The sequence below is a fragment of the Cornus florida genome, unplaced genomic scaffold (genome assembly GCF_030987335.1).
Source record: "Cornus florida cultivar Cherokee Brave unplaced genomic scaffold, ASM3098733v1 CherokeeBrave_3.0.0_Hap2_Chr10, whole genome shotgun sequence".
NCBI classification, from domain to species: domain Eukaryota; kingdom Viridiplantae; phylum Streptophyta; class Magnoliopsida; order Cornales; family Cornaceae; genus Cornus; species Cornus florida.
The window spans coordinates 29,366,005-29,438,093 of record NW_026775580.1 but is presented as its reverse complement, the minus strand read 5'-3'; the positions used below and the strand labels follow the sequence as shown (position 1 = coordinate 29,438,093).

The 72,089-nt window shown below is 36.8% G+C and overlaps 1 pseudogene; it reads right to left on the bottom strand.

Moving 5' to 3' along the window:
- Nucleotides 1-39,582: 39,582 nt before the first annotated feature.
- On the bottom strand, nucleotides 39,583-39,681 carry LOC132280399 (small nucleolar RNA R71; annotated as a pseudogene).
- Nucleotides 39,682-72,089: the final 32,408 nt, after the last annotated feature.

The following is a 72,089-nucleotide window of genomic DNA, read 5'->3' as shown; positions in this document are numbered from 1 at the left end:
TATGAATGTCATTAATTCCACCTATTTTTGTCATTCTTGTCATTTGGCTTATGTTTGAATATTTTGCTCTCACCTATTACATCAGAATATACAACATTTAAGATGCATAGAGGAGCATATATATATATATATATATATATATATATAACACCAAGGAATACACTTGTATGCATGTGCGTGGCTATTTCCATACTTTAGTACTGCATTAGCAAATCCTCCCAAAAGAAATGCAAGTCAGGACCAAACAAAGATCCTAAAAGCAAGAGATGAAGCGCTACCTTAACAAGACACAGAAAACAAACATTTGATCAAAGGCATTTATATTTTAAATGTCTAGACTAGTGATGTCTTCGCCAAAAGAAACAATTCAGTGAACAATAGTGGCGCTGCGAGTTGGTGCCTGTGGCTCCGGTGGTGGACGTATGAAGCAAGAAGGAAGATCCCAATCCAATTGTAGGCATCTGGCATAAGCAGAGTCCTTCACATTCCTTGTAATTAGTCTCTGTCGAACCATATCAGTGATTTGATTTAGGAGCACCATCTGAGAGCATCTCTGATTTTTGCTCTTTCGATTATTGCATTCAGTCCGAATTCGGTTAACCGTGGTGGCGAGCAAGAGTTTGTTGATGGAGATGGGAAGATGTCTTCCTCGCCAATGGTTAGAGGCTCGATCAATTAAATCTAATCACGAGGAAGGGGGAAAATTAAATCGGCCCTTGTGCTGGAGCGCAAAATTAAATCCTCTTCCAATTCGCAGAGCATGCTTGAGGTATATTGATGGACCATAAGCATCTATCACATATCAATTGGATTTTGACCCATTGTGCCCATATTTTATCTCTTTTGTTAGAGATAATATTCTATAGGTGCTTCAAATTAGCAGTCGTATTAGCAATGTTTAGACTTTTGAATCCCAACCCCCACACTCCTTAGGTTGGCATACAGTAAACCATGCAACCTTGGCCCTTGTACACTTGTCATCAGTCCCAATCAATTGAAAATTCCTCAAAATCTTGTTGACCTCATTAATGACAGACATAAGTAAGATGAATAAGCTTGACCAAAAGTTAAGCATGCTGTGTAGAACTGACTGAATGAGTTGTATTCTTCTAGCATAAGACAAGAAGTTAGAGGACCAGTGAGTAACCCTGCTAGTGATATTTCAGTTAGCCCTCTACAGTCACTGACTTTAAGTCTGGTTGAAAACAATGGCACCCCAAAATATTTGATAGGTAACTCTCCACGGTCAAACGCCAGTAGAGTTTCAATATCAACAACCATAATTCCGTCCATCCCTGGTGTAAAGAAAATACTTTTTGAGTTGTTTACATTTAAACCAGATATAGTAGAGAATTGGTCGAGTGTCTGCTTGAGTGTGGAGATGGATAGTAAGCCCCCATGGTAGAATAATAAGAGATTCTCATCAAAGATTAAGTGTGAGATGGCTAGGTTCTTGCACCTACAATGATATTTGAAGTAAGGGCTCTAAGCAATAAGTTTGGTAGTGATGGAAGTAAATACTTGCATTGCTAACATAAATAGCAAATGAGAGATGGGGTCCCCTTGTCTTAGTCCTTTGATCCCCTGAAAATAGCCATTAAACTCCCCATTTATGGACACTCTAAATGATGGTGTTGTGGTACATACTCTGATCCAGTGAAGTGTGTTTTTTTCAATAGTAAAAATCACTCATAATAGAACGAATCCTTTGCAGGATAGGGCTATGTTGAGGGTATCGAACCTCAAAGATTGTGGTGGATAATTAAGCTTAAAATTAATTTCTATTTTAATTTAGAGAAAAAGTTGTCTATTTTGATTATAGATCAATAGCATGAAAGTAAAAATAAGCAAATATAATAAAATTGAGATCAAGGGAAGAAGTACTTAGGGCTTGATTTCACCACGAACCTCATAATATGGTCAATTGATTCAACCTTAAGGATTTCATTATTTATGCATGATTAAGAATTAAATGAATTAACATTCTATTTAATTCAATTTTAAGAATATAAATCATGAATGTTTGTTAAGTAATAACTTATCTTCGGTTTGCATAAATCATCTAATTTGCAGAAGAATAATTCGTCTTTCCTAAGTATAAACTATCAAAACATTCATTCATAAAACAGTTTAAGCACTATTTCCTGATCATTATTCTTATTGTCATGAGAAGCCTGATGAGTACTGAATATTGCATATTTGAGTCCCTAAATATACGTATGTTAAGGCATAAAGTGATACTTCTATCCATTGTTAGAATAATTTATGTTTAATGTGTTTTTATAGGTACGTTCCTAGAGAAATGATTAAAACTGAGACTTTATGATGAAAAAACTGATATCGAAACTTACAGAGTCGTTGCCAGTCATTCAAAGCAAGCCGAGAGCTTAAATGGTGAAGTTTGGAAGAATTTAAGAACCAAAGTTCGAACCCAAGTCTTGAGGCTCAAGCCCTACAAGAAAAAAAGAAAAGAAAAACTAATAAGGCATTGAAGCTCGAGCCCTACTCAGGGTGCTCTAGCCTAACCTCAGGATGCTCGAGCCTTGGCCCTTAAGCTCAAGCATAAGGCGTCGGAATATGAAGTGTTGATTTAAAGGAAGAACTAAGCTCCCAGGGCCTCATGCCAGACCTCAAGGATTGAACACCATCATTTAAAGCTCGAGCCTTGAGTACCTAAAGCTCGAGCTTGGTACCTAGAGCTCAAGCCCTATGAAGCATAGATCGAGTAATGTTAAAAGCAGAGAATCTCAAAATATTCTAAGTGTTGAAGGAAAAGACGCTTCGAAAAATAGTTGAAAAAATTTAACTAAATGTAAAAGTGAAGATCGAACACCATTCTTTGAAGCTTGAGCAATAAATTCTTTATAGCTCGAGCCTTATTCCCAAAGCTCGAGCCTAAACCACAAAGCTCGAGCTCTACCTCCTAAAACTCGAGCCTTCCATGACAGATCAGATTTAAAGTTATAGGATTATTCTTTTCAAAGTCGTATTTCATTCCAGATGGGCCAGAAGACCTAAAAGCCCACCAAACCTTTATTTTCTTCTATAAAAGAAGGCACAACCTTGATAAAAAGAGTCCCTTTTTCTAGTATTATTCAGAAGGCTGATATTATGGTGGCGGCTTTTAGGGTTTTCATAACCTTAGAAGCTGAAGATACTGAGAAGAGAAGTGCCGTCCGTGACGATGGAGATGACTACAACACAGATGATACTCGGCATCGTTGATGAGTGTTAAAAAGTGCGTATTTAAACCCCTTAAGCTTAGGTATTCTAGAACCTTTATCTATCTTATTTTACCGTTTTAGATTGATTTTGTATTATTTCCAGTTTCAAGTACTTATTCCCAAAATAAGCTAACTCAGCCAAATAAGAGCATAATTAAAGCAATTCTGGGATGAATCAAAGAAATGAGCAAAGGAGAGCAAAATGAAGCAAAGGGTGGAATTTCAGCAGCTTCGATCAATCTCAAGAAGAGTTCGATCGATTTAACTTTCATCGATCTTAGCACTTCAAGATGGATCTGAGCCATGTTTGTTTCTATTCAAAAATCTCAAAGTTCGATCGATGCACCCTCATTATATGATCGATCGAACTATCTTGTCCTTATCCAAATGATTGATCTTATCCAGCTGTACCACCCTACCAACCACTTTTGTCCTTTTCCCAAAAATATCTTCAAAATATCTCAGATTTGTTTTTATCCAAAAAGGCGCCGCCATTGAGGATCGATCCAACTTCAATTCGATAGATCTCAGTCAAGTTCGATCGATCGAACCTTCCAAATCCCAAGAAAAATCTAAATTCCAACTCATTAAAAGTTGTCTCATATCCAATCATTAGAGGATTATTAGCATACTAGCCCAGCTCACTTGGGGTGATTTTTGACCTACCTATATAAGGAATATGAGCCACTTTTTGAGGATATACTTTCATATACTTTGATACACACATATAAAGAAAATAATACTTAGTGAGGAAACAAAAGAAGATGAGGAGGCTAGAGACACCATTAGAGACTCTTCATCAACCAAGGAGCAGATTTCTTCCATGGAGCTTGCCCTTGAGGGTTGGAGGACATCATCCATGAGTGGCTAGGCATCCTCTCGGTTCTAGAGTTAGCCCTAAGCATGCTTTCTACTTCTTGATTTATATATTTTTGAGGGGATTTGTATTGTGATTCATGTCTTGACACTTTTATATATTTAGATCTTATTTATTCAATGATTTATGTGGTTTAATGCTTCCAATTGATCATTTCATTCTATCCATATGTCTATGTATGCTAGAATAGATGTTCATGTGTTTGTCTCTATTTCTTGTGTTATTGATACATGTCTATGTGTATGGATGCTATAGATCTAGAGATTGTCAAGACATAGTGCTTAATGTCATGTTCTTGTGGTTTATTTGATGGTTCATACTCATTTCTTGATGGATTGTACCTCTCCCTTAGTTTAATTTCATGTCATTAGCTTAGTTGTAGTGTAGTTGTTAAATGGGAGGACAATCCATGCTTGTTGTTGATGTTCCATACTTATGAAAGCAAGTAACATATATCTCTAACCTTGTGATGTGTTTGGTTTCTGAGCTTAAAGAAAGGATTAATGGCTTAATTTGATATGTTGTGTTATCAACCATGTTGTTTAGACAATATATGCTTAATTTGTCATCCATACTTATTGAAAGAACTACACACACACACACTTTGTTGCAATACATGTTCTTCCCCTCATTAATCATTCATTAAAGGTGTAGAAAAACTATGCTTAGTGGTGATCTCTAAACCTCAAGATCTCTTTCTCTTTTATTCTCTCTATTGCATTATTGTTTACCTTAGTTTAATTTGCATCTAGTGTAATCCAACCAACCAACCACTATTTTGATCACTCGACCTACTAACCCTAATTTTGATTCCTTAACCTAGTACGACACCTCAATCTCCTGGGACGATCCCTACTTGCCCTAGCTATATTTTTAGTGAAAGGTAGTAGTGTCAATTTCTAAATGTAAAACTTGGCCACATTGCATAAACTTTGGGTTCCAAGTGAACGACACACCAATCGTCATGAGTAGCTAATTCCTCTCTTAGGGCACTGATGTAACCCAATCTAGTACTATGGTTTGATTGTTTTAACTCTGGCCTATTTTTCTGATTACATGACTATGAGCAATTGAGACAACTCAATTAGATTTAATATTTTAAATAGTTTTCGAATTATTATTACCTTAACTTAGATATAACTGTTCGTTTTATATTCTCAATCCATTTTTATTGGACGGTATCTGGCCCTATCGGACATAAGAATGGAGGTCATGTAATGATATTCCAATATTTTTTATAAATGAATGTTTTCATAGTCTATGCTTAGGAAAGATGGATTGTTTACAAAATTAGTTAAAGTACTTAGAGTAGGTGGGTGGATATATGCATACTAACCGCAGATAGGTTATAGTTAACTGTAATTTATAAAACATCTTTCTTTAAAAACCGAATTGAACGAATGTTATTGAGTTTAATTCATTTGAAATATAATTTGTTAAATACTCAGAGTTGAAATAGTTAACCATAATATGAAAGTTGTGGTGAAGTTAAAGCCCTAAGACCTTTCTCTCTCTGATCACTTTAGTTTAATTTTAGTTTAATTTCAATTTATAATCGTGATAACCAATCAATCAATTCAACCAGTTACTTGTAAACCAATAAAGATTAGTTAAAAGCAAAACATAATACACTCATTTCCCTATGGGTTTGACACCCTTTCTATAGTGCTATTCTACAAAGATTCGTGCTATTGCGAGTGGTTATTTATTATTGAAGTAAAAACTAACACACAACAATTTTTGGCGTCGTTGTTAGGGATATTTGTTTATTAGTTTTGTTTTTAATTAGTTTTATTTTTGGTTTACCAGTCCTCGGACTTTCTGATATCTCACCTTAATTCTTTTTCTTTTCAGATGCCGAAAATTAGCAGTGAAAACAAAGACGCTTAAGGGATAAAAAGTTTCGGTTTATAAAACCTTCTATGAGTTTTTGCTGTTTTCTAAAAAACTTGGAGAATTTTATTTTTGTTATGGATTAGTGGAATTAGTGCATGTTAACTCGCCATACTCAGTCAAAACCTTTAGTGCATGATCCTGAAATAGAGAGAACTCTTAATTAATTAAAAAAACTTAAAAAACATTTGAATTCAATAGGTAGTTCCTTTAATAACATGGTTGATAGTCGTAATGCACCAGGTAATGGTAATGGCAATGGTAATGGAGAACGGGTACTACCTTTTCCTCCACAACCACAATTGAGGGATCATTTTATTCTAACCACATACATTTCTCCTTCGTGCTTTGTATTTCCTGATGCTGATGCAACCCATTTTGAGATCAAGCTTGCTATGATCCAAATGCTTCCTACATTCCATGGGTTTGCAACAGAGGATCCTTATACGCAATTGGATATATTTTTGGAATTGTGTTCGACTACCAAGTTGACCACTCTTACCAATGATTCATTCAGGATGCGACCTTTCCAATTCTCTCTCAAGGACAAAGCAAGAACTTGGTTACATTCCCTTCCACCAAATTCCATATCTACATGGGACATGTTGCAACAAAAGATCTTGAAAAAAGTACTACATAGTGGGTAAAACCTCTCAAATGAGAAGAGATATCATGGCATTTTCCCAAATCTCAGGAGAACAGCTCCATTATTCATGGGAAAGATATAATGATCTTCTAAGAAAGTGTCCACACCATGATATTGCTAAATGGCACTTAATACAGATTTTCTATGATAATCTTTCCGATTCTTATAAAAACATGGTTGATGCATCCAGTAATAGAGCTTTTTTGTGTAAAAGTCCGGCTGATGCCTGGGAACTGTTTGAGGCCCTAAGTGAAAATTTAATGCAACATGCTTCTTCCTCTAAGTCTAGGTCTTCACCTAGAATGCATAAGGTTGAAAAACTCTATGAGGTAGACAAATCTAGTGAGTTAGCTACTCAAATAGAAGCATTGAACCGTAGGTTTGATCAAGTCTTATCATCTGGCTATGTTTTTGTTACTAATTGACAGTGTCCGTTCCTATATGCCAAAATAATGTAGTAAATGTTCAGTTTAAGAAAAGCCTTTTGGGTCAAGTTTAAATTTATAAAAACCACTACTACCACTACTACTAACGTAGCAAGAGTGAATAGGGATCGTTCCAAGGGATTAGAGGACTACTAGTAATGGAAACAATGTTTAGGGTTAGTAGGTCGAATGATCAAAGGTAGATTATTTGGTTGATTAAACTACAATTAAGATTAAACAAACTCAATATAAAACAAGTAATTAAAGGATAGAGAAAACAAGAGAGAGAGGTCTTGGGACTTAGAGATCACAACTAAGCATCACCTTTCTATACACTCAATTTATAATTAATGAGGGGGAAAACATATGTTGCAACAATAATGAGTGTGTGTGGTTGTTTCAATAAGCATGGATGACCAATTAAGTATATATTGTCTAAATAACACAATGAATAGCACAATATATCAAACTAAGCCATTAATCCTTCTTTAAGCTCACAATCCAAACACATCACATAATTAGAGAAATATACTACTTGCATTCATAAGTATAGAACATCAAACAACAAGCATGGATTATCCTCCCATTTAACAATTAAGGTAAGTACACTATATCTAAGCTAATGACATGAAAATTAAACTAAAGGAGAGGCACAATCCATCAAGAAATGAGTATAAACCATCAAATAAACCACAAGAGCATTCTATTAAGCACTATGTCTTGACAATCTCTAGATCTATAGCATCAACACACATAGACATGCATCAACAACACAAAAGATAGAAATAAACACATGTACATCTATTCTAGCATACATAGACATATGGATAGAATGAAATGATCAATTGGAAGAATTAAACCACACAAATCATTGAATAAACAAGATCTATGTATATAAAGATGTCAAAACATGTATTACAACACAAATCCCCTAAAAAAATACATAAATCAAGGTAAAGAAAGCATGCTTAGGGCTAACTCTAGCCCCAAGAGGATGTCTAGCCACTCATGGATGGTGTCCTCTAACCCTCAAGGGCTATCTCCATGGTAGAAATACTCTTCTTCTTGAGTTAGATGGAAGACCTCCGAAGAATGTGTCTCTAGCCTCCTCTTCTCTTTTCTTCCTCTCTAAGAATAATAAAAAATTGTATCTATCAACTCTTAAAAGCATATGTGTAAAAGTGGCTCATAATCCTTATATAGGTAGCTCAAATGTCACACCTAATGGTCTAGGCTCGTACACAAGGGCTCCTCCAATGATTACACCATGAGACAACTTTTAATGAGCTGGAAATTGATTTAATTCACATTTGAGAGGGTTCGATCGATCGAACCTATGCTGAGATTGATTGAACCTGGCTGAGATCTATCAAACTTTGGCTGGATCGATCCTCCCATGGCGGCGCCTTTTTGGATGAAGACAGATCTGTGATATTTTGGGGAAAGAGACAAAAGTGGTAGGTAGGGTGGTACAACAGGATAAGATGGAATCTTTTCGATTGATCTAAGAATTATTGAATCGATAGAACTTTGTGGGATCTTTGGATAAGGACAAAAGAGCTTGGATCCATCTTAGAGAGTCTAGATCGATGAACTTTCGATCGATCGAAGTATTCTTGAGATCAATCGAACATGCTGATTTCCATACTTTGCTTCATTCTGCTTCCACTTTGCTCATTTCTTCCATCCAGCTTGAGTTAGCTTCTTTTAAGCTCTTATTTGGCTGAATTAGCTTATTTTGGAGATAAACACCTAAAAAGGACAATAACACGAAATTAGTCTAAAACAGGAAAGTAAGATAGATAAAGGTCTTATAATACCTAAGCTTAAGGGGTTTGAATGCGCACTTTTCAGCACTTATCACACCCCCAAACTTAAATATTGCTAGTCCCTAACAATGAACTATAAAGTAAAGGAATAAAATGAACAACTATACAAGTATGAATCTAGAAAGCAATAAATGGATAACGCCACTTTCGTAGGGAACACGATTACATTTAGCATATGCAACAAGCCTTTTAAACCCCTAGGTTACCCCTAGTGGACGAGTGAAGTCTCATGAGGATTTCCAGAAATGATACCCACAAACATTAAGCTCATTCTCACCAAAGAGGTACCAATATTGCAAACAAGCATTGGGAGAAAACTACCTCAAGTATGCAATTTTTCAACCATTTCCAAGTAATCTCCCAAAATCTCAATATCAAGCAAGCAAGTATGGTCCTCCACACATCAAGAAAGTGATCATGCAAATCAAAACAATTCTAGAATTCTTTTTGAGTGGACCGGCATCAAATATATTGCTATCTAAGCCAACTAAAGAAATGATCACATCCTTATACTCAAACTAGTACACAAATCTAATACCGATCATCAAGACAAATGGTGAACCTTTTATTAAAACTTTATTGATCTAGGTGTGCTTATTCTTTTTACTCGTTTTTATTTATTTATTTTTTTATTTTTTTTTTTATCCCTAAGAATCAAAGATGGAAGTATGGTTCAATGTGTTGATCTATTAAGCTTTCTAGCGATCCATGAGGTTAAGCGTTAGATCAATGACTCCCAAACCTGACGGCTTTAGGTCACTAGGTGTTAAAACACCCCTAAGGACTTACAAGCTCAAATCAACTAGGCTACAAATCAAAACAACCTCCATTTAATCATTTTCCACTTCTCATCTTTTGGGAGAATTTCTCACTATTTTTATTTGCTTTTGCAACCTTTTTTTTTTTTTTTTTTTTTTTTCAAGTTCAATTATTAACCTAGAGTTTGGGCCCTCCACCTTTCGGCACGAGAAATTCAATACTTGATGAGGCTAGAATCCCAGCTACTTAGTGAAAAGGGGTTGTTATCCACCTTATCAAGAATGAAAACTTTCATTGCACTATTAGCCCAATTGGGATATAACCAATTCAATAATCAACAAAGCATATACCCCACAAATGAATGCTAGTGTGCGCCTGTGCTAGTGTAGAATCCCAGAGTGAATCTCAAAACAATCACAAAATCAAGATGATGTGGACCACAAATGCAAGCAAGATATCAATCTTTTAAAAAATTTACTCCTAAATGGCATCCACAAGGCATACAAGGAGTATTGGACTCTTAAGTTAAACAATTTTTTAAATTTTAAGCAATATAGTCCTTAAAAGATAAAAATCATAGCTAGTTATGGACCAATCATAGACAATCCCTCAAATACACAAGTCATGCTTAAAATTTTGAATTGAAAGTAAATACTGCAATTAACACCATTACCCCCAAACTTAAATGGCACAATGTCCTTAATGTGCAAAGAGAACAAAGGAAAGAGTATACCAGTGTGGCTATGACAAAGAATGGCCGGGACACAAGTATCCAAAGTGGGTGGTATAATACCCCTAAACTTGGGATTAACTGTGGTCTTGAAAAGATGGCACTTGGATAAAACTCATTAGATAACAAAAGGAATAATAATAGTGCTATAATGACCCGAATTTTTCGGATAAATTTTTTCCGTTGTCTTTTCCCTTCTGAGTTTGGTTTCTTGTCGATTAGTGTCATCTCGAGTGCTCTGGAGTGATTTCTGAGACTCTTTTCTATGAATTGACAACTTCCTTTGAGCGCCGAGTCATTCCCACATTTTTCATTTTTCGACACTATTCACTTTTTGTCTTTTTCCCTATTCTGTCTTTTCCTCATTTGTCACTCTGTTTACGTAACCACACTTCTTGTGTTCAGAGTTGGTTTCTGACTTCATGTATCTTCATTCTTAGTGGTTTCCATGAGATTCGTATCTTTACTTTCGTGAGAAAGTACTCTGGTTGCTCCCGGTGTCCATAGGGGCATGGATGCAAAGTTCTTTGGGAACTTTTTCTTTTCTTGGGGTGTTTTTCATAAATATCTTTTAAAGATATTTTATTTCATTTAAAGATATTTTATTTCAGGGGTATGTAAGAAAATATCTTTTGGAAGATATTTTCATTCTGGGGCAGTTTCGCAGTTTTCACTTTTTGGAGGGGCCATTGTGCAATTAATGAAAGTTATTGCTCAATGCCTTGTTTTGAGCCTGGCTCCTCGTATGGGATTCATTTTCACATTTCGTCGAGTCGTGGACTTTTAGAATTTCCTCCTGGACGATATTTTCCAGTTTCAGGGTTTCTGCCCCAGTTTGTGCCAAACTTGTTTTGGGCATAACTCTCTGCTCGGGACTCAGTTTTCAACTCCGTTTCTTTCGTTGTTCATATTTTTTCATTTCTAATCTTTTTTATTCATAGATTTTTGCCGTTTGAGCGCATCTACTCAGATTTCACTTTTCCGGACCCGACAGGGCCCGTTCGGGGCACTTTTTGAGTTTTTTTAGAAATAGAGGACCTTTAAGTGAAAAATCAGATTTTTGCTCTCTCCCTCTTCTCTCTTGGCTGGATCTAGAGGCAGCCATGGCTGCCATCTTCTCTCTCTTCTTTTGAGATTCTTCCCTTTAATGAAATACCTTAATGCCTTAGTGTTTATTGTTCCCCTCGGCGAGGCCTTCGATTCAAACCGATTGGAATCTCGTTTTGGCCATTTCTTGAGTTCGAGTTTTAAGTCAAGTTATATTTTTGATGGGGCTTCCTTGGGATTCATGTTCGTGGTGTTGTCCCCAACAAAACCTAGGAGTTTCGTCGGATTCAGAGCCGATTTATTTTGGTGGGGATTTCATCTCAAATGGAGGTAGGGAATGTTTTAGGCTTTTGTGTGTGTTGTATTGAGTGTTTAGCATAATTATATAACTTAGATATGTGCTTTGTATCAAATCTAAAAGGTTAGTAATTTTTAATTCTTTGTATAAGATTTAAAATTCATGATGATAAATAACTTTGATTTGAATTGTGGCATGGTAGAAAATCTTGTTTTAATATGTTGGTTAACATATATTAAATTGGGATTAATTAAATAAGAATTGCTCTTTTTAATTAATATTTATCTTTTGTGAAAGATTAAAGTTCATGGCCGTACCTTGCATGAAATTGAGTTGTATTATGCTTCTAAATTAAGTTTTGGCATGTTTGTTAACATACTTTAATTTGAGAGCATTTGGTTGAGTTTGAAAATTTAGACTTTAATTAAGAGAATTAATTAAAATCTATTTTTGTGGTTTCATGGGCCTAATTAAGCTTTTGTGTGAATATATGTAATGACCATGATATGTCTATTAGCATATATTAAATTGGGGCCAATTGGAAATGATTTAAAATCTAGAGAGTTTAATTATTTTGATGTAATTAGATTCTATCTTGTTTATCCATGGATTTAATCATGTTTTAGAAGGTGCTTCTATTTTAAGATCATGGATTTAGACTTGTGAAGTATTCACTTGATTGTATTATGTGTATTGAAGGGCATTGTTGTTAAATTTATATTCATGAGAGTATGTTTCTATATGAATATATTGGTGGCCTGTGATTTCGTAGCATTATGGATATGAAATGCTTATTATGCACAATTAAGAGTTATATTGCTAACTTGTTACTATGTAGTAGTAATATGTATAAGTTATGAATTTGTTTGGCTTATTTTGGAATCTTGGAACATTGTTGAGTTGAGATAGCTAGGGTTTGGCTCTAGTACGGGGACGTGAGTCCTCTAAGTCATTGAGATAGTGCGCACTTAGGGTGGTCTTCCCTGCGGGTTAGTGCCCGGAATAACCATTGAGGTCTCAGCAGAATTCCGAGCATGATGTTCAAGTCTTCCACTATTTGTTTTCGCATTCAATTCCAAGTTGACAATCATGTTTACCTTGTTGACTTGTGGTTTTGGCTATTGGCGATTTTGATGTTATTAAGTACATCCATACTAAATTGATATATTTAGTTGATTTCACACTTTTAGATTTTTAGTTGATAACCTAGAGAATCTATGTCTTGATGTGTGGTATTAGATATTCTAATTATGCTAAATTGCTATATTTAGTTGATGTTGCATTTTAGACTTTAAGTTGATAACCTTGAGAATCTATATGTTGTTGCTTTGTGTAAGCATGCTCCTATGTTGTTGCTTTGTGTAAGCATGACCCTATGTTGCTAAAATTGCATGAATGAGGTGATTGATGCTAGAAATGATCTTAGGTAGCTAGGATGCTCCTTGAGTCTCACCTTTGACATAGACGTTAGGTGGAATGAATCACAATAATTAAATCATGTAAACTTGTAAAACGTAGGTCGATGCATGCTCATTTCCTACGAGTAGCTTTATGTTACTCACCCCTACGATACTGGGGCATATTTCAGGTACAAGAATTAAAGTTGAGACTTCCCTTATGCTTGGATGACTTGTGGACTTGAAGACTTCCATTTTTGTGAAGGTTGGCTCAGAATGCCAATTGTAGTCTTAATTGTCAAATGTGTATATTTGATTTGAAACTTGTAATGTGTACCTAAGCACACTTTTGATTCTCATTTTTTGTATATGACATGAGGCCAAGGGCCAAACTCCTTTAAGAATCACATTTATGTCATGGATGTTGATTTTTGCCTTTAATGAGATTATATGATGATTCATGTGTTTAGTATACTATTTTGCACCGGAGTGTGCATTATGTATGGAACTCATCCATTAGCATTCATTTATCATGTATGAGGTGTGGCCAAAGGCCAAATGGCATTTTAAAACCATTTCATAGGTTTAAATTCCAAGTTTTCATTCCAATTTTGGCATTTTGGCATTTTGGCCGTTAGGGGGTCATATTGTGTATCGGCCATATTTTTGGGCCATGGACCATTGTAGCACATCTTACTAGGCAAGTTACGTTTGCATACATAGTCGTTTTTGGGGAAAACTTCTTCTTTGGTGAAATGAGCCTCCTACGGACTCATTTTTCACTTTTGTTTGTTGTATATTCTGACCTAAGGGTATTTTGGGAATATTATTTGAGAAATAAATTCCGTTCTTCACATGGTTAAATAGAAAACATGATTTTAGGGGGGGTTTCTTTTTTGTGCTTTTCCAGAAAATATCTTCTTGACATCGGAAATCGCTTCCGAAGTTCAGCTCTCAGTTTTTAAATTTAGCAGCTTTTTGGACCCTTTGGACCAGTTTTCTTGGGGAGGGAATTTTGGACATTTCACAGTGAGTATTTTTCGATTTTCTTGTTAGTCACATAGAAAACTCAATTTTGAGGGGGTTTCTTCTTTGTGTTTTTCCAGAAAATGTTATCTAGGCCTTCAAAAATCCATTTTTTCCAAAAAAACCCATGCTGCCAGGTTTTTGGGTCGCACCCTTACTGCCCCTTCACATCTAAACGTTTAGATGGGGTCTCGTAACTGGTTAGATGAGTGTGGGCAGTGTATTTGTCATGATTTTTGGCCTCCTAACCGGTTAGGAAGGTCTCCTAACCGGTTAGATGATCTAGGGATTGCACTTTTTTACCGTTTTGTCCCTTCTTCTTCCGTTAGCCATATCTTCTTCATTCGGACTCCGAATCAAGTGATTCTTGAGTCTAAATTCATTAATTTTTCGTTGTCTTTCCAATGGTGTGCTCGGTGTCACCCACTTTTAAGCTAGAAATGATGATTTTTCCCCTAGGTTCATTCTTGTTCATTTTTGAAACTTTGCTTCCCTATTTGATTCCTTTGGGTTCCGTGACCTCGTTGAGGGTCATAATGGTGTCTTAGAGCCATGTTGTATCTCTAGAGACCGTTGTTTTGTCTTTTGCTTCCGCATTTCGGATCCGTTATTGGGTCATCTTTCGGTTCATCACTGACGCACCGAGTTAAAAAATTTAGGCTGTCACAAGTGCGTAGTGAACATGGAAGTGTAAATGGGATAAAAATTGAAGTAAAGAGAGAGGAAAAAGGTTGGTCCTGAAAATTTGGCAGCACTCTCTCTCACTGAAGTCATTGGGATGCACTTGATGGAATCAATCACAGATGGATATATCAATACAAAGATATGACATCCAAAAAATAGCATGTATAGAAAGATAAAAATAATGTACATTACAATGTCTGGGCCAACAGATCAGCTGCAAAAATATCATAATAGTAGTAATGTATCATAAATATATGAAATGAAGGTATAGAGATAGAGAGATTAGGAATATCATGCTAAAGTGGTAGGACGGACAGGGGCGCTCCGCAGATATCTCGGGATATGTCTCGCAGCGCAGTCATGACATCCGTACGAAGAGATGAAATGTTAGCTCGGATAGAGACAGTGTCCGCTCGGATAAAGACTACGGTATCCTCCAAAGCCTGGATACGCTCTCCAAAGCCAGGTATCTGTGTTGGAGCCTCATGTACCACTGGATCAGGAAAATAATGTGCATCTTGAGCCTGCTTCAGGAAATGTAATGGTGACCCTGTTGGAGAGTGATGTGGGATCTCCTCTGTTGGAGGCTCCTGCTCCAAGTTAATGTCCATATGTACTGCAACTGCAGGTGCGATTGCTGGATCGTCTGCTGCTGGCTCTACTGCTATTTCTGCTGCCATCTCCTCCTCCTCAGCCTCCTCAACTGCTATCACAGCGTCTACCAGAAGGCTCTTGATAAGAGCATTGTAGCTCTTATTCCAGTCTTTCTTGCCAAAGTGACAAGCTCTTGTCTCTGGGCGCTCATTTGAAATGAATGGATAGCGCTGATGTAACGACCCTGGATTTTTAACCTAGTGTGTCCTGTGATGACCCGAACTGGATCAAAGATGCAGAAGCTAGAAACAAGATAATGGTCTCCTAAGGCACAACACACCTCTAAGACCCTAAGATGACCTTCCATGAGGTCACGGAACCCAAAGGGATAAGTGCGGAAGCAAGAGATCGGAAAGATAACAATTAAGCCCCAGGGGTAAAATGATCATTTTTAAATTGAAATGAGTACCCCTGTGTACACCATTGGATAGAAAATGAAAAATTAACAAATATGGACTCAAGAATCACATGATTTGGAGTCCGGATGGCAAAGATATCAAGTTCTGAAGTCGAAAGAAGCGAAACCCTATCCCAGTTCGAACCAAAAACAGACACTACCTTACTAAAACATAAATATCTTGTATTACAAATGGAATCTAAAACTCTAATTAGTACCACTGGAAAGCTTATTTTGACGCGGTCAGTTTAGACTCAAGAACGGAATAATTCGGAATTAAAACGAGTGAGATATGATGATCCGAAGTTGGAGGTGCAGGGTCCTGAAGCAAGGTAAGCGCCCGCCCAAAACCCGCGGGTGCCTGCCCAAATGGGCAGAACCGTGGGAAAGGTGCTGGACAGCCCAAAAGCAATGCAGGCGCCCACCCAAATGGGCAGACCCATGGGAAAAATGCAGAAATAGTAAAAATATAGAAAAATGGATTTATAACGCGGTTTACGAGGTCAAGATGACATTTTTCGGAAAAACACGAAAAAGAAACTCCCCCTAAAATCACATTTTCTATATGAAAAAGTCAAGAACGGGATTTACTTCTTGATGAAAATCCCCAAAATGCCCTAAAGCTAGAATTTTCAACAAAAAGGTGAAATGAGTCCATAGGAGGTTCAAAACACAAACGAAAGGGTTTTTCCCAGAAACGATCATGCACACAGACGTAACTTACCTATTAGGACGCGTTATAATGGTCCATGGCTTAAAAATACTACCGATGCAAAATTTGAACCCCCAACGGCTAAAAAGGCGAAAATGCAAATGAAATGGAAAATTTAAAATTTAAAATTTACAAATGACTTCAAGTTACCATTTGGCCCTTGGCCACACTTCATGCATATAGAATAGGTCCTAGTGGATATACCGGAACACACTTTACGCCATCCGACTTGAAAATGAACCTTTAAAGGTTCGGATTTTACTATTTTAGCCCAACACGCAAAATATGAAACTAAGATGTGAAACCTAAAACAAAATGGTGTTTGGCCCTTGGCCATACCTCATACATGGTAAATGAATGAAAATTAATGAATTTCATATATAATGCACACTCCGGTGCAAAATAGCATATGACGGTGGCCGTTCGTGAACGCTAAAATTGATGTAGTGAATGTGCGGTTCAAGGAAAGCCTTTTTGGGTTAAGTTTAAATTTATAAAAACCACTACCAATACTACTACTAACGTAGCAAGAGTGAGTAGGGATCGTCCCAAGGGATTATTGGGAATGAGCAATGTCAGAATTGATTGTGGAATCGCAATTAGGGCTAGTAGGTCGAGTGATCAAACAATTGGTTGGTTGGTTGATTAAAGAGCAACTAAATTAAACTAAGTAATAGCAAAAGAGTGCAATTAAGAGTAAGTAAGAGAGAGAAGTGTCTTAGGGTTTAGAGATCACCACCAAGCAATGCATTTCTATATTATTGACAAGTGATTAATGAGGGCAATTAGGGTGTTGCAATATTGGTGTGTGTGTATTTGGTTGATTCAATAAGCAAAGATGATTAGTTAAGCATGTATTGTCTAAACATCATGTGAAAGGCACAATATATCTAAGCAATGAAGCATATATTGTCTAAACAACATGTGAAAGGTACAATAAATCAAAATAAGTCATTAATCCTTTCATTAGGCTCACATCCAAATACAACACAAGATTAGAGACATATGCTAATTGCATTCAAAAGTTTGGATCATTAAACAACAAGCATAGATTGTCCTTCCATTTAACACTACACTACAACTACACTACATCTACACTGCTAGCATGAAAATAAACTAGGGGAGAGGCACAATCCATCAAGAGATAAGCATAAACCATCAAGAGAATCACAAAAGCATTCTTTTAAGCACAATGTTTTGACAATCTCTAAATCCATGGCATCAATACACATAGACATGCATTAACAACACAAAATCTAGAGACAAGAACATGAACATCAATTCTAGCATACATAGACATATGAATAGAATGAAATGATCAATTGGAAGCATTAAACCACACAAATCATTGATTAAACAAGATTTACATATATTAAAGTGTCAAAACATTAATTACAACACTAATCCCTCAATAATACACAAGATTAAGATATAGAAAGCATGCTTGGGGCTAACTCTAGCCCCAAGAGGATGTCTAACCACTCATGGTAAAGATGCTCCAACTCTCAAGGGCTAACTCCATGGAAGAGGTTTGCTCCTTGTTGATGAAGATCTCCAATGGTGTCTCTAGCCTCCTCCTCCTCTAAGCTTCCTCTCCAAGAGATGATATGAAAAATAATGTTGGCTCCTCTTTGAAAAAACAATCCTTATCCTTATATAGGTAGGTCAAAATGACACCCAAAATGAGCTGGGGTCGTGCACACAATATTCCCTAATGATTGGATAAAGGACAACTTTCAATGAAGTGTAATTTTAACTTTTTCGCACTGGAGGAAGTTCGATCGATCAATCGAAAGTAAGTGAGATCGATTGAACTTAGGCTGGATCGATCCAACTGGCTGAGCTTTTTGGAAAAAGACAAATCCGAGATATTTATGGGAAATATTTATGGGAAAAGGACAAAAGTGGTTAGTGGGCGGTACAGTTGTGGATAGGATCAATCATTTGAATAAGGACAAAAGTGTTCGATCGATCGAAGGATGGTGTTGGATCGATCGAACTTGCTACTTTGCTTCATTTTGCTTCTTTCTTTCTCCACTTTGCTCCTTTCTTTGTTTAATCTCAGAATTGCTTCAATTAAGCTCTTATTTGGCTGAGTTTGCTTATTTTTGGGATAAGTGCTTGAAAATGGAAATAATACGAAATCAATCTAAAACGGTAAAGTAAGATAGATAAAGGTACTAGAATGCTAAGCTTAAGGGGTTTAAATACGCATTTTTCAGTGCTCATCAGCATACTAAAACGCATGGTTTTCATAATATTCTCATTAAAGGCAATAATCTACATTTGTGAATATACATGAATTTCAAATGAAGTTCGGCCCTTGGGCTCATATCATATACACAAAATAAGCGTCAAAAAGTGTGCTTAGGCATACATTACAAGTTTGGAATCAAATATACACATTTGACACATAAGGTTACAAAATGATATTTCATGCTAACATTTGCATGAAATGGAACAAATCATCTATGGAGCAACAAGCATCACAAACTAAGTCTTCGTACCTGAAAAATGTCCCCATTACGTGGGTGAGTAACATAAAGCTACTCGTAGGAGATGAGCATGCATCGACCTAGCATTTTACAATTATATCACCTTAAGGTGAAACATGTTAAAAGGGCTCATGCCACCTAACGTCTATATCAAAATGAGACTCAGGGAGCATCATAAGCTACTCATGCAATTGGAATGAACTATGGCATACAAGTATACAGGCTCAAGTACACTAAATTGTATTAAAACATGATACACAACATTCAAGTACATATGCTCACAAGTATACTAAATCATGTTAAACGGGATAAGAAATATCTAGCATACATACACAGGTATAAGATATTTATAGAGTACTCATAAATAAAGTATACAAACACGAGTATATAAGCTAAACAAATACGCATAAGACAAGTATACATGGTACAAGTATACTAAGCTAAACAAATACGCACAAAACAAGTATACATGGCACAAGAACACTAAAATGAAACATGGAGCAAGTATACAGGTTCAATTATACTAAATAGGATTCAAATACCCAAAGTAAACATCAATTCTCAAGCTACAAGTAATCCATGATTAACAACTTGAAATTAAATGCGAAATCAATTAGTGGAAGACTAGGATCTTTGTCTACAGACCAATCGAGTTATTCTGGGTTACTAGCCCACAAGGCACTACCTAGTGCGCACGTGTATAAGTTATTCCGGGTAATTACGACCCACAAGGTACTACCTACTGCGCACATCATATGACTTAGGAAACTCACGAATCCGTACTAGGGACAAACCCTAGCCATCACATGAACATGATCCTTACAAGCCTCTAAAAATAATAAGTTCAAAACTTATTCAAAATCAATAAGTTAAACTAAACTTATACATCTCAAATAATGTCTAGGAATCAATTTACATACACAAGTAAGGTTGAATCCACACAAACCATGTCCTAGAGTTTAAGTCTACAATGACGTTCATAATGTCGAATCTTCAGTGTGCGATTCGTTACACGCTATGACAATTTCATTTTAAAATTAAAATGCAGTCTCATCCAAACAATCCCTAATTCAAATATGTTAAACAACATGTTATGGTCATTACACAAACCAACTCAAAAGCTAGATTGGATCATTGAGACAACAAAATAGAGTTTAATTGAAACATGTTTATTAAATCTCTAGATTTTCTAAAACAACCCCAAATGGCCCCAAATGGATATATACAAGTGAACAAGCCCAAGTCACTACCATTATCAAGTTAAAACTCAATCAAACTAGTGGAACCATTAATTAGATTTTTAATTAATACATTTAATTTAAAATCTCTAGATTTCTAAACTTCTCCAAATGCTCTCAATTTAACATATGTTAGAGAACATGCCAAGGCCTATTTTAATCTCACATTACAAGTTGATTTCATACTTGTTTCAACTATGTGAATTAAACTTGATAAATATTAAGTAAGTTTTGCAATTCTTATTCAAATACTCCAAATTTAATATATGTTACTCAATATATCAAGGCTTAATTTCCTAGCATGCCACAATTCAATTCTAAGCCACATACACCCATTAGAATTAAATCCTATACAAGAAAATAATTAAATAAAATTCTAGGATTTATACAAAGCATGCATACAAGTTGTATAAGTTCATAAAACAATCAATACAACACATATATAATCTTAATACATCCCCAACCTCAATTTGAGATGAAAATCTCAAAGGCCACCAAAATGGAACCGCTCCGAATCCGACGAAACTCCTAGGTTTTGTCGGGGACAACACGATCTATATGAACATCCAAGAAGCCCCATCAAAATCACAACTTGACTTCAAACCCAAACTCGAAAAATGGCCAAAATAGAATTCCAATCGGTTGGAATCGAAGGCCTCATCAAGGTGAATAATAAAGCCTAAAGCATCACCACTTTTTAACAAAGCAAAGGAGTCCAAAAGAGGAGAGAGAAGATGACAGCCATGGGAGGGAGCTTGACCGGCCATGGGAGAGAGAGAAGAAAGCTTGACTTTTTATTTCTAGCACCTCCTATTTATAGAATTTCAAAAAGTGCCTCGAACGGGTCCCACCAGGTCCGGAAAAGTGGAATTTGAGCAGATGCGCTCAAACGGCAAAATTCCATGAACAAAAAAGAACCGAAATGAGAAAAAATGAACAATAAAAGAAACGGCATAAAAAACTAAGTCCCAAGCAGAGAGATATGACCCAAATAAGTTTAGCAGCAACTAGGGCTGAAAACCCAAAAACTGTAGAGTTCAACCGTAAGATAATTCTAAGAGTACACGACTCGATGAAATGTGGAAATCACTCCCATACGAGGATTCAAGCCCCAAGGAGACACTTAGCAATTAACTTTCATTAATTACACAAAGGCCCCTACATAAAAGGATAACTGTGCAGCTGGCCTGGAATGAAAATATCTTCTAAAAGATATTTTCTTAAAAACCCCTGAAATAAAATATCTCTAAAAGATATTTACGAAAAACACCCCAAGAAATAAAAAAAAATTTCTGAAAAACTTTGCATCCATGCCCCTATGGACACCTGGAACAACCAGAGTACTTTTCTGTAAAAGTAAAGATATGTATTTCGTAGAAACCACTAAGGATGAAGATACGTGAAATCAAAAACCAACCCCGAATACAAGAAGTGAGGTGATGCTAACAAAGTGACAAATGGGGAAAAGACAAAAAAAAGTGAATAGTGTCACAAAAGTGAAAATGTGGAAATGACTTGGTCCTTAAAGGAAGTTGTCAATCCAAAGGAAAGAGACTCAGAAATCATTTCTGAGCACTCGAGACGACACTAAGTGACGAGAAACTGAACTCAAATAAGAAATTTCAACGAAAAAAATTCATCCGTGAAATTCTGAGGAAAAAGAAAAGGAAAGAAATGACCGGGTCATTACAACCTACCCTCCTTAAGGAGATTTCATCACCAAAATCTAGAACATTCCCAGAAGAACCGTACATAAGGTCACACCAAGGAATAGATCATAAAGTATCCAAGGACATCTCCAAAGGTCTCAAGATTAACGAAAGGACACGAAACCACGAACCGTGAGACACCTCTTCAACAAATTGACATACTAACCCAATGTCTAGCACCCCAAGGAGATCAAGGTAACTACACATCGAAACAAGGAACACAACTAGAAGTAACATGGCAGCACGAATACTGATTAGAACCCGCCCATAATGTACCTAAGGTGTGGTAGCATCCACAGTGTCAAGTGCCCACCCACACTCACATTACTAGCTAGGTAATGCAAGGTAGCATCGACGGCAACTAGCACTCGCCCACACACAACCTGTACGATAGCATGACAGTATAAAGCCCTAATTCATCACCTGCCCCCAACAAGCTTACCTATAAAACCTATCAATACAAATGACACACAACCTGTACAGTAGCATGACAGTATAAAGCCCTAATTCATCACTTGCCCCCAACAAGCTTACCTATAAAACCTATCGATACAAATGACATCAATGTCAAAATGATCATTACCAAAAGTACCACGGAAACTAGGCATTCTATGAGAGTTGCGATATGATCTAAAATGTCCGGCCGGACCATTCTGGCCAATCCAAAACTCTGACAACAATATCATAGGTACCGCTATACTTAACGCCTTAAATCCTTAATACTGGAAAAACTGACATCCCCAAATCTCAAAACACCGTTGTCAACCACATCAGTCACGAATCCAAAGCCAGACAAGTCTATGCCCTCAAACCAATGGATCGAACTTTACAAAATCAAACAACATCATCATCACCCTGGTCACAATGACTCCCAACAAGACAATACACCCAAAATCCTCCACGTCATCCTAAATGACTACGCCTAGGAATCAAGACATCAGATCAAGCTCACACACACAATCCCGATGACCAAGGTCATACAACCCCAAGCATAGTACGGAATGATAAAAAGGGATGAACTAATAAAATAATTAGTCATGAAACATATATACATATGCAAGTATACACAAGGTTACTAAGCAAAATCGAAACAAGAATGCAATATATATATATATGTATAAGTATGCATTCACAAGTATACTAAGCAGTACTAAATCCATGGTAGACAAGTATACAGGCTCAAGTATACTAAACCAAAACGGAATGAAATAAACAACGTGCAAGCATACTAGGTACAAGTATACTAAACGTAACTGAAAATCTGCGCACCAAACAATTAGACACATAGTGTACAAGGGCAATCAAATATATTACCTATTACATAGGGGTCAAGCATCAGAGACATACTACACATCGCCTATGAGGCTAGCTTGATAAACAGATATAGTATATAGAAAACACATCATCTATACCAGCACATAACCATCAAATAGTCACATACCCTAACATGTTTATAACACATGCTCAAAATAACAAGGCATATAAACATGTAAAAATAACTATGCAAATAACAATCCCACAAAATCAAAAGTAAGAAGGGATGGAATGCCTCTCAGAAGGATAACTCACAAAGAAGAATCTGAAAACCCGGATGAGTCCGATCTCTCTCTGTGGGGAAAGGAATTATCTTCTAGAATGAACACTAAAGTCCCTGAAACAAGGAGTCTACAAGTCTTTCCCAAGACTGGCTCAAACACAAGGTGGAATCCTAACGCCACACAAAACAAACAACGATGTAATGGATAGTTCCAACACTAACCATCAAGAGACACCAACAATAGAACTCAACTCAAGATGCCAATGAGTTCAATGAGAACTCCACAAGATCCTATCGGAACCCTAAACGTAACCCCGAGTCTTCCATAATAAGGGAGAGTAATTAATTGCACCAATGTAATTAATTACACAAAAATACTCACATCCCAACCTTAGCTTGTAAGAGTTGTCCAAGGCAAGATAAAAAGATATCATAGGTCAACGTACCTATTAAATCTCTAACCATCACTCTAAGAGGAAAAGATGCGAGGACCTCGCTATTGAGGCTCATGAAAACAAAACTCCCAATCCCCAAGGAAGGACTCAAGTTAATCCAACCTATCATCCCATGATGCTAGAAATAAGATACCAATGACGTCACCACATCAAGGTCACCACGAAACCCCAAGAGATGAAGCCCTAGCATCAATCTCAACTAACCAAGCTGGAACAACCCACAATGCCTAAACAAGACATAAAAGTAAGCAGTTGACACATAACATTACAATAGACTACATACTCACACAAGTAGTAAGGTCACATAAGGCATGTTAATGTATGCATCATACAATCATGCTAAGATGAACAAGCTCTTATAACACGCAAAAGCAGACAAGCATATCTAACATGTTAAGTAGACAAGCGTAAAATAATAAGCTACAATAGCTAAGCATATACAATGTATTAAAGCTGACAAGCATATACAGTATGCCAAGGCAAACAAGTACATACCATATGCAAATGCAAACATGCACATACTATGTACTCAGGGAGACAAGCACAAACAATATGCTAAAACCTACAAGTATATACAATGTACTAAAGTAAACAAGCACATGTATCATGCTGAGACAGTCAAGTAAACTTCTAAACATACGTCCACATAATCACCTAAACATGTTATCAAGAAGCAACTAAAAACATAGAGCGTGGCAACACAAGCATGATATACACCCAAAACCTATCGTCCTAAGGTTTTCGAACCTAGGAGTTTTGATACCACCTGTGACGACCCTGGATTTTTCAACCCAGTGTGTCCTGTGATGACCCGAACAGGATCCAAGAAGCAGAAGATAGAAACAAGACAACAGTCTCCTAAGGCACAACACACCTCTAAGACCCTAAGATGACCTTCCATGAGGTCATAGAACCTAAAGGGATAAGTGTGGAAGTAGGAGATCGGAAAGATAACAATTAAGCCCCAGGGGTAAAATGGTAATTTCCAAACTGAAATGAGTACCCCCGTGTACACCATTGGATAGACAATGAAAAATTAACAAAGATGGACTCAAGAATCACATGATTCGGAGTCTGGATGGCAAATATATCAAGTTCTGAAGTCGAAGGAAGGGAAACCCTATCCCAGTTCGAACCAAAAACAGACACTACCTTACTAAAACTTAAATATCTTAAGCTACAAATGGAATCTGAAGCTCTAATTGGTACCATTGAAAAACTTATTTTGATGCGGTTAGTTTAGACTCAAGAACGGACCAATTCGAAGTTGAAACGAGCGAGATATGATGATCCGAAGTTGGAGGTGCAAGGTCCTGAAGCAAGGCAAGCGCCCGCCCAAATGGGCAGAACCATGGGAAAGGTGTTGGGCAGCCCAGAAGCAATGCGGGTGCCTACCCAGAACCCGCGAGCGCCCACCCAAATGGGCAGACCCATGGGAAAAATGCATAAACAGTAAAAATACAGAAAAATGGATTTGCAACACGATTTACGAGGTCAAGATGACATTTTTCAGAAAAACACAAAAAAGAAACTTCCCCTAAAATCACATTTTCTATGTGACGAAGTCAAGAATGGGATTTATTTCTTGATAGAAATCCCCAAAATGCCCTTAAGCTATAATTTTCAACAAAAAGGTGAAATGGGTCCATAGGAGGCTCAAAACACAAACGAAAGGGTATTTCCCAGAAACGATCATGCATGCAGATGTAACTTACCTATTAGGACGTGCTACAATGGTCCATGGCTTAAAAATACTACCGATGCAAAATATGAACCCCTAACGGCCAAAAAGGCGAAAATGCACATAAAATGAAAATTTTGAAATTTAAAATTTACAAATGACTTCAAGTTACCGTTTGGACCTTAGCCACACTTGATGCATATAAAATAGGTCCTAATGGATGTGCCGGAACACACTTTACGCCACCTGACTTGAAAATGAACACTTAAAGGTTCGGATTTTACTATTTTAGCCCAACACGTAAAATATGAAACTAAAATGTGAAACCTAAAACAAAATGGTGTTTAACCCTTGGCCACACCTCATACATGGCAAATGAATGGCAATTAATGAATTTCATATGTAATGCACACTCCAGTGCAAAATAACATACTAAAACACATGGTTTTCATAATATTCTCATTAAAGGCAATAATCTACATTTGTGAATATACATGAATTTCAAATGAAGTTCGGCCCTTGGCCTCATATCATATACATGAAATAAGCATCAAAAAGTGTGCTTAGGCATACATTACAAGTTTGGAATCAAATATACACATTTGACACATAAGGCTACAAAATGATATTTCATGCTAACATTTGCATGAAATGGAAACTTGAAAGCTATAAATCATCCATGGAGCAACAAGCATCATGAACCAAGTCTTCATACCTAAAAACTGTCCCAACTACGTGGGTGAGTAACTGTGATACCCCTCGGATCCGAGACACGGGTTGATCAGGCCCGAACCCGAGGGAATACCAAATAATTAATACTTTATAACGAACACAGAATACAAGAGGAAATAAGAATAAATAACAAAAGTTGAAAAGAATACTAATATAAAATCCTCAACTGATAAAACTTAGAAAAATCCAACTGTCAAAACTTCCATGATTACAACTCGGGAATCCATGTCTAGTGGACCCCTAACAATAATCCCAAACTGAAAATAAAAACAACTGAAAGAACATCCAGAAAATAAGCTATGGAGAGAATCCTACGTAGTCGATGGAATGGAAGTCCGTATCTGCTCTGCACGACCAAGCTCTAACCCTGGAACTGACGAGCACCTGAAAAATAAAAGAGTGGGTCAGGCCCACATGCAAGTCCTAATCCAACTGTAATCCATACAGTGCCCGATACGCAGATACACCCTAGATACCCTCAACATAACTACGTAATCCATAAATATACATATATATCCACACTAAGGACATTCACTGGACTATAGTAGAGGCCTCAACCTGAATATAAGGCAACATGCGAAAACGCACCCAAAGGTGGGCATGAGTACCTAGACCTAACAGGGTACACCTACCTACTATATCCAGCTACGCATCCATTGCATATACGCACCCTAACCAATGACTCTGAGACTCACGCTCATATCGTGGTACCATAATCATATATTTAAAGTCCGTCCGAAACTATAGTATGTCATTCACTTATTCAATGAGGAGACATACAAAATACCGTCCAGATAAGCGCTCAACTTATTCAGTTGAAGTGACTTAACTACAACCCATTAATCCAGGAAGTCACTCAACCTAGTCAGTTGATTTGACTTAAACACATTAATGGATTCAATATTTTACAATCCATATTTTCCATCCGGTAGGTTAGGTTAGCATTTTTAAACTAAACCATCCCCTAGTATGCCACCGTCCCATACCGGTGCATACAATCCTCCATAATCATGTAGATTATAACATATAAATAATTATTAAGTGATTTACAATCCAAACCGTCATCCAAGTAATTGCAGAAGAACAGTTTATATTCTAGCAATTTAAATCCGAGCAATAATTCAGGTAATTGTAGAAAAGATTAAATCTGTCAACCATTAATATCTAGAGCATGCATATAACACATTTATTGAATAGATGACCCTAATATGCATTTAGAATCAATATGTAAGCACATGTTAATCCACTGGATTCACAAAGTTTAGCCTAAGCAACTAAGTCTCCTTCTATTCGTTAATCGTATTCACTGTGCATAACTTTTCTACAATTTGTTCCATTAATTCAGAGGCAAGCTTTGATCAATCAAGGATCCTAATAACACTTAAAATTAGCTTCTTAGTCACACTGGAAAGTCCCAGAATTTTTAGACAAAGTTCAGACACTCAAAACTCCAAACAGCTCGTTAAATTCATCTTCAGAAAGTATTTTGAGAGAGAGCCTTCTCTAATTTTGAAAGAGCAGGCTCTTGGAAATCCTAGAGCTGCCTCTTAGGGTGGTAGAGCCAGCTCTACCTCTCCTAGAGCCGGCTCTTTGCATTCCAGAACTGGCTCTCTCATCCTCCTTGAGCCTCCTTCAACCTCTGTTGCTCCTACGGCTTTCTGCAGTGTTTCCGGCCATTCACAACCTGTATAGTTGGTTTTAAACTGACCCTAAGAGTCCTATCTATGTCCAATATAATTCCCAAGATGTGTTTATAGCAGTTGAAAACAAATACAAAGGCTACAAGTTCTACAGATTTTTCATGCTTTAAGAAACATACTGTTAACAGATACGCACAAACTGTAATTGAACAATTTTTCACACACACAGAACATCGATATAACATCAATTATACATAAAAAACTCAGTTAATGCTTAATTAAATCCTAGAGGCTATCTAGGTGCACAGAACACAGGCAAAGGGAAGAAGAAGGAAAAGAACTTGCCTTTGAGTTTCAGACTTGAAACTCTAAATTCCCAGTTTCTGTATTGATATGTTGGTGTCCTAAACTGCAAGTCTGCTCCTCCAGTGCCTTGGTTCAACCCAGAAACACCTCTCCTTCCTCCTTCTTAGTCCAACCTTGATCTAGAACAAAACCTAGACCTCCTCTCTTGATCTTCCTTTGTGTCTCTCAATACCTCACTGTATCTCTGTTCTACAGAAAACCTACGTTTTGTTTTGTGATGTTTTAAAACCTAATCCACCATAATAGACATATATATAGGTTTAGACATTAAACCCTAATCCATATATAACTCGGCCCATAGGTAAACCTAGGTGATAGACAATGATGGCTGCCTATGAAAAGCTATATAACAATCACATTAAAAACTAAATCCATGTAACTAAATCCAGTCATTTAAAACAATTAATTTAAAACAATTAAAGTATTAAAAGCCACAAAATTAATTCAATTAAAATAATTAAATTAAAACAATTAAGACAACTAATTAAAGCAAAACAATTAATTAATTAATTAACTTAAACAATGAAATGCAATTAAAAACAATCACACAAATAATCAAGTAAACAGACACATCCTTCAAATAACAAGTAATTCAAACAAATTAAACAATTAAACAATTAACCATTAAAAATTGTAATTAAATAATTAATGAAATTCAGACTATCCTTTGTAAAATTAATGAAATTCCATGATCATCCTTTGTAAAATTAGGGGTATTACAGTAACATAAAGTTACTCGTAGGAGATGAGCATGCATCGACCTAGTATTTTACAATTATATCACCTTAAGGTGAAACATATTAAAGAGGCTCATGCCACCTAACGTCTATATCAAAATGAGACTCAGGGAGCATCCTAAGCTACTCATGCAATTGGAATGAACTACGGCATTCAAGTATACAGGCTCAAGTACACTGAACCGTATTAAAACATGATACATGACATTCAAGTACACAGGCTCACAAGTATACTAAATCATATTAAACGGGATAAGCAATATCAAGCATACATACACAGGTATAAGATATATATACAATACTCATAAATCAAGTATACAAACACGAGTATACTAAGCTAAACAAATATGCGCAAGACAAGTATATAAGGTATAAGTATACTAAGCTAAACAAATACGCACAAAACAAGTATACATGGCACAAGTACACTAAAATGAAACATGGAGCAGGTATACAGGTTCAATTATACTAAATAGGATTCAAATAACCAAAGTAAACATCAATTCTTAAGCTACAAGTAATCCATGATTAACAACTTGAAATTAAATGCAAAATCAAATAGTGGAAAGACTAGGATTCTTGGCTGCAGACCAATCGAGTTATTCCGGGTTACTAGCCCGCAAGGTACTACCTAGTGCACACGTGTATAAGTTATTCCGGGTAATTACGACCCACAAGGTACTACCTACTGCGCACTTTATATGACTTAGGAAACTCACGAATCCGTACTAGGGACAAACCCTAGCCATCACATGAACATGATCCTTACAAGCCTCCAAAAATAATAAGTTCAAAACTTATGCAAAATCAATAAGTTAAACCAAACTTATACATCTCAAATAATGTCTAGGAATCAATTTACATGCACAAGTAAGGTTGAATCCACACAAACCATGTCCTAGAGTTCAAGTCTACAATGACATTCACAATGTCGAATCTTCAGTGTGCGATTCGTTACACGCTATGACAATTTCATTTCAAAATTAAAATGCAATCTCATCCAAACGATCCCTAATTCAAATATGTTAAACAACATGGTATGGTCACTACACAAACCAACTAAAAAGCTGGATTGGATCATTGAGACAACAAAATAGAGTTTAATTGAAACATGTTTATTAAATCTCTAGATTTTCTAAAACAACCCCAAATGGCCCCAAATGGATATATACAAGTGAACAAGTCTAAGTTACTACCATTATCAAGTTAAAACTTAATCAAACTAGTGGAACCATTAATTAGATTTTTAATTAATTCATTTAATTCAAAATCTCTAGATTTCTAAACTTATCCAAATGCTCTCAATTTAACATATGTTAGAGAACATGCCAAGGCCTATTTTAATCTCATATTACAAGTTGATTTCATACTTGTTTCAACTATGTGAATTAAACTTTCATAAAAGATAAATATTAAGTAAGTTTTGCAATTCTTATTCAAATACTCCAAATTTAATATATGTTACTCAATATATCAGGGCTTAATTTCCTAGCATGCCACAATTCAATTCTAAGCCACATACACCCATTAGAATTAAAACCTATACAAGAAAATAATTAAATAAAATTCTAGGATTTATACAAAGCATGCATACAAGTTGTATAAGTTCATAAAACAATCAATACAACACATATATAATCCTAATACATCCCCTACCTCAATTTGAGATGGAAATCTCAAAGGCCACCAAAATGGAACCACTCCGAATCCGACGAAACTCCTAGGTTTTGTCGGGGATAACATAATCTACATGAACCCCCAAGAAAACCCATCAAAATCACAACTTCACTTCAAACCCAAACTAGAAAAATGGCCAAAATGGAATTCCAATCGGTTGGAATCGAAGGCCTCGTTAAGGTGAATAATAAAGCCTAAAGCATCACCACTTTTTAACAAAGAAAAGGAGTCCAAAAGAGGAGAAAGAAGATGGTAGCCATGGAAGGGAGCTTGACCAGCCATGGGAAAGGGAGAGGAAAGCTTGACTTCTTATTTCTAGCACCCCCTATTTATAGAATTTCAAAAAGTGCCCCGAACGGGTCCCGCCGGGTCCAGAAAAGTGGAATTTGAGCAGATGCGCTCAAACGGCAAAACTTCGTGAACAAAAAAGAACCAAAATGAGAAAAAAATGAAAAACAGAAGAAACGGCATTAAAAACCGAGTCCCGAGTAGAGAGATATAACCCAAATATGTTTGGCAGCAACCGGGGCTGAAAACCCGAAAACTGTAGGGTTCGACTGCAAGACAATTCTAAGGGTACACGACTTGATGACATGTGCAAATGACTCCCGTATGAGGATTCAAGCCCAAGGAGACACTTAGCAATTAATTTTCATTAATTGCACAAAGGCCCCTACACAAAAGGATAACTGTGCAACTGCCCCGGAATAGAAATATCTTCTAAAAGATATTTTCTTAAAATCCCCTGAAATAAAATATCTCCAAAAGATATTTACAAAAAACACCCCAAGAAATAAAAATATTTCTGAAGAACTTTGCATTCATGCCCCTATGGACACCGGGAGCAACCAGAGTACTTTTTTGCAAAAGTAAAGATACGTATTTCATGGAAACCACTAAGGATGAAGATACGTGAAGTCAAAACCAACCCCGAACACAAGGAGTGAGGTTATGCCAACAAAGTGGCAAACGGGGAAAAGACAAAAAAAAAATGAATAGTGTCACAAAAGTGAAAATGTGGAAATGACTCGATCCTTAAAGGAAGTTATCAATCCAAAGGAAAGAGACTCAAAAATCATTTCTGAGCACTTGAGACTATACTAAGCCACGAGAAACTGAACTCAGACAAAAAATTACAACGAAAAAAATCATCCGTGAAATTCTGAGGAAAAAGAAAAGGAAGGAAATGACCGGGTCATCATAGCTGATGTCGCAAGATTTGAGTAATAAGGTGGCCAAAAGGAAGGTACTTAGCCCGCTTGGGCTTGGCCTTACTGATGTAGTCCGCGTAGAGCTTTATCATGACGCTCCAATATACGGCCGGAATAGAAACCCAGTACCCTGTGTAGAAAGCATACAAGGCAGTCAAATTGTTGCCTCACCTCTGAATCTTGTGGCCAGCCATAAACACGTTTCGGTATAAGACCGAATCGAAGAACCACAGATCATTAGGCAAATAGGTCCGAGTAGCAAATGTCTCGCCCTCACTGTAATGGCCTGTAAGTGCCACAGCCATGTCTGCATAAGAAGGCCTCCTCTCTAGAATGGGATTGTCAAGCTCAAGATCAGGAGGGCAAACATATGGGCATCGGCAGGATCTGGCCAGAGTCTCCACTATAATGCTGATAGGATGGCCATCGACAGTAGTCTACAGCTCTACCAGATTACTCGGGGCAGGCCAGAGGTGCTGAAAGAACATCCAAACAAGCCTCGGGTAAACTGGGTATGTGACAGGGGCTAGAATAGCTGAAATGTCCCTCTGGTCTATATCCTCGTAGGCTACCCAGGTCAGAATGTACCAGGAGAAGAAAGAGACGTCGAAAATTGACTCGTGCGCCACTGTAAGGTGTGAGTATCTCGGCAGAGTTCGGTCTAAGGCCTGGCCTGGCTGTGCATGAGGCGGAGATGGAGAAAGTGATGGTGTATGCTCAGCTTCATCATGGGATGATGAAGATGCAAAGGCTAAAGACTGTAGTCTAGAGTCAGCTGAGGGGGACTGAGATGGATTTGCCTCGATATAATCCTCTAACTGCTCTGGTTGCTCAGCCTTAACAGGCTGCTCTGAATCCTGGACATGGGAGGGTCCTGCCTGATGCTCGGGCTGCTCCTGAACATGAAAGGGCTCGCCTGGCTCCTTTATCCTAGGCCTGACTCAGCGTAGACGATTCCTACGAGCAACAGTCTTTACCTTAGCCATGGCCTGCAAAACAGAAAGAAAAACACTTGCAATATAAGTTAGTACCGGCATAAAGAAGTGAAGCACAATATATATAAACATGTATATCAAATAAGATAGACAACACAGAACATGAATCTACGAAAGTGATGATAGAGCTATATAAACAGTGGCATTAAGTGAAACATGCTAAACAATATAAGTATGGAATGCATCCAATGTGGAAAACATAGGCATTAGGCATGTATGAGATAACATGGAATCACAAAAGAGAGTGTGTGAAGTGTGGGATGCAAATCTGTGAAGTTCGATCGATCACAAAAATGTGAGATCGATCTATATGAGATTGATCTGAGATAAGTTCAATCGATTTTTGAATGATCGAACTTCGATCGATCGAACTATTATGGGAAATTCGAAAAGTCACAGATCTGTGATGTAGATGGCACGGGGGCACCCAAGCAAGCTTGTGGGGCCGTCTCACACAACAACACAACAAGATTGGTCACTTGTTTGGCCTGTGACACCCAAAATTAATTCAAAAATGAAATATATTTACAAAACCATATATATATATATACATATATACAAAAGCTTGACAACTTAAAATATAGCAAGAAATAATCATGGCATCTCAAGATCTAACAAGGAAACATTAAAATCATGTAGATTGAGGCTCGAAAATGGAGATCAAAAACCCAACTTACCAAGTCTAGTGAGAGAGGTGGTTCGAAGGAGAGAGATGAGATCTGAGATGAGGGAGAGAGATTTAAGGCTCGGGAATGCCGCCGGAGGTCTTGCCGAAGATGGGAGAGGTTTGCAGCGGCGAGGGAGCTGAGATGAGGGTCTGAGATTGATGTACAAATCGATCAAATTGACCCTAAGGTTTTATTTTAAAAACTGGTCTCGACAAGTTCGATCGATCAGGAAAAATTTTCGATCGATCGAAGATAAATCGATCTGAAAATGTTGAGATCGATCTCCCCTCACTAAACGACAAACGAAATTTTTTTAAATTTTTTATTTTTTATTATTATTATTTTTTAAATATTTTGAAAATTTTGAATATTTACAAAGTAAAAATTAGAATTCAAAATATTTTTGGATTTTTGGAAATAAAACAAAAGGAAATTGGTTTTGGGATTTTTTGAAAATTTTAAAATGAGAAAAAAAAAACAAGTAATTGAAAATAAAAGTGAAAAATAAAATGAAAATCTTTTCGGAGTTTTTGAGGATAAAATAAAATAAACCAAAAATATTTTTGTATTTTTGAAAAGTTTGAAAACTCCCTTTTTTTTATTTTTTTAAATATGAATTAAAAATGCAGTCAAAACAAGAGTCAACAAAGGGTACAGATCGATCAAGCTGAGATCGATCGAGAAAATGGTTCGATTGATCGAATAGGTAAAAACCTGCAGACAAGTTCGAACGATGCACAGAGCGGCCTTTTTCATGGATCTCAAAAATTTTCTAAGTGTGGAGTGAAGATCGATCCAAGGATAATTTTAATCGATCTTAGAGTACTCGGATCGATCGAAAGAAATTTTCGAACGATACATAAAGGGCTAATTTATGTAGGAAATTTCAGATTGATGGAAAAGAGCAATGATTGGATGCAGGGATGGGTGTTCGATCGATCGAACCTCATTTGAGATCGATCGAACAGGGACAAAATGCCTATTTTCAGAATGAAAGTGCATGCATACTCAATCAAAATCCTAGCCATATGTATGAATTCCAAAACATATCTAAACGACACAAGAAATGAAAGGTAAAATAGAAATAAGGGAGGAATAGGGTTGTAAACCCTACGAAACATTTACTAGTCTTTAACGTCTCTAGCAAGACGTTGGGCTCTTTTAGCCCGGATCAAACATCTTGTAATGCATCTCCTCCTTAATGGGGTGATAGGTACTTTGAATTCCACCCAACAAACGGTTCCCTAAAGAACTTGTTGGATTAGGTTTAAAGGAGATTGTTGGTCTTTTGTCAATGTGATCATTGGGCTTCCATGCCCTCTCAAAGCAAGATTTTGAAACATCATCCTTTCGGTTCAAGGTTGAAGATGAACTTTTTGAAGTTTTGGTTTGAAGCAAAGACTCCATTCTTTCACATTCATTGTTTAGACATTTTTCTACAACATTTACTTCTTCATGCTTGTCAAATGAATTTAAGTCGGATTGAAGATATTCAACTTCACTTTTATATGCCCAAATGAGATTTTCATTACCCCCGTCCTACAATTGATGTTGGCATTTGCGGTTGCCAAGAAAGAAAGGCCAAGGATAACGAGAATTTGGCTCTTGAGATTCAGAACAGGTTCCGTGTCAATGACAACGAAATCGACCAGAAAGAAGAATTTATCAATTTTAATTAAGACATCCTCAATGATACCCCTAGGCTTTTTGATGGATCAGTCGGCAACTTGTAAAACCACCGACGTCGGTTTCAAGTCTCCTAAGCCTAATTTGACATATACCGAGTATGGAAGAAGGTTAACACTTGCTCTTAAGTCTAAGAGAGCCCGATTGATGACATGGTCACCAATGACGCAAGAAGTAATAGGTGAACCGGGGTCCTTGAACTTTGGGAGGGTGTTATGTTGCAAAATAGAGCTCACTTGCTCGGTCAAGACCACTTTCCTAGGTGCTTGGCTTTTGTTCTTCCTCTTTTGGGTACAAAGATCTTTCAAGAACTTGGCATAAGCCGGAATTTGCTTAATTGCATCCAAAAGTGGAAGATTAATCTTCACTTGCCTAAACATTTCAATGATTTCATTGGTCTTGGTCTTTTGTTTATCAAGATAAATGGATCCTTTCAAGACATCCGGAAATGGAGCTCTTGGCTCAAAAGCTTTTTCAAAAATTTTCTTTGAAGAATCTTTAATACAAGAATTTTTAAAATCCTTTTTCAAAGCTTTGTTCAATTAATCTTTCAAATCAGTTTTGGTCTCACTTTTCAAATCACTTTCTAACACTTTATCATTTGAATGATCATGCATATACAATAAAGGAGGAATAGGATGAGAAACGGGACGGGTGTCAACTTTTGGTTGCACTGGTTCACTCTCTTCATTGGGAATACCTACTTGGTTGTCTATAATCTTCCCACTTCTCAAGGTTGTCACCGCATTGACATGCTTAATTGTGGGACCTTTCGATGAGGAATGAGTCTCCATAACACATTGTTGCTTTGGTGGTGCATTCAACGGCATTTTCCCTTTCTCTCTAGCATTTAAGATACTAGCTATTTGCCCAACTTGGGTTTCTAGCTTAGCAATGGATTGAGAATGGGAATGAAACAATTGAGTGTTCGCTTCTAGAGTGCCTAGAGCGGTTAAAACTTTCTCTTCAAAGGCGGGACTCCTAGAATTTCCTTGAGAATATGATGAATTTGGGAAATGAGAATTAGAGAATTGGTTTCCATGTGATTGAAATGATAATGATTGATGAACGCTGAAAAGTGTGCATTTAAACCCCTTAAGCTTAGGTATTCAAGAACCTTTATCTATTTTACTTTTTCCGTTTTGGACTAATTTCATGTTATTTCCCTTTTTAGGTGCTTATCCCCAAAATAAGCTAATTCAGCCAAATAAGAGCTTAAAAGAAGCTAACTCAAGCTGGATGGAAGAAAGGAGCAAAGTGGAAGCAGATTGAAGCAAAGTATGGAATTCAGCAGGTTCGATCGATCACAAATACACTTCGATCGATCGAAAGTTCATCGATCTAGACATTTCAAGATGGATCCAAACTCTTTTTTCCTTATCCAAAGATCCCACAAAGTTCAATCGATCCAACAATTCTCAGATCGATCGAAAAGATTCTATCTTATCCTGTTGTACCACCCTACCAACCACTTTTGTCTTATTACCCAAAATATCTCAGATCTGTCCTTATCCAAAAAGGCACTGCCATGGGAGGATCGATCCAGCCAAAGTTTGATAAATCTCAGCCATGTTCGATCGATCTCACCACAAGTTTGATCTATCGAACTTCCTCAAGCCCAAAAAAGGACAAAATCCAGCTCATTAAAGGTTGGTTCATGGTGCAATCATTGGAGGATTATTGATGTGCAAGCCCAGACTATTAAGTGTGACATTTTAACCTACTTATATAAGGAATATGAGCCATTCTTGATAGCATATTTGAAAAAAGACTTTTGACACAATTTCCATATCATATTCTTAGTGAGGAAGAAAAAAAGAGAGGAAGCTAGAGACACAAGCTTGGAGTTCTTCCATCAACCAAGAAGATGAGAAATATCTACCATAGAGTTAGCCCTTGAGGGTTGGAGGACACCATCCATGAGTGGCTAGACATCCTCTTGGGGCTAGAGTTTAGCCCTAAGCATGCTTTCTACATCTTGATTTATGTATTTTTGAGGGGATTTGTATTGTGATATATGTTTTGACATTTTTATACATATAGATCTTGTTTATTCAATGATTTGTGTGGTTTAATGCTTCCAATTGATCATTTCATTCTATCCATATGTCTAAGTATGCTAGAATAGATGTTCATGTGTTTGTCTCTAGATTTTGTGTTATTGATGCATGTCTATGTGTATTGATGCTATAGATCTAGAGATTGTCAAGACATAGTGCTTAATAGAATGTTCTTGTGGTTTATTTGATGGTTCGTACTCATTTCTTGATGGATTGTGCCTCTCTCGTAGTTTAATTAGCTTAATTTCATGTCATTAGCTTAATTGTAGTGTAGTTATAGTTTAGATGTTAAATGGGAGGATAATCCATGCTTGTTGTTTGATGTTCCATACTTATGAAAACAAGTAGCATATGTCTCTAACCTTGTGATGTGTTTGGATTGTGAGCTTAAAGAAAGGATTAATGGCTTAGTTTATCCACTATGTTGCTTAGACAATATATACTTAATTAGTCATCTATGCTTGTTGAAACAACCACACACACACATTATTGTTGCAATACATGTTTTCCCCCTCATTAATCATTCATTAAGGGTGTAGAAATGGTATGCTTAGTGGTGATCTCTAAACCCCAAGATCTCTCTCTCTCTTTCTCTTATTTTCTCCCTATTGCATTTAATTATTTACTTTAGTTTAAATTGCATCTTAGTATAATTCAATCACCAACCAATCTTTTGATCACTCGACCTACTAACTCTAATCTTGATTCCACAACCTAATACGACCCACCAATCCCTTGGGATGATCCCTACTCGCGCTAGCTATATTTTTAGTGAAAGGTAGTAGTGGCAAATTATAAATGTAAAACTTGGCCACACTCATCTTAGTCCACTTTGCAAGCTTTGGTGCTCGACGACTAACAATCACCAAGTTTTTGGTGCCGTTGCCGGGGATTGATTGAAGGTAACGTCGTATTTGTGGAATCAATTAGGAATTATTACTCTTTTGATCGTGTCTTTACTTTATTTTCATTTTCGTTTTGGTTACTTATTGTGTTGGTTCTTGTTTGACTAGGTGCATTGAGCTAGAAGGTGAGCAAAGGAGCATTTTAAACAAGGAGCTAAGCAAAAGTAAGGAAAAAGCTAAAATCTAAAAAATTTGCAAGGCTAAAATTGAAAATGGAATTGAAATGCTAAAGGACCCTTTGTGAGCTCTTTCTTAACTCAATCTCTAGTTAAATCGTCGGCTCGCATGGAGGTTTGTATTTCAATTCTTAGATAAATCGTGAGCCCACGTGGAGGCAATTTTATTGTTCTTTGCATATTGGTTATAGCATGGGAGTATGGGATCATTGTATGTGGAGGAAGTTTGATAATTGATTTGTTACGAAGGTGAAGTGATTGTTCATTACTTGTTGTTTGTTGTGCTTTGTTGTGCATGTATGGTCAAAGGTCATTGAAACCTACTCTTGTCCCTCTTAATTTTCATCTTGAATCCGTTGTTCGAAACCCTAGGGGAAGAGGAAGTTCTAGTCAATCCATTTCATCAATGGAAGACCATAATGGAGAACATGCGAAGGACCTTGGTCACATAGACTAACAAGGTATCCTTAATCCCAATGTGCATCATGAAAGCATGCAAGTACCATTAGGTATGCAGAGGCCATTCATTCACCAACCACAACAAGAAGGCCAAGTTCCATTGGGAATTCCAAGGCCAATGTTTGCTCCACAACCTCCCATAGTTTAAGGCAATCAAGGTGCCCATGTTGCACCTCCAATTGTTAACCCTCCCCTTGCTTTAAGAGATCACTATATGCCTAATGAATATAATGCACCCACATACATTCAATTCCACCATTTAGAGCACACCACTATGAAATCAAACCACAAACCATTCAAATGCTTCTTAACTATCATGGACTTCCAAGTGAAGAACCTTATAAGCATTTAGATGAGTTTCTTGAAGTATGTTCCACCGTGAGATATACGGACATGCCGGAAGAGGTCTTAAGGCTTAAAATTTTTCCTTTCACCCTTAAAGACAAGGCAAAATATTGGTTTAACAATCTTAGGCCTTTTTCAATAACTTCTTGGGTAGAAATGCAACAAGAGTTCTTGAAGAAGTATTATCCGGTTTCTAAGACCAATGCCATGAGAACCTCAATTCGAGAGTTTTCACACGGGGATGGGGAAACATTCCATGAGGCATGGAAAAGATTCAATGAATTCCTTAGGAAGTGTCCACATCATGACATGCCCAAATGGCAATTAGTTCAACATTTCTTTGAGAGTTTATTCGATAATTAAAAGGGCATGGTTGATGCTTCCATGGGTGGCCCTTATATTGATAGGCATGAAGATGACGTGTGGCGTCTTTATGAGAGCATGAGTGAAAATTCTTTGCATCAAACTTTATCTTCTAAGAATGGTACAAATTCAAGTGGAAGGAAGAGTGTTGGTTTACATCAAGTTGATCATTCCATTGAAATAGCTGCCGAGATGAAATCCTTATCTCAAAGGTTTGATCAATTGTTGATCAACCAAAACTCGGCAAATCAAGTATCTTCCTTCCCTAACCATTCCCATCATACATCCAATGAATCAGGTATGACTTGTTCAAGTGTTTTACATTCTACTTCCAATTGTCCCCATGGGCATGTGCAAAGTGAGCATCATGAACAAGTCAATGCAACTTTTGTTAATCAAGAGAACAATCCTTATGGCAATCACTATAATCCTAGTTGGAAGAACCATCCGAATTTCTCTTGGAGAAACCAAGGGGAAGGCTCAAACCCTTCCTAAGGTAGTTTTCAAGAAAAGTACATTTCACCTCCAATGCAAGGCCAAGGATCACAAGGATATAGACCATATCAATCACAACGAATCAATTTTCTAATTCTCATTTTCCTAATCAACCATCATATTCTCAAGGAAATTCTAAGAGTCCCGCTTTTGAAGAGAAAGTTTTGACCGCTTTAGGCACTCTAGAGGTGAACACTCAATTGTTTCATTCTCATTCTAAATCCATTGCTAAGCTAGAAACCCAAGTAGGGCAAATAGATAGTACTTTAAATGCTAGAGAGAAAGGAAAAATGCCTTTGAATGCTCCACCAAAGCAACAATGCATTGTGGAGACTCATTCCTCATCGGAAGGTCACATAATTGAGCATGTTAATGCGGTGACTACCTTGAGAAGTGGGAAGATTGTGGACAACGAAGTGGGCATGTCCAATGAAGAGAGTGAACCGGTGCAACCATAAGTTGACACCCATCCCGTTTCACATCCTATTCCTCCTTTATTGCATATACATGATCTTTCAAATGAGAATGTGTTGAAAACTTATTTGAAAAGTGATATTGAAAAGAAAAATTTGAAAAATGATTTCAAAACTTCTTGTGTTAAAGAGACTTTAAGAAAAAATTCTAAAAAAATTTTTGAGCCAAGAGCTCCATTTCCGGATGCCTTGAAAGGATCCATTTATCTTGACAAGCAAAAGACAAAGACAAATGAAATCATTGATGTGTTTAGGCAAGTGAAGGTTAACCTTCCGCTTTTGGATGTAATCAAGCAAATTCTGGCTTATGCCAAGTTTTTAAAAGATCTTTGCACCCAAAAGAGGAAGAACAAAAGCCAAGCACCTAAGAAAGTGGTCTTGACCGAGCAAGTGAGCTCTATTTTGCAATATAACACTCTTCCAAAGTTCAAAGACGCCGATTCACCTACCACTTTATGTATCATTGGTGATCATATCATTAATCGGACTCTTCTAGACTTAGGAGCAAGTGTTAACCTTCTTCTATACTCGGTGTATGTCAAATTAGGCTTAGGAGACTTGAAACCGAAGTCGGTGGTTTTGCAACTTGCCGATCGATCCATCAAAAAGCCTAGAGGTATCATTGAGGACGTATTGATTAAAATTGATAAATTCTTTTTCCCCGTTGATTTCGTTGTCATTGACACGCCGGTCCCAAATCTTAAGAGCCAAATTCCCGTTTATCCTTGGCCGTCCTTTCTTGGCAACCACTAATGCCAACATTAATTGTAGGACGAGGATAATGATCTCATTTGGCCATATGAAGGTGAAGTTGAATATCTTCAATCCGACCCCCAATTCATTTGACAAGCATGAAGAAGTGAATGTTGCAGTGAAATATGATGACCATGAATGTGAAGGAATAGAGTCTTTGTTTGAAACCAAAATTTCAAAAGAGTTATCTTCAACCTTGAATTCCAAGAAAGTTATTTCAAAATCTTGTTTTAAAAGGGCATGGAAGCCCAAAGATCACATTGAAAAAGGACCAACAGTTCCTTTGAGCCTAATTCAATAAGTTCCTTATGGAACCATTTGTTGGAAGGAATTCAAAGTACTTATCACCCCATTAAGGAGGGGATGCACTATAAGATGTTTGATCCGAACTAAAAGAGCCCAACATCTTGCTAGAGACGTTAAAGACTAGTGCATTTCGTAGGGTGTCACAACCCTATTCCTCCCTCATTTTTATTTTAAATTTCATTTCTTGCGAGGTCTAGATATTTGCTTTAGGTTCATATAAATTGCTAGGAACTGTGATTAGGATTGCATGCACTTTCATGTTGAAAATGAGCATTTTGTTCTTGTTTGATCGATCTCAAAAGAGGTTCAATCGATCAAACTCCATACCTGCATCCAATCACCTCTCTGTCCAATCGTTCGAAGAAAACCTGCATATTTCAGCTCTCTGTTTAATCGATCGTAAATTATTCAATCGATCCAGATTCATCTTGGATTGATCTGTAGTCTCAACACTAAGAAAAAAATTTGAACCCTCTGCAAAAGGCCTCTCTGTCCCATCGTTCGAACATGTCTGCAAGTTTTTGCATATTCGATCGATCTGACTCTTTCTGAGATCGATCTTGGAGAAATCGATCTCTGTTCTCTGATTTACTGTTTTGACTTTAAGTTTGACTTTTGTTTTAAATTTTAAATTTAAAAACTCCAAAAATATTTTATTCTGAATTAAAAAAAAAAGGGGGTTTTCAAAGTTTTCAAAAATACTTTTATTTCTTGTATTTTTTTATATTTATTTTTGTCTATTATTTTTCAAAAATCCCAAAAAATTTTCTTTTCTTTTCTTTTATTTTATATTTCAAAATTTTCAAAAATAATTATTCTTTTGTTTTCTTTTATTTTACTTAGTTTATTTTTATTTTTTAAAAATCCAAATATATATATATATATATATATATATATATATATATATATATATATATATATATTTTTTCATTTTAATTTTTGACTTTTAATTTTCAAAAATTCAAAAGTTTCAAAAATAATTGTCTTTTAGTGAGGAGAGATCGATACTAGTTTGATCGATCTAAGATTTTAGTTCGTTCGATCGAACTAAAGAGGGAATGTTTTTAAAAATAGAGGCCAAGGGTTATTTCAGATCGATCCAAAAAACCCTAGCTTCCCCTCGTTGCTGCAACCCCACTATTCCTATCTTCTGGCGAGTGCTCTGGCAATTTCATCGTGCCCAAATCTCTCCCCCTCATCTCGGATCTGAGATTTCATCTCTCTCTCCTTCGATCCACTTCTCTCTCGGTTTAGGGTAAGATTCGAGTTCTTCCCTTTTGATTTCAAGTTTCATGTTGATGAATCCATGCTTTCGTGTTAGATCTATGATGTTATGATGATGAATCTTGCCATTTTTTAAGCTTTGACCCACTGTATGTATGTGTATATATATGTATATATATCAGTTTTATATTTTTTATTCTGATTTTTGATTTTGGGGGGTACGGGCCTAATCAAGTGACCAAAATTGTTGATTTGTTGTGTAGAGGGGCCCACGAGCTTGCTTTTGAGGCCCCCGTGCCATCCACGTCACAGATCTGTGACTTTTCAAATTTCAACTCATAGTTCGATCGATCGAACTTTTTCTCAGATCGATTTATACAATTTCACTTATTCAAGATCGATCGAACTTACATCGATCTCACATTTTTGTGATCGATCGAACTTCATAGATTTGCATTACACACTTCACACACCATCTCTTGTGTTTCATGCTATCTCATACATGCCCAATGCCTATGTTTTCCACATTAGATGCATTTCATACTTATATTGTCTAACATGGTTCACATCATGTCACTTCTTCTTTGTCACTTGCATAGATTCATGTTCCTTATCTATTTTGTCTATCTTATTTGACATACATGATTCTATAAATGTGCTTTAATTCTTCATACCGGCACTGACTTCCTTTTTGAGTTTCATTTTATTTTGCAGGCCATGGCTAGGGTCAAGACTGTTGCCCGTGGACATTATCATTGCAGAGTTAGGCGGAGATTAGACTACCAGGCAGGTCCATCTCACGTCTAGGACCCCATTCCTGAGCCTGAGCCAGAGCCAGAGCCAGAGCAAATATAAGACCAGTCAGAGGTAGATACAGCTCAGTCCCCATTCGCTGACTTTAGATTACAGTCTTCGGCTGCCACATCATCTTCTTCATAGGCTGATACTGAGGTTGAGCATATACCATCTCCTTCACCACCACCAACTCAGCTAGCCCAGGACTTAGACTGACCATTGCCGAGATACTCACGCGTTCAGGTGGCGCATGAGTCGGTCTTCGATATAGACTTCTTCTCCCGGTCTGTTCTTACCAGAGCAGCATATGATGACATAGACTGGAGGGGCATTTCAGCCATATTAGCCCCTGTTACATATCCAGTGTACCCAAGGTTGGTCCGGATGTTCTTCCAGAACCTCCGACCTACCCTGAGTAACTTGAGGGAGCTGCGGACTACCATTGACGGCTACCCTATCAGTATCACTGTGGACACTCTATCCAGATCTTGCCGATTTCCACATATCTGCCCTCCTGATCTCGAGGCTACATATCCTACTCTATGGAGGCCTTCCTATGCCGACATGGCAGTGGTACTCACAGGTTATTATGCAGCTGGCGAGACTTTTGCCACGCGCATTTATCTGCCAGATGACCTATGGTTCTTCGATTCAGTTTTATTCTGAAATGTATTCATGGCCAGCCACAAGATACAGAGGTGCGGCGACTATCTGGCAGCTCTATACGCCTTCTATACAGGGTATTGACTATCCATTCCTGCGCTCATCTGGAGCGTTATGATGAAGTTATATGTTGATCATATCAGCAAGGCCAAGCCCAAATGGGCTAAGTTTCTCCCATTTGGCCATCTCATTACACAGATATTACAAGACCAGTGCTATCTCTTCCAGCACCGGGAGCGTACTGAGGCTGGGGCCTGCTCGTTCAAGAAGAAGGACTAGGATAAGAGCTACAAGGCTCTTATCAAGAGTCTACAGGAGGATACTGCAGAGGCAGCTGAGGAGCTTGAGATAGAGGAGATGGAACAGGTAGTAGCAGCAGCCGATCTAGTAAACCCACCAGTGGTTGCTGATGAGCATATAGATATTGATTTAGAGCGAGAACCGCCAGCAGAGGAGCTTCCGCATCACTCTCTGGCAGGGTCACCAGTTCATTCTCAGGAGCAGACTCAGGACATACCGCAGTTTCATGATCTAGTTATACCTGAGGCTTCAGCTTAGACACCTGGCCTAGGAGAGCATTTCCAGATATTGGAGGGTGAGGTTGTCTCTCTCCGGGCAGATGTTGTCTCTCTCAGAGCAGACGTTGTCTCCCTCAGCACAGATATGGCATCTCTCCGCTCAGACGTTCTAGCTGTGCTGTAAGGCATATCCAGAGATATCCGGGGATCACGCCCCACCCGCCCTACATCCTCTGCCTGATCTCTCTACTTCTCTTCCATTTTTATCTATATCTATGATATTAGACAGCTATTTTGATACTGTTATATTTGCCGGTCTATCGGCCCTCTACTGCGATGTACCATATACTGTTCTTATTTTATACATGCTTTGTTTTTGGATGTCATATTGCCTATTGATAAATCTATCTGTCTGACTCTATCAGGTGCATCTCAGTGACTTCAGTGAGAGAGTGCTACCCGAATTTTTCAGGACCACCTTTGTCCTCTCTCTTTACTTCAATTTCTTATCCTATTTACACTTGCATGTCCACTGTGTACTATTATTATCCCCTTTGTTGTCTAATGAACTTTTATCTAGTGCTATCTTTTCAGGACCACAGTTAATCCCAAGTTTGGAGGGGCTATGCCACCTACTTTGGATACTTGTGTCCTGACCATTCTTTGCTTAGCTGCACTGGTATACTCTTTCCTTTGTTCTCTTTGCATATTGAGGACATTGTGCCATTTAAGTTTGGGGGGGGGGGGGTAATGGAGTTAATTGCAGTATTTGCTTTTAATTCAAAAATTTGAGCATGACTTATGTATTTGAGGAATTTTCTATGATTGGTCCATAACTAGCTATGATTTTAATCTTTTGAGGACTATATTGCTTAAAATTTAAAAATTGCTTGACTTGGGAGTCCAATACTCTTTGTATTCCTTGTGGATGCCATTTAGGAGTAAATTTTTCAAAAAATTGATATGTTGCTTGCATTTGTGGTCCACATCATCCTGATTTTGTGATTGTTTTGAGATTCACTTTAAAATTCTACACTAGCACAGGCGCATACTAGCATTCATTTGTGGGGTGCATGTTTTGTTGATTATTGAATTGGTTATATCCCAATTAAACTAGTAGTGCATTGAAAGCTTTCATTCTTGATAAAGGTGGATAATAACCCCTTTTCACTAAGTAGCCGGGATTCTAGTCTCATCAAGTACTAAATTTCTCGCGTCAAAAGGTGGAAGGCCCAAACTTTAGGTTAATAATTGAAAAAAAAAAGAGAAAAGAAAAGAAAAAGAAAAAGAAAAGGAAAAGAAAGAAAAGTTGCAAAAGTAATAAAAAAGTGAGAACTTCTTCTAAAATGTATGAAGTGGGAAATGATTAGATGTCGATTATTTTGATTTGTAGCCTAGTTGATTTGAGCTTATAAGTCCTTAGGGGTATTTGAACACCTAATGCCCTAAAGCCGTCCGGTTTGGGAGTCATTGACCTAACGCTCGACCTCATGGATCGCTAGAAAGCTTAATAAATCAACACATTACACTGTGCTTCCATCTTTGATCCTTGGGTTAGTAAAAAAAAAACAAAATTAAGTGAAAAGAATAAGTGCACCTAGATCAATAAAGCTTTAATAAAAGGTCCACTCTTTGTCTTGATGATCGATACTAGATTTGTATGCTAGTTTGAAGGTAAGGATATGATGATTTCTTTAGTTGGCTTAGATAACAACATATTTGATGCCGGTCCACTCAAAAGGATTCTAGAGTCGTTTTGATTTGCATGATCATTTTCTTGATATGTGAAGGACCATACTTGCTTGCTTGATGTTGAAATTTTGGGAAATTACTTGGAAATGGTTGAAAAATTGCATACTTGAGGTAGTTTTCTCCCAATGCTTATTTGCAATATTGGTGCCTCTTTTGTGAGAATAAGCTTAATGTTTGTGGGTATCATTTCTGGAAACCCTTACGAGAATTCACTTGTCCACTAGGGGTAACCTAGGGGTTTAAAAGACTTATTGCATATGCTAAATGCAATCATGTTCCTTACGAAAGTGGCATTATCCATTTATTGTTTTCTAGTTTATAGTTGTATAGTTGTTCATTTCATTCCTTCACTTTATATTTCATTGCTAGGGACTAGAAATATTTAAGTTTGGGGGTGTGATGAGCGCTGAAAGTGCGCATTTAGACCCCTCAAGCTTAGGTATTCTAGGACCTTTATCTATCTTACTTTCCCGTTTTAGACTAATTTCGTGTTATTTCCCTTTTTAGGTGCTTATCCCCAAAATAAGCTAATTCAGCCAAATAAGAGCTTAAAAGAAGCTAACTCAAGCTAGATGGAAGAAAGGAGCAAAGTGGAAGCAGATTGAAGCAAAATATGGTATTCAGCAGGTTCGATCGATCACAAGTACACTTTGATCGATCGGAAGTTCATCAATCTAGACATTTTAAGATGGATCCAAGCTCTTTTGTCCTTATCCAAAGATCCCACAAAGTTTGATCGATCCAACAATTCTCAGATCGATCAAAAAGATTCCATCTTATCCTATTGTACCACCTTACCTACCACTTTTGTCTCATTCCCCAAAATATCTCAGATTTGTCCTTATCCAAAAAGGCGCCGCCATAGGAGGATCGATCCAGCCAAAGTTTAATAGATCTCAGCCATGTTCGATCGATCTCACCACAAGTTCGATCGATTGAACTTCCTCAAGCCCGAGAAAAAGATAAAATCCAGCTCATTAAAGGTTGGCTCATAGTGTAATCATTGTAGGATTATTGATGTGCGAGCCCAGACTATTGAGTGTGACATTTTAACCTACCTATATAAGGAATATGAGCCATTCTTGAGAGCATACTTGAAAAAAGACTTTTGGCACAATTTCCATATCATATTCTTAGTGAGGAAGAAAAAAAGAGAGGAAGCTAGAGACACAAGCTTGGAGTTCTTCCATCAACCAAGAAGAGGAGCAATTTCTACTATGGAGTTAGCCCTTGAAGGTTGGAGGACACCATCCATGAGTGGCTAGACATCCTCTTGGGGCTAGAGTTAGCCCTAAGCATGCTTTCTACATCTTGATTTATGTATTTTTGAGGGGATTTGTATTGTGATATATGTTTTGATATTTTTATATACATAGATCTTGTTTATTCAATGATTTGTGTGGTTTAATGTTTTCAATTGATCTTTTCATTCTATCCATATGATTATGTATGCTAGAATAGATGTTCATGTGTTTGTATCTAGATTTTGTGTTATTGATGCATGTCTATGTGTATTGATGCTATAGATCTAGAGATTGTCAAGACATAGTGCTTAATAGAATGCTATTGTGGTTTATTTGATGGTTCATACTCATTTCTTGATGGATTGTACCTCTCCCTTTGTTTAATTAGTTTAATTTCATGTCATTAGCTTAATTGTAGTGTAGTTGTAGTTTAGATGTTAAATGGGAGGATAATCCATGCTTGTTGTTTGATGTTCCATACTTATGAAAACAAGTAGCATATGTCTCTAACCTTGTGATATGTTTGGATTGTGAGCTTAAAGAAATGATTAATGGCTTAGTTTGATATATTGTGCTATCCACTATGTTGCTTAGACAATATATACTTAATTAGTCATCCATGCTTGTTGAAACAACCACACACACACACTATTGTTGCAATATATGTTTTCCCCCTCATTAATTATTCATTAAGGGTGTAGAAAAGCTATGCTTAGTGGTGATCTCTAAACCCCAAGATCTCTCTCTCTCTCTTATTTTCTCCCTATTGCATTTTAGTATAATTCAATCACTAACCAATCTTTTGATCACTTGACCTACTAACCCTAATCTCGATTCCACAACCTAATACGACCCACCAATCCCTTGGGACAATCCCTACTCGCCCTAACTATATTTTTAGTGAAAGGTAGTAGCAGCAAATTATAAATGTAAAACTTGGCCACACTCATCTTAGTCCACTTTGCAAGCTTTGGTGCTTGACGACTGACAATCACCAATGATCTAAAACCTTGGGAACCTTGGCTTTACATTGGTAGCGGAACATACTTCCCTTGAAAACCACCTTGGGGAGGGTTTGAGCCTTCCCCTTAACTTTTCCAAGAAAAGTTTGGACGGTTCCTCCAACTTGAATTGTAATGGGTTCCATGGGGATTATTCCCTTGATTAACAAATGTTGCATTGACTTGCTCATGGGGCTCACTTTACACATGTTCATGGGGACAATTGGAAGTAGAATGCAAGACACTTGAACAAGTCATGCAAGATTTATTAGATGCACGATGATGAATATGAGTTGGGGAGGAAGATACTTGATTCGCCAAAGTTTGGTTGATTAAAAATTGATCAAACCTTTAGATAAGGATTTTATCTCGACGGCTAAGTCGTTGGAGTTGTCAACTTAATATAAGCCGACATTCTTCTTTCCACCTAGGTTTCTACCATTTTTAGAAGATAAGGACCTATGCATTGAATTCTCACTCATGCTTTCATACAATTTCCACACATTATTTTCATGCGTATCAAGATAAGAACCACCCATAGATGCATCAACCATACCCTTATGATTATCCGGTAAACTTTCGAAGAAATATTGAACTAGTTGCCACTTAGGTATGTCATGATGAGGGTACTTCCTAAGCAAGTTATTGAATATTTCCTATTCCTCATGAAATATTTCCCCATCCCCTTGAGAAAATTCTCTAATTGAAGTTCTCATGGCATTAGTCTTAGAAACCGGATAGTACTTTTTTAAGAACTCTTGTTGCATTTCCGCCCAAGAGGTTATCGAAAAAGGCCTAAGACTATTGAACTAATATTTTGCCTTGTCTTTAAGGGTGAAAAGAAAAAGTTTAAATCTTAAAACTTCTTCTGGCATGTCCGTGTATTTCACGGTAGAACACACTTCAAGAAACTCATCCAAATGCTTATAAGGTTCTTCATTAGGAAGTCCATGATAGTTAGGAAGCATTTGAATGGTTTGTGGTTTGATTTCATAGTGACGTGCTCTAAATGGAGGTAATTGAATGCAAGTGGTTGCATTGTATTCATTAGACACATAATGGTCTCTTAAAGCAAGAGGGGGATTTACAACCGGTGGTGCTACTCGAACACCATGGTTAGCTTGAACCATGGGAGGTTGTGGAGCAAATATTGGTTGAGGCATTCCCAATGGAATTTGGCCTTGTTGTTGTGGTGGAATAAATGGTCTAGGCATGCCTAATAGTACTTGGATGTTTTCATGATGCACATTAGGGTCAAGGATGCCTTGTTGGTCTATGTGACCAAGGTCCTCCACATAGTCGTCATTCAAATTCTCCATTGGTGAAATGGAGTGATGAGAACTACCTCTTCCCCTAGGGTTACGAACAACCAATTCAAGATGAAAATTAAGAGAGACAAGAGTAGGATTTAATGACCTACGATGATGTATGCACTAACAAAGACAAATAACAAGAAATAAATAAGCAACAAACACTTCGCCCGCCACAATAAATCAACCAACAAATCTCCACATATAATGATCTCATACTCCCATGCTTGAACAACAATCAAGGAAAAGTAAATTGCCTCTACGCGGGCTCATGATTTATCTAAGAAATGAAAAACAAGCCTCCACGCGGGCCGACGATTTAACTAAAGCTTGAGTTAGAAAGATCTCACAAAGGGTCCTTAAGCAACTTCAATTTAACTTTCAACTTTCTAGCCTTGCTTTGCTTTGTAATTTTTTTAGATTTTTAGTCCTTTTTATGCTTAGCTTAGCTTCACTTGGCTTTCTTGCTCTTCAATTCTCCTTTGCTTGACTTCTTTCACTCAATGCACCTAGTCAATAAAAAACAAACACAATAAGTAACCAAAAATAAAAGTAAAGTAAAGACATGATCGAAAGAGTACTAATTCCTAATTGTTTCCAAAACACGGCATTACCAATTCAATCCCCGGCAACGGCACCAAAATTTGACGGTGGCCGTTCCTATACGCCCAAATAATGTAGTGAATGTATGGTTCAAGAAAAGCCTTTTGGGTTAAGTTTAAATTTATAAAAACCACTACTACCACTACTAGTAATGTAGTAAGAGTGAGTAGGGATTGTCCCAAGGGATTAGAGGGCTACTAGTAATGGAAAAAATGCTTAGGGTTAGTAGGTCGAATGATCAAAGGTAGATTGTTTGGTTGATTAAATTACAATTAAGATTAAACAAGCTCAATATAAAACAAGTAATTAAAGGATAGAGAAAACAAAAGAGAGAGGTCTTGGGACTTAGAGATCACCACTAAGCATCACCTTTCTGTACACTCAAGTCATAATTAATGAGGTGGAAAACATATGTTGCAACAATAATGAGTGTGTGTGGTAGTTTCAATAAGCATGGATGACCAATTAAGTATATATTGTTTAAAAAACACAATGAATAACATAATATATCAAACTAAGCCATTAATCATTCTTTAAGCTCACAATCCAAACACATCACATAATTAGAGAAATATACTATTTGCATTTATAAGTATGGAACATCAAACAACAAGCATGGATTGTCCTCCCATTTAATAACTAAGGTAACTATACTACATCTAAGCTAATGACATGAAAATTAAACTAAAGGAGAGGCACAATCCATCAAGAAATGAGTATAAACCATCAAATAAACCACAAGAGCATTCTATTAAGCACTATGTCTTGACAATCTCTAGATCTATAGCATCAACACACATAGACATGCATCAACAACACAAAAGATAGAGATAAACACATGTACATCTATTCTAGCATACATAGACATATGGATAGAATGAAATGATCAATTGGAAGAATTAAACCACACAAATCATTGAATAAACAAGATCTATGTATATAAAGATGTCAAAACATGTATTACAACACAAATCCCCTAAAAAAATACATAAATCAAGGTAAAGAAAGCATGCTTAGGGCTAACTCTAGCCCCAAGAGGATGTCTAGCCACTCATGGATGGTGTCCTCCAACCCTCAAGGGCTATATGGTAGAAATGTTCTTCTTCTTGAGTTAGATGGAAGACCTCCTAAGAATGTGTCTCTAGCCTCCTCTTATCTTTTCTTCCTTTCTAAGAATAATAAAAAATTGTATCTATCAACTCTTAAAAGTATATGTGTAAAAGTGGCTCATAATCCTTATATAGGTAGCTTAAATGTCACACCCAATGGTTTAGGCTCGTACACAAGGGCTCCTCCAATGATTGCACCATGAGACAACTTTTAATGAGCTGGAAATTAATTTAATTCGCACTTGAGAGGGTTCGATTGATCGAACCTATGCTGAGATCGATCGAACCTGGCTGAGATCTATCAAACTTTGGCTGGATCGATCCTCCCATGGCGGCGCCTTTTTGGATACGGACATATCTGAGATATTTTGGGGAAAGAGACAAAAGTGGTAGGTAGGGTGGTACAACAGGATAAGATGGAACCTTTTCGATCGATTTAAGAATTGTTGGATTGATCGAACTTTGTGGGATCTTTGGATAAGGACAAAAGAGCTTGGATCCATTTTGGAGAGTCTAGATCGATGAACTTTCAATTGATCGAAGTATTCTTGAGATCGATCGAACATGCTGATTTCCACACTTTGCTTTATTCTGCTTCCACTTTGCTCATTTCTTCCATCCAGCTTGAGTTTGCTTCTTTTAAGCTCTTATTTGGCTGAATTAGCTTATTTTGGGGATAGGCACCTAAAAAGGACAATAACACAAAATTAGTCTAAAACGAGAAAGTAAGATAGATAAACGTCCTAAAATACCTATGCTTAAGGGGTTTAAATGTGCACTTTTCAGCACTCATCACTAATCCACAAACTACCTTGACAAAGGAAGTTTGTTCAATTTGTGCTAATCCTTCCCATTTTGTTGACACTTGCCCTATGATGGGATAATCATCCGAGATCCTATAGGAGCAAGTGAATGTTGCATTCTTTAGACCAGCTTACAATCCATATGCTTTTACATATAATCCTAGCTGGAGAGATCATCCAAATCTATCATGACGTAATCAAAGTCAATGAGTCACTATTTTTTAATCACAGGGACAGTATCAAAATTTATCTAATCATATGCCACAAAATAATTCTTTCAATCAATCTGGTATTTATCGTCCACCTCAGTTCAAGAATCAACCCGCTAAAACTCCTAATCTTCCACCTCCTCCTAGAAATTCTGCTTTTAAGGATCAAGTACTCAATACTTTTGTTGATCTTAAAGCCAATACCCAACTTCTCAATTCTCATGCACAAGCTATAGCAAAGCTAGAGGCACAAGTTGGGCAACTAACGAGTACTATATCTCGACGAGAGGATAGAAAGCTGCCTAGTCAGCTAGTAGCTAACCCGAAATGGTAGACTTCTATGATTGATGAAACTAATTCCTCAAGTATTCATCATGAGTAAGTTCAGGCTATTACTACAGGAGTGGTAAAGTGGTTGATAATCAAGTTAAAAAAGGACAGGAAGAAAAAGAGAGGCTTAGGGTTCCCATTGTTCCTATCATTCATAATCCACATCCCAAGATGTTTTCTTAAACTCTATTCCACAATCCACCACAGGAGTTGAAGGTGGAGTTACTTTTTCATCTGCTCCCAACCTTGAGATAGCTTATGAGCTAAGATCGCCTTATCCTAAACGTCTTAAGGAACCCTCCCATTTTGGTAAGCAAGGCAAGAAAAATCAAGATATGATGGAGGTTTGTAAACATGTCAAAATCAATCTTCCTCAGCTTGATGCTATAAAGCAAATTCCAGCCTACTCTAAATTTTTTAAGGACTTGTGTACTCTCAAAAGAAAATCCAAAAGCCAAGTTCCTAAGAAAATTTGTCTCACCGAGCAAGTCAGTGGTATTCTTAAGTACAACACTCCTCTAAAGGTTAAAGATCCTGGTGCTCCTACAATTTCTTGCATCATTAGAAACAATGTGATAGAGCGAGCACTTCTTGATCTTGGAGCAAGTGTGAATCTTATTCCTTACTCGCTGTATGAGAAGTTAGGTTTGGGAGAGTTAAAACCTATGTCCGTTGTTCTACAGCTTGCTGAGCGTTCTATCAAACAACTACGGGGTATTGTTGAAGATGTACTAATAAAAGTGGACAAGTTCTTTTTTTCGGTTGATTTCATAGTTCTTGATATAGAACCGGTCTACAATTCCAAAAATTATATTCTAGTTATTCTTGGGCGTCCTTTTTTTAGTCACAGTGAATACTTGCATTAATTGTAGGACTGGAGCCATGGATTTATCTTTTTAAAATATGAAAGTTAAACTGAACATCTTCAATGCTATTCTTCATCACCATGGTGATAGTGAATGTTTCTTCGTTGATGTTATTGATGAGTTAATATTAATGAAGCTCAAGTTCTAGGATGAGAGAATGTAGTGATGGTTGAAAGTGAAAGCTCAGAGAAGAATTTAAAGGCTTATTGAATGCTCTTGAATGCTCTCTTGAATGTATTATTCAGTGGTGTATTTCTTCAGTAAAATGAGCCTTCTTTATATAGACAACCGAGGCTTAATATGTCTGTTAGAAGTAGTTGGTAGTCTTAAATGCAGAAAAGTGCCGTTGAAGATTCAAATAATCTAGAAGAGCCGGCTCTTCAAAAAATTGGAGGAGGCTCCAATAAATGGGACGGCTCCAATAACTGGGAGGAGGCTCCAATTCACAAAATGCATTCTACGACACACAATTTGGCTACAAAGAGCAGGCTCCAATATTTGGGAGGCAGCTCCAATCCTTGTGTAAGACTAAAAATGAAACAAGTCTTGTTCTGTGCACTTCCTATTATGAGAGCATGCATAAGTAAAGTTCATGGAAAGATTTTAGGCCTTCTAAAAACTGATTTTTAGAGAAAATATGCATGAACCTAAAAACTTGAGCTTCAGAAGATATTCAAATATGCTTTAACATTTAAATCTAAAGCTCTCACCATCCTATCTACCCTTTTCTCCATTCCCTGACCATGATCTTTTGAGCTTGATGAAGAGTTGCTTTCTTCCTTGAAATTGTTTGATTGATCTTTGAAGTTTGAGTCTTTCTTTAATTTCTTGCAATCTTTGAGGCTTCATTGAGTCCATAGCTTGAGTACTTGAATGCTTGAAATGGCTCATCTAGCTCATCATATAAGATATGAACTATATATAACTCAATGAAAATATTAGTACATAAACATCATTAATGGTTTGTAATCATCTAAAATAAGCTTGACCTTTAGATAAAAATCCTTAGGCCAACAATCTCCCCCTTTTTTATGATGACAAAACATTGATGTGTTTATTGACTAAGTAGAGTTGTATTTGAAAGAGAGCTCCCCCTATCAATAAGCATATCTAAAGTATCATATCATGCTTGATTTCATTTAACTTTTTACAGATATTTTTATTAGTCTCCCCTTATCAATATGCATCAATCAAGATATATATAAAAAGTAGAGTAGACACATAGCATAATAACACATCTTTCTCCCCCTTTGTCATCTCAAAAAGTCTACTTCTATGAAAGAGAAAATACATGCCAATTCATGAACTATTAGAGAATGAGAATTTAAAGGGCAATAAAATAGGAAATATGTCATTTTATAGATGACAGAAGTCAAAACAGTAGATAAGGAAAATATGAACATAACTAGCAGATGTTAGACAAAAGCATAGATCATGATAAAGACTTCAAAAGAAAAACGACATAAGTAAAAACATAGCTAAAAGAGGCTTCTTCAAAGCAGATAAAACAAGTGAGTGCACAAAAAGAGTTTTTAGACGAGGTGATATTGTTCTAAGTAGAAGGAGGAGGGGGTTCATGGCCTTTTCGAAAGGCTTCAAAGTCTTCACTTATATGAGTGACAGTCATAAGCACTTCATCAAGTTGTTGTTGTTGGTGTTCAAGAGTGGTTTGTTGTTCTTGAAGAGTGGCTTGATTTTGACGAGAAACATTTAGAAGTTCCAATAAAAGATCATGATTTGAGCGATGTGCAACTGGAACATCCTCATCTTCAGCACTGTCATTGCTTTCATGTTCTTCCTCATCCCCATCATCAACATCCTCAATCTTCTCCACGAGCTCTAGCCTCTTCGAATCTTCTCTGCCTAGGATAAAACCACATACCATCGGGATCCCTTTTTAGCCCCATTGTGTCTAGATTGAAAGCATCAAAGATATCTCTTGGGCCTAGTTTGGCTGATTCACTTTTGTCAAGTGGAATTTTGTTAGCCATGAAAATGTGAGTGAGAACCATGGCATAGTGGAGTGGAGTCTTTTTCTTTTTCTTGCATGCCAACATGTGATGAAAGATAATGTAGGCCAAGTCAAAATATTTTCCATTTAAGACACACCAAATCAGAAAGATTTCCAAGCGAGAGACTTTTAAGCGACTGCCGGTTTTAGGAAGAATGGAGTATGCAAAAATTGTTTGGATTTGACTTCTTTGATATTGGTAGTGCGGGAATCATAGCTCATTTGGCGAATGGCTGCTAGTTTGTCAAAATCTTTCCCAGTGAACCATTTTTGAGGAGAGTAGAATTGAATACCATCATCCATAAAATGAAAGATTTTGGAAATGCTTCTAACATTAAGATCGAATTCCACTCCTGCCACATAGCATTGTAACTTCTTTACACCAGGCATTTTCTCAAGGTGGGTGTAGAATAACTGAACAAGTCTTGGATAAAACTTGTTTTTCATCCCAACAAATGACCCAAGGCCAATAGCATTAAAGAGTTTATAGGTGTTGAGGTTGAGGTCATCACAGATTGTGTGTGACAGAACCTTTCCTTTGGCCACTTTCCTATGAAGAAATTCTTTCTCATATAGCCTCTTGTGAGTAGGAGTTCTATATAACTTTGTGGCAGAAATTTGAATTGGACTTGGAGGAGGAGTTTGTTCATTTGGGATAGAGTCATGAGATTGAGTAATCCTAGTTTTGCCACGAGAAGGATTCCTTCTACGGGAGCATGATGCCATGGAAACTCAGTAGGGACCTAAACAAGTCACAATTTAAAAACTAAACTTATATTAATTTTGAAAGATATGGAGGCATTTTCAAAAGAATTTGAATAAAAAAATTTCATATCTAGACAATTTGGAGAACAAAACAATAAAATAAACTATGTTTGAAAACCCAAAAAAAATTGTGAGCAACAATGCGATTGTCGTTGGATTTTGAAAAATGAATTTTGAAATATAGACTTAAAATGGAATTTTAATGGAATAAAATTAAAAAGAAATGAATTCACAAAGCAACCCCCAAAAAAAAATTTGCTGAAAGTATTAATTTTCTAGGGTTTGATAGAAAATTAAGTCTTGAGAAATGTTGAATCAATTATGACAATTCATGTGGAATTGGTAAAATATTATGGAAATGTAAACCCAAGAGAGAAATTCAACATAATCCACAAGAAAATGCTTAGATTCATGAAGCAAAACCAAAATTTTGGGTCAAAGTATGACATTTCTAGGGTTTGAACATGTAATGTAAAGGATATTAAACCAAAATTTTGTTCAAAAATGAAAGGAATTCATGCAACAAAATTCAATTTAAGATGAGTTTAAAGCAATTCATGGAGTATTACATCAAAGCATGGATCAATACATATATATGATAGACGAAATAATGAAGAAATGAGAACAAATGAGGTTGAAGTTTTTACCTGAGATGAGGAAATTCTTGCACAACAATGAGAGGAGAATGAATTAGGATGCAGAATAAAGGCCACTTGATATTATATGATGGATGAAATCATTTTGAGACCTTAAAATTTGAAGCACTCATACTCATGGTGAAGGAGCTCTCACGATTTATGCTCTCTGGAATTGGTGAATATAATGCCTAAAATGCTACTGCCGAGAGGATTTAAGAGAGACATACCTGATTGGAGCCGGCTCATTGGAAATTGGAGCCGGCTCAAGAGCTTTTTGGAGAGATCCCGAGAGTTAGGACTTGGATGCAGGTTTTGGGGAGCCGGCTCATGAAATTTGGTGATCCGGCTCTAGAGATACCGAGAGTTAGGATTTGTGATTTTCTTAGATGCAGGTTGGAGAGGTGGCTCTTGAATGAGATGATCCGGCTCTTGTTTTCTATAGAGGCGGCTCTTATTTAGATTGGAGCCAGCTCTGCTGCTGCTACTTCACTGCATGACATTCTGCTCTGTGATCATTCCAATTTCTCTTCTGAGTAGATAAAATCTCTCCTCTTGGAATGGTTTTGTGAAGATGTCAGCTAATTGCTTTTCAGTAGTCACAAATATAAGATCAATATCACCCTTAGAAACATGATCCCTAAGAAAATGGTATCTAATTTCTATATGCTTTGTTCTTGAATGCTGAATAGGATTTTTAGAGATGCATATTGCACTTGTATTATCACACATAATAGGAATGTGATCAAAATAGAGTCCAAAGTCTTCTAGTTGTTGTTTAATGTAAAGTGTTTGGGCGCAACAACTACCTGTTACAATATACTCGGCTTCCGCCGTTGATAGAGCTATGGAATTTTGTTTCTTGCAAGACCAAGATACTAATGATTGCCCAATGAAGTGACAAGTCCCGCTAGTACTTTTTCTATCAACTTTGCATCCACCAAAATCAGCGTCCGAGTAACCAACAAGGTCAAATGATGTATGTCTAGGATACTAAAGTCCCAAGAATGTGGTATAGCTCAAATAGCGAAAGATTCGTTTAACGGCACATAAATGAGATTCTTTAGGACAAGATTGAAAACGAGCACATAAACATACACTAAACATGATATCCGGTCTACTTGCGGTTAGATATAAGAGACTACCAATCATACCTCTGTATTTTTTAATATCTACATCAGTGCCTTTTTCATCTTTATCAAGTTTCAAAGATGAGCTCATTGGAGTATTGGCATGTTTGACTTCCTCCAAGCTAAATTTCTTTAGCAAATCTTTAACATACTTAGATTGGCAAACAAAAATGCCATCAAGTGTTTGTTTGATTTGCAATCCTAGGAAAAAAGTAAGTTCACCCATCATGCTCATTTCGAATTCATTTTGCATACTAGAAGCAAACTTTTCACATATCACACTATTGGTTGATCCAAAGATAATATCATCAACGTAAATTTGAATGACCAATAAGTTGTTATCGATGGTTTTAGTGAAAAGAGTATTATCAATTTTACCTCTAATAAAACCATTAACAAGTAGAAAACCACTTAGTCTTTCATACCAAGCTCTTGGAGCTTGTTTCAAACCATACAAGGCTTTTGATAATTTGAAAACATGGCTTAGGTAATTATAGCTTTCAAAGCCCGGTGGTTGATTAACATATACTTCTTCTTCAATGATACCATTTAAGAAAGCACTTTTAACATCCATTTGATATAACTTGAAGTTCTTATGGGATGCAAAAGCAAGGAGCATTCTTATAGCTTCAAGTCTAGCTACGGGGGCAAAGAATTCCTCATAATCAATTCCTTCTTCTTGTTTATATCCTTGAGCAACAAGCCTTACCTTGTTTCTTACTATGATTCCCGATTCATCCTTTTTGTTCCTAAATACCCATTTTGTGCCAATGATAGTTTTGTCTTTAGGCCTTGGAACCAAAAGCCAAACTTTATTTCTTTCGAATTGGTTAAGTTCTTCTTGCATGGCCAAAAGCCAAGATTCATCATTTTCGGCTTCATGAATATTTTTTTGTTCAAGTTGGGAAACAAAAGCTACATAATTGCAAATATTACTCATTTGAGATCTAGTTCTTACACCTTTAGATGGATCACCGATAATTTGATTTATTGGATGATTAAGCACTTACTTCCAAGCCTTAGGAGGAGTGTCTTCATGAGAATGACTTTCTTTTGGAACATTTTTGGAGAGATCTTTATGAGAAGGACCATTTAAATCAAGATTTTCAACATTATTTTCAATCTCAAACACATCTTCATTTTCATCCAATGAGCATCTAAGAGGGGATAATGGTGATTCATCAAATACAACATGTATTGATTCCACAACCACTCGTGTTCTTTTGTTAAACACTCTAAATGCTTTGCTACGAGAAGAGTATCCTAGGAAAATACCTTCATCTGATTTAGGTTCAAATTTTTCTAGATTATCTTTGTCATTTAACACGAAGCATTTACACCCAAAGACTTTAAAGTATCCAATATTTGGTTTCCTTTTGTTCCAAAGATCATAAGGAGTCTTATTAAGGAGTTTTCTAATGATGACTCTATTTATGACATAGCATGAGGTACTAACAGCTTCGGCCTATAGAGATCTAGGAGAATTATGTTCATTTAACATAATCCTAGCCATTTCTTGGAGAGACCTATTTTTCCTTTCAACAACTCCATTTTGTTGAGGAGTTCTAGGAACCGAAAGATTATGATTGTATCCATTTTCATCACAAAATCTTTCCACATCTTGGTTGTCGAACTCTATACCTCTATCACTTCTAATGGACTTAATCTTACATTCTTTTTCGTTTTCGACTCTCTTACAAAATTTAGTAAAGATTGTATGAACCTCATTTTTATGTGTAAGGAAAAATACCCAAGTGAATCTAAAGAAGTCATCCACAATGACAAATGCATAGAGTTTTCCACCAAGACTAGCAATTCTCTCCAGACCGAATAAGTCCATATGAATTAATTCTAGTGGTCTTGAAGTCGTTATATCCTTTTTCCTTTTAAATGATGACTTGATTTGCTTGCCTATTTGGCATGCGCTACAAGTTTTATCTTTAGAAAAATTAGTCTTTGGGAGGCCTTTGACCAATTCATTCTTAGATAGTTTTGAAATCAAATCCATACTAGCATGACCTAACCTTCTATGCCACAACCAACTATCCTCATTTAAGGATACAAGACACTTGACATCTTGATCGTGTAGTTCACATAAAAGCAAAGAATATACATTACCATTTCTTAGAGCATGGAAAACTTCAACATTATCCTTTTTGACAATGCATTTGTCCGATTTAAACATAACATCATATCTTTATCACATAATTGGCTAATACTAAATAGGTTATGTTTTAAGCCCTTAACAAGTAACACATCATCAATAGATAAGGAGGAGGAGATACCAATAGTTCCAATGCCAATGACCTTGCCTTTTGAGTTGTCACCGAATGTGACGCTTCCTCCTTTATGAGGTTTGATAGAGTGAAATTTTGATTGATCTCCCGTCATATGCCTTGAGCATCCGCTATCAAGAAACCATTTGTCCTTGGATAAATATGGAGACTTCAAGCAAACCTACAAAAGGAATTTGAATAATCTTCTTTTGGTACCCACATTCTCTTGGGTCCATGAGAGTTAGGAAGAGGTGTATAAGTCCCTTTAATAACCCAAACTTCTTTTGTCCTACATGGCCTAATAGGACAATGATTGATCTTATGTCCTATTTTTTTACAATAATTACATTGTGGACTATAAGAGGAATTTTTAACAAAGTAATTGTTCAAAGGTTCTCTCTTTTTCAATAAACAAGAATCTTTGTTGTGAGGATCAAATCCAAGTCCATCCTTGGCATAAGCATTTCTTTGTTTTCCAAGTATGAGACCCAAATTTTCTCTACCTTTTGTGAATTTTGCTAAAGTCTCAATTTGATCTTCAATTATAATTTTTAATGATTTATTTTCAGAAATTAAATCTATTGAAACCGATTCTTTACCTAATTCTTTTTCCTTTTTTAAAGCTTCATTTTCAAGTTGAAATTTTTCAAGGTTTTGAGAGATGATATTCTTTTCCCTTTTTAGAGTATCACATTTTTGAACCATTTTGCCTAATTCATCATGCAATTCTCTAAAGGCATCTAGCAAGTAATTGTGTGCATCAACCAATTCATCATAAGTAGTTTCCAAATCAAATGAGTCATGATTAGAATTTACCTCATCGTCATCGGCCATGAGGCAAAGATTAACCAATTCATTGAGTTCATCGTCACTTTCGGATCCATTTGAATCATCATCCTCCCATGTAGCTTGCATGACCTTTCCTTTTTTTTTCCTTTCCTTTTCATTTTTATAGGCATAGCAATCGGATTTGAAATGCCCCGGTTTTCCACAATGGAAGCAAGTAGGTGCTTCTCTTTTTCCTTGCTCACTAGATGACCCATTTCTTTTGAAGTTGTTGCTCTTTTAGAACTTCTTCATTTGAAGGATTCTTCTCACGGTTTTGGTAATGAGAGCAACTTCTTCTTCTTCATCATCATGAGGAGCCTTATCAATTGCAACTTCTTTGGTAGTAGCTTGTAGAGCTATATCCTTCTTTTGAGTTTCTTCATCTCTATCATTCATTTCTAGCTCGTAAGCCATTAATGAACCAATGAGTTCGTCAATGGGAAGTGTATTAAGATCTTTGGCTTCTTGGATGGCGGTCTTCTTTGCTTCCCAATTCTTTGGCAAAGATCTAAGGATTTTTCTTACATTGTCGGATGATGTATATTTTCTTCCAAGAGCTTTCAAAGGATTAACAATGTTAGTAAAACGAGAGTACATTTCACTAATAGTTTCTTTGTTATTCATGGTAAAAAGTTCATATTTATGGACAAGCATATTCATTTTGGATTCCTTAACATGACTAGTACCTATATAGGTAACTTCAAGTTTATCCCAAATTTCTTTAGCCGTTTCGCAATCCGAAATTCTATTGAATTCGTCTTTGCTTAAGGCACAATAGAGATTAGTGATAGCCTTGACATTACATTGTATAAGCCTACGGTCATTGAGGGTCCATTCAATATCGGGTGTTCGAACATTTTCACCCTCTACTATCTTAGTTGGAACATGGTCTCCTTTTTCTATGGCTTTCCAAACATCTACATCTATGCCTCTTAAGAATGCTCTCATTTTGATTTTCCAATAGTTGTAGTCACTTCCATCAAACCAAGGGGGTCTATTGTTAGATTGACCTTCTTGATGAAAATTTGTATTGGCCATGATCGTTCTCTAAGATGATTAATCTTTTTCTAGAGATTAGGCTCTAATACCAATTGTTAACCACTAATTGACCCTAGAGGGGGGGGTGAATAGAGTCAGTGGCCAATTTTCGCAATTTATGAATTTGTTTTACAACAACTATTATGCAATGATTAATTGAAAATTTTAAGCAATATATAGCACAAGAATAAAAGAGATAGAGATAGGAAAATGCAAACAATGAACTCGGTGATTTAGCGAGGTTCGGAAACTCCTACTCCTCGGCTCAAGATCCCCCTTGAGACTTCCCAAATTCACTAGAGCTTCTCCTTAATGGTGGAGAGCAAACCTTCAAATTTGAAGCAAGACCTTGCTTCTTTTCCTTGCTAGGAGAACACCCTTCTCCTAGGCTTCTTTTGGGTCACACCAACCCTTACAAGATTGTAGCAAAGTTTGTAAATGAAATACAATAATCTCTCTCAATAGATATACAAGTGTAAGCTCACAACTAGAGAATATCATAATATTAATGAAGCTCAAGTTCTAGGATGAGAGAATGTAGTGATGGTTGAAAGTGAAAGCTCAGAGAAGAATTTAATGGCTTATTGAATGCTCTTGAATGCTCTCTTGAATGTATTATTCAGTGGTGTATTTCTTCAGTAAAATGAGCCTTCTTTATATAGACAACCGAGGCTTAATATGTCTGTTAGAAGTAGTTGGAAGTCTTAAATGCAGAAAAGTGCCATTAAAGATTCAAATAATCTAGAAGAGCCGGCTCTTCAAAAAATTGGAGGAGGCTCCAATAAATGGGAGGCGGCTCCAATAACTGGGAGGAGGCTCCAATTCACAAAATGCATTCTACGACACACAATTTGGCTACAAAGAGCAGGCTCCAATATTTGGGAGGTGGCTCCAACCCTTGTGTAAGACTAAAAATGAAACAAGTTTTGTTCTGTGCACTTCCTATTATGAGAGCATGCATAAGTAAAGTTCATGGAAAGATTTTAGGCCTTCTAAAAACTGATTTTGAGAGAAAATATGCATGAACCTAAAAACTTGAGCTTCAGAAGATATTCAAATATGATTTAACATTTAAATCTAAAGCTCTCACCATCCTATCTACCCTTTTCTCCATTCCCTAACCATGATCTTTTGAGCTTGATGAAGACTTGCTTTCTTCCTTGAAATTGTTTGATTAATCTTTGAAGTTTGAGTCTTTCTTTGATTTCTTGCAATCTTTGAGGCTTCATTGAGTCCATAGCTTGAGTACTTGAATGCTTGAAATGGCTTATCTAGCTCATCATATAAGATATGAACTATATATAACTCAATGAAAATATTAGTACATAAACATCATTAATGGTTTGTAATCATCAAAAATAAGCTTGACCTTTAGATAAAAATTCTTAGGCCAACAACAAGGTTATGATATTTGATGTTATAAGTGTGATTTTAAGTCTGTTGATTGTCATATATTCTGTTGGTAGTCTGATGTTGGTTAGTAATGGTTTGTATGCCAAAATAATGTGAAAAGGGATTCTTGAAATTTTTTGAAATTAGATGGTGGCCTGTAGTCTACTCTGTTAGGATGATTTTTGTTTAATGATATTGATCTTTGAGTTGCTACATTTTACACATATTCACAGTTACATGAATCCTGTGGGGTAAAAACTAGAAGTCTTGTTTTGTTTTGAGTTAAACTATGATGAGCAGGTGGATTTGATAATTTTGATAACCGAGGCATAAAAAAAAAAAACAGAGAAAACAAAAGAATAAAAGAAAGGAAAGAAAATGTATGTATGCAATGAATGAAAAAAATAAAAATAAAATATTCTTCACCAATGTGAATGAAAAAAAAAAAGAAGTAAAAAAGGGTCAAGTTCATGTATGTACCTAGATTGCTTGAGCAATTAAGTCCTTAGAGTGTGTTCTAACACCTAATGCCCTAAGACCATCTGGTTTGGGAGTCATTGGCTGAAAGCTTGTTACATAAGGGGTTTAGGTTACCTACATTACTTAAACAATTAGATCCAGAGGGGTGCTTTATCACTTAATGCCTTAAGACCATCTGGTCTGGGAGTCATGGGCTGAAAGTTCATTACATGAGTGATTTAGAAGCTCAATAGACCTGAACATTGCATGGTATCCTTTTTGAAAAAAATGCATTCTTGTAGAAAAAAAAAATAATGCCTTGAGAATTGGAATTTGAAAAGTTTGCCTAGCAAGGAATAAATGCAAGCATGGCAGTAAGCCAGATGTTTAATTGTAAGATCACTTTTAAAAAGTTTTGGAGATTAAGATTGTTAAATAAATGATTAAACTGACATATGGGGACCATGGCTGCTAAATTAAAATTGGAAGTTGAGAGTTTTTCTGATTATATGATTGGCTGTACTTTCTATATTTGATTGATTAATAAACTGCAGGGATATTATAATTTTAGAACAGGCTTGAATGAGCTTATTGTGCAATTAAGGCACTGTTTGAAATGTTTGTGGGTACCTGGAAACCTTCACGAGACTACAACTCGTCCACTAAGGGTAACCTAAGGGTTTAAAGGCTTGTTGCATAGGCTAAATGCAATCGTGATTCGCACGAAAATGGTTCTTTAGTTCTGTATTGCTAATGGACTAGCAATATGTAAGTTTGGGGGTGCGATGAGTGCTGAATATTGCATATTCAGGCCCCTAAATATACATATGTTAAGGCTTAAAGTGATACTTCTATCCATTGTTAGACTGATTTATGTTCAATGTGTGTTTATAGGTACATTCCCAGAGAAATGGTTAAAATCGGCACTTTATGATAAAAAGACTGATATCAAAGCTTACAGAGTCGTTGCCGGTCATTCAAAGCAAGCCGAGAGCTTCAATGGTGAAGTTTTGAAGAATTCAAGAACCAAAGCTCGAGCCCAAGTCTTGAGGCTCGAGCCCTGCAAGAAAAAAAAAAAAATCAACAAGGCATTGAAGCTCTAGCCTTGTACATTCAGAGCTCAAGCCCAACTTAAGGTGTTTGAGCCTAACTACAAGGTGCTCGAGCCTTGGCCCTCAAGCTCGAGCATAAGGCATTGGAATTTGAAGGGTTGATTTATAGGAATAACTAAGCTCCCAAGGCCTCGTGCCAAACCTCAAGGATCAAGCACCATCATTCAAAGCTCAAGCCTTGAGTACTTAAAGCTCGAGCTTGGTACCTAGAGCTCGAGCCCTATGAAGCCTGGATCGAGCAATGTTAAAAGAAGAGAATCTTAAAATATTCTAAGTGTTGAAGGAAAAGACGCTTCGAAAAATAGTTGAAGAAATTTGACAAAGTGTAAAAGTGAAGATTGAGCATCATTCTTTGAAGCTCGAGCAATAAATTCTTTGCAGCTCGAGCCTTGTTCCCAAAGTTCGAGTCCAAACCCAAAAGCTCGAGCTTTACTTCCTAAAACTCGAGCCTTCCATGACAGATCAGATTTAAAGTTACGGGATCGATTATTCTTTTCAACATCGTATTTCATTCTAGATGGGCTAGAAGACCTAAAAGTCCACCAAACCTTTATTTTCCTCTATAAAAGAAGGAACAAGCCTTGATAGAAGGAGTCACTTTTTCTCGTATTATTCAGAAGGCTGATATTTTGGTGGCGGCTTTTAGGGTTTCCATAACCTTAGAAGGTGAAGATCCTAAGAAGAGAAGTGTCATCCGTGACGATGGAGACGACTACAACACAGATGATATTTGGCATCATCAAAAGTAGCTAATTCCTCTCTTAGGGTACTGATGTAACCCAATCTAGTACTATGGTTTGATTGCTTTAACTCTGGGTTATTTTTAATATATATTATGTTTCTGATTACATTACTATGAGTAATTGAGACAACTCAGTTGGATTTAATGTTTTAAATAGTTTTTGAATTATTATTACCTTATCTTAGATATAACTATTCGTTTTCTATTCTCAACTTATTTTTATTGGACGGTATCTGGTGGAGCCCTGCCAGACATAAGAATGGAGGTCATGTAATGGTATTCCAATATTTTTTATAAATGAATGTTTTCATAGTCTATGCTTAGGAAAGATGGATTATTTACAAAATTGGTTAAAGTAGTTAGAGTAGGTAGGTGGATAGTCCATGCTAACCACAGATAGGTTATAGTTAACTACAATTTATAAAATATCTTTCTTTAAAAATCAAATTGAACGAATGTTATTGAGTTCAATTCATTTGAAATATAATTTGTTAAATCCCAGAGTTAAAATAGTTAACATAGTATGAAGGTTGTGGTGAAGTCAAAGCCCTAAGACCTTTCTCTTACTGATCACTTTAGTTTAATTTTAGTTTAATTTCAATTTATAATCGTGATAACCAATCAATCAATTCAACCAGTTACCTGTAAACCAATAAAGATTATTTAAAAGCAAAACATAATACACCCATCTCCCTATAGGTTCGACACCCTCTCTATAGTGCTATTCTACAAAGATCCGTGCTATTGCGAGTGGTTATTTATTATTGGAGTATAAATTGACACACAACAAAGCCCTTACCCACCAATCTGAAACAATAAGAACAGTTCAAATTTGATTAAAGTAAAATCAATTCTAAGACAAGATATTAATTTCATAAAAAAATAATTTTATTACATTAAAACTTTAATTACTTAAAAAACCTAAGTCAATTGCTTATAATCATGCAATTAAAATACATAAATTTTAAAAATCTCAAAGAACACTTAAACCATATTATTCAGATTCGGGTTATATCAATGCCCTAAGAGAGGATTTAGATACTCATGAAGATGAAGAATATCATCTTTGTTAGTGTAAAAAGCATCTTCAGGGCCAGACTGCGACTCTTCTTCTTGGGATCTTTTTCTTCAATCTTCAAAGAGAAGTCAAAAACACTAAAAGCCGCCACTAGATTTGAAAATTTTCAAGAGATATTTTCTTATGACCTTTCACCTTCTTTTATAGAAGAAACTGGCTTATATTCCCTTTTGGACGGGCTTTAGGACTTCTGGGATCATCTAGGCCCGTTTAGAGTCAAAAAGGTCTATTTTAATTTATTTTTCGCACTTAAAGTACTCCCAGGTATAAGTGTGCTTGGAGCCCTATTTACAACGCTCTAGCCCTGTGGCACTTAGCCAAATTTCCCAAAATGGCGCTCGAGCGCTCTTGACACTTAGTTGTTTTTCTTAGATGTTTTTTCAATGCATTATTTCATCTCATACGTAGCCATTTTTAGCAAAATGGCACTTGAGCGCCCTAGGAACAGCACTCGAGCACTAATTAGTGCTTAAGCCCTAATTCTTCAATTGCCTCAAATGTTACCCTGTTGACCTTTGGAGCTCCTCGAAAAGTCCAGAATATTTCCAAAAGCCTCAGGACCATTACTTCATGCTTTAAATTCATTATTTGATCATTTTCTTCGGAAAATCACCGACGAAAGCAAATAATAAAAAATCAGTATAAAAGCTGGATAGAAGTATCACTAAAACCTTAACATACGCATATTTAAGGGCTCAAATATGTAATATTCATCACTTCTCACACCTCTAAACTTATATATTGCTAGTCCCTTAGCAATACGGGATCAGAAAACAAAATTAAAAATTAAAATGAAAAAGCCAGTAAGCCGCTCTCGTGGGAATCACGGTGTCATTTAGCCTATGCAACAAGCCTTTAAACCCATAGGTTACCCTTAGAAGATGAGTTATAGTCTTGTGAGGGTTTCCAGAGATGGTACCCACAAACATCCCAAAATTTGTGCATTTAATGCACTATAGCTCCTTCAAACTTGTTCCTTATATCAAAATATCCTAGGAATCAATAAACAGACAAATGCAACAAGTATAAAGAAATATTCTCTTCAGAGAAAATTTCGAACTTCCAATATCAAGCCCACAATTATGGTTCCCACATACCAATTTCAACACATATCAAACAATCCCGATCTCCAAAAACTCTTTTAAAAGTGAACTAACAAGTATACGCGTGTCTTACTATCCATACTCGTACATATTCCATGATATTCCTCAATTTACAAGCAAATCCTTCAAATTCTAATCCCATGTATGAATACGATTGATACACAAGTATGAATTTATTTATCATATTTCTTTTTTCTTTTTTTTTTTTCAAAAGGGTATTGTGCAATGTTTGGATCTCTTAAGCTTTCAAGATCACCCATGTAATGAGTTTTCAATCAATGACTCCCAAACCAGGTGGTTTAAGGGCATTAGGTGTCAAACACCCCTAAGGACATAATTACTCAAGTAAACTAGGCTTCAGACCCAAACTGACCCTTCAACTTCCTTTTTCTTGCCTTTTCCACCTTTTTACATGAATCCTCAATGCTAACTGAGGCAAGAGACCCAGTTACTTAGGGGAGAAGATATAATGTTGTACATACCAAATATTACACCTTGGTTCTTAATTTTCTCGCTCATTTTAGTTTAACACAAAATAGAACAAGATTTCAAGTTTATACCCCCAGAATGTATGCGAGTGTGTACATGTGCATAGTGGAGTATTCTAAAGTTCGAAAATCATAAGAATGTGAAAAGACTGATAATATGGACCACAACATGCAAATATATGTCAAATTTTTTTTTAAAATTCCCAAATAACATGAATTCCACATGCAATCCACATTTATCCCTTTTAAGACTGCCTGATAACAAAAATGCCATAAAACATGCTCAAAATCATCACTATCAACCACTACTCGTATTTACATGTATGTGCCAAAATTTAAATCCTATCGTACCCCCAAACTTAAATAACATAGTGTCCTCAATGTGTGGAATTAAAACTGGTGTAAGAAAGTGATTACCAAATCCCAGTGAGAATAAGAGAAAAATGGCACAATAGCAAACAAAAGATTAAAAGAATGAAATCTCCCCAAACTTGCATCTGAGCACTTGGTAAAATAATAAAACTCCACAAAATCATATCAGAGTAACAAGCTTAGATATAGGAGATAACAACAACAATAATAGCATAGGGAATGAACAAGAATAAGCAAGATCGAAAAACAAACATCCAGATATATATATGTATATATCAAAAGGAATAGTACACTGTATATTTAGATGAATGTCATCAGTCAAAAGAATAGAATACAACCAAAACCCAGATATATATCCATCCTATTCCCAGAAGTCTGACTATCCCCAGCCGATACAAAAATCAAAAGAAACTACAAACTAGGCTGGCGGGCAGAGACAGAAGATATCAAACATCAGGAGGGGCAGCAGAGGACGTTGAAGCATCCTGGGGAAGACAACAAAGTATCTTAGATAGGGTCCTCTGAAACTAGTGCTCGGCCTGAGAAGTAGCTAACTCAGTCCTCAAGGAGCCAACTCATCATTTAGCTCCATAAAGTCCTCTCGGGTCACTCCTTGAATCTCCTCGGTAGCAGGAGGATCCTCTGCAGCATCATCTGCTACTGCCTCATCATCTCCACCCTCAGCATCTGCCTCATCCTCCTCCTCCTCATCCTCCTCCTCCTCCTTATCTGCAGTACTCGGTGGGACAACTCTAGCATCATCCAGCGCATCCATATACTTCTTTGGCATGTGGAACCAGACATTGTTCCACAAAGACATGCCAAAGTTAGTAGACTTTATAGTAAAAGGCTCGTTCTGCTGAATCTGATACCCCTGAAGCTCCAATAGACGACTGGTAAGATTAGGATACGGGAGAGCATAGGACGGAACCAAATAATCCGGTTCGATAGCAGACCAGAAATCGACCAGCTGTCCAAAGATAATAATATGGGGAAGAGACACCCAGCGGTCAAAATGGAATGCATATAAGGCCTGTAAGAAGTCACCTCTGCGCCCTGTCTTGTGCCACAATAGATGAACGTTGGCATACAAGGTAGTGTCAATCATCCACATCCTCTTAGGTAGCCTGGCCTTCGTAGTGCTAGTGCGCTTTCCCTTCACCACCCGGCCAGCACACATTAGCTGTATCATCATCTTATGAGTGACATCTGCCGGGAAAGGAGTAAACCTAAGCCGCCCCCTATGATCAACAATATCATCCGGCATCTCATGATGGCACTTAAGTGCCATAGCAATAGCCTCGGGGGTGATAATGAGCTCGTGACCATCTACTACCGTCCGAATCTCGTTGGCTATGTCCTCCACTTCTCGGTATCTCATGTTATGGTAAAAGACCCGCACCAGTCTATGGTAAGCCTTTTCGATCACCGGGACGAGAAGGTGAAAAAACTTCCGAATAGTGGATCTTACTAAACTTCCAATCCCCCGTGACAGTATCCGGTGTAATCCAAACCCGTTTGGCAAGAGATTGCCTGACCATGGTGAACAAAGGTACAACTAAAACCGGACACCAAACCAAACAAACCCAAACTCAGTAAGACTGCCCAAAACTCTAAATCGAATGCACAGACACACTCTGGGAATTGAACCACAGAACAAATTCATGGAAAATAATGAATACCGAACCTGAAAGTGACAAAAACAATGTCCCCAACCACAATCGGATCTAGACAGTGCTGAAAAAGATAGGCTAACCTCTGCCGGTACAAATCACGACCAACAAACGGGACCAGAGAAAGAACCTAACCTCAAACCAACTATAGCCGGAAAGGACTCAACAAACCACGGCGCAAGAATTGGAGAGCACGGGCATCCACAGCCGGCGAAGATCACGACGCCGGAAGAGAGGGCGAGATGGAAGCGGCGAGAGAGAGAGTACGGCCGGAGAGAGAGCGTCGCCGGAAAGGAGAGGAGCAACGATGACGGTTGCAGATTAACCGGAAAGGAGAGGAGCAACGATGACGGTTGTAGATTTTTATATATATAAGGAGAGAGAAAAGAGGAGAGAAGAGAATGGAGCAGTGGTGGAAGAAGAAAGCGAGGTCGCTAGTGGTGGGTGGTGTCGCCGGTGGAAAAGGAAGATGGTGGTTGTTGGTGTCGCCGGTGGAGGAAGTATGGCTGAGAGAGAGGGTTGTTGTTCGACGAGAGAGATAAGGGCTAGGGCTAGATTTTAAAACGGATTTTGTTTTTATTTTTATTTTTATTTTTATTAAACAGTTTTCGAGCCTTGTTTACAGCGCTCTAGTGTAGTTCCTCTAATTTTCATTTTTTTTTTTTTTTTTTTTGTTTTTTAAATATAATGCATACTAAAATCCCTAAACCTAAAGAATAAAAATAAAAGAAAAATAATCTAACCCAATGAAGAAAAATAAAATGAATTTAAAAAGAAGAACAAAAATATAAATAAATAAT